The 72089-nt window shown below is 37.7% G+C and overlaps 3 protein-coding genes across 4 annotated transcripts in view; 2 read left to right on the plus strand and 1 right to left on the minus strand.

Annotated features, from left to right (window-relative positions):
• Positions 1 to 5438: 5438 nt before the first annotated feature.
• On the plus strand, positions 5439 to 18134 carry LOC103719153 (uncharacterized). Of its 2 annotated transcripts, XM_008808261.5 has the most exons (13): positions 5439 to 5792; positions 5899 to 5984; positions 10266 to 10363; positions 12580 to 12773; positions 12893 to 13071; positions 13222 to 13566; positions 13665 to 13729; positions 15778 to 15826; positions 15955 to 16108; positions 16304 to 16388; positions 16471 to 16540; positions 17415 to 17555; positions 17679 to 18134. In XM_008808261.5, exons 1-13 carry the CDS (start codon positions 5663 to 5665, stop codon positions 17979 to 17981), a joined length of 1899 nt encoding a protein of 632 aa, XP_008806483.5. In that variant the 5' UTR covers positions 5439 to 5662; the 3' UTR covers positions 17982 to 18134. The 2 variants fall into 2 exon arrangements, with proteins under 2 accessions (XP_008806483.5, XP_038987771.3); XM_039131843.3 differs by lacking the exon at positions 10266 to 10363.
• Positions 18135 to 25214: 7080 nt separating this feature from the next.
• LOC148702487 (uncharacterized) lies at positions 25215 to 26012 on the minus strand. Its single transcript, XM_088703808.2, has one exon. It carries the CDS (start codon positions 25980 to 25982, stop codon positions 25446 to 25448), a length of 537 nt encoding a protein of 178 aa, XP_088559934.1. The 5' UTR covers positions 25983 to 26012; the 3' UTR covers positions 25215 to 25445.
• Positions 26013 to 71612: 45600 nt separating this feature from the next.
• The window catches only part of LOC103719155 (nuclear transcription factor Y subunit C-2-like), an 11445-nt gene continuing 10968 nt past the window's right edge, over positions 71613 to 72089 (plus strand). Inside the window, exon 1 of the mRNA XM_017845724.5 lies at positions 71613 to 71802. Coding sequence (XP_017701213.3) covers positions 71779 to 71802 — 24 coding nt within the window. The 5' untranslated portion in view covers positions 71613 to 71778. The remainder of the gene's footprint in view (positions 71803 to 72089) is intronic.

Consider the following 72089-nt stretch of genomic DNA (forward strand, 5'->3'; position numbering starts at 1 on the left):
TACAACATGATACAAGTACCTTTTTCCTTTTATTTCAACAAATGTTTGATGTATGCACTTCTATTATGTTAAAACAGGTACATAATATGCATTGCTTTCATTTAAACAAGAGCCATGTGTGATCGTTGCGAGAAAAAAGTAGGGATAATTGGGATGATAATATATGAAAGTATTAAGCTGTCAATGTTGAACATTCCGCTCCTAGTGATATCAGCTACCACATTTCTAGTCCACAGAATGAATGTGCCGCATGATTAGTTTAGTTGCACTATTGAAATTGTCTATTCTACAAAATGAGTGAATAAAGATGGTCATGCGAACATTGGATATGCCACATGATGTGTGTGTTTTCTTTGGAAGATCCAATGCTCTATGTGGTATTGTTCGTAGAACTAAAGTAATGTGATGTTCACATGGAAAATGTAAAGAACAAATTCTTTGACTTTAGAAATCTACTTCCTATGCAGATCTTTTTTCTAGGGCTTTCTCTCTTCTACTATTCCCTGAAGCCCCTCTACTGACTTAAAGCATTGGAGGGTCCTCCCCTTTCTCTTGTGTAGATCGATCGATTTTGGTGACAATAGATCGATGCCATCTGTGGGAAACAAGAAAAGATCTAGAAACATGAAGTCAAGAAGAGGAAGCATCAGAGAGCATTAGACTTGAGATAGTTCGCCCAAGGACGTACCGACGAGGTGCCTATACCATGGACATGGAATTCTAACACTATCAAGATCTACTATCTGTAAGATCTATAATATAAAAGTTTCGTACTTCTGCTAACTATTTATAAAGTTATTTTTTAGCTCTTTTTCAAATGCCTTAAAAGTACCCTCGCAGGATTCAAGTCTTTAAGGTTGGACTTGTAAAGTTGTCTTTTGAGGTGTGGGAACCATGGGACTTATCCTAGGACTACCGACCTAAACAATGAGTTGGGAACTATGGGACTCATCCTAGGACCACCAAACTAAGAACACCAAGGTGACAACTATGGTACTTATCCCAAGATCGCCTAGGTGAAAAGTCGAAGCTCAAGCTAGGCTTGGATGGAAAATAGCCAAGCCTGACCAAACAATCAAGTGTGAAACCTACGGAGGTGGAAATCCTAGCTTAGGCTTGACTTGGATCAAAAGATGCAAAGCCCGAACTATCAATCAAGAGCAAAGATTGTAGAGGTGAAAAATACTAGTTTAGGCTAGGCTCAGATCAAAAGTGGCAAAGCCCGACATGGACAGTCGAGCGCAAATCTTGCTGAGTTGAAAAATTCCAGCTCATACTAAGCTCGGATTGAAAGTGGCAAAGCCCGTTTTATTGGTTGAGTGCAAACCTTGCAAAGGTCAAAAATCCTACCTCAAGCTAGGCTTGAATCGAGAGTGGCAAAGCCCAACCTATCAGTCGAGAGCAAAGCTCGCCAAGGTGCAAAATGCTAGCTTAGGCTAGGCTTAGATTAAAAGTGGCAAAGCCCGACCTGGCCAGTCGAGCGCAAAGCTTGTTGAGGTGAAAAGTCTTAACTTAGGCTAGGCTCAAAGAAGGAAGGCAAAGTCCGACCCGATCAATCGAGGGCACGACATTTGATAACTCATCCAATCTCATCCCCAGGGTAAAGACAAAGGAAAGTCGACCTTGCATGAGAATGGCTCCCTAAAGCTAACCTAAAGGAGGACCCAAAAAGCCAAACTCCATAAAGTCGACCCTAAGGATTGGGAATGGGGGGCAAGGGTCCAGCAGTCGACCTTAATGCCTCCTAAATCCAACCTGAGGAAGAACTCCCAAGAAGCCAACCTCCCAAATTATGGTCTCCAAAGGCCAAATAGGGGGGCACTGGTCTAGAAGTTGACCTCAAGCAATAACGGTTTACAGAAAGATGACCTTCAAGCCTAAGATCTCCAAAAACTGGACCGGATCAAGAACCCGACCTCAACGGCTCTCAATTTAAGAAGTCGACCTCCAAAATGATTTTTAGAATAAGAAGATCTCAATGGTTTATATCAGCCAAAGATCTACGCACCAATCACATTTTCCGACCTGACAAGATGACACATATCTCAAACCATCAACATTTTCATAATTCAAAAATCCACACAAATAGTCTACTAAAATTTCAACATCCCTGCTCAAATGTCACTGACCTACAATGTGGCCCACTTATTTACTTCCTTAGCTCGAGCTAGAAGAATGACTAAGACTCTGAAGTAGGGAGCATACGATGTGACCCAAATCTGATCTACCAATCATGGGTGATACGTGACACTAAGGGCAACCTAATCTAAAAGGATCCCCATACTCGATGTGGATCACTTTGACCACTACGAGTATCTAGAAGAATTATCATGCTCAATGTGGACCATTTTGGCTACTCCAATATAGTTGAATAAGGTCCATGAGTAAGATTCTCTATATTGGAAAGTGAAGTCATAAGCCAAACTTACGGAGGCCATACAACATCCGATTGAGATACGTGGATAACTTTTCGAGTTCTATAACTTAGTGCTAACCTCTTAGGAGATTAAAATGGATCAAAATTTCATCATTTGGGTCCCAAAATAGATTGGTCAAACCATTTTTTTTTATTGAAAAATTTTGACCAAGCGTGTCTCCTAATTCGTGAAGAATTAGGCAGAGCAAAAGAAGGCAAAGTTGATATAGAAGTCGAGATCTAACTCTTGTAGAATTTAAAGTTTTTTTATAATTTTTTACTTATCATATTTATATTTGGAAACCTTATCTTATTCGAATTAGAAGAGGAATCCAACCCAAATTATGAAGGAAGGATCTTACTACTACTATAAATATGGGCTAGGATCTTACTACTACTATAAATAGGGGCTATATACCTTAATTTATATGGGGTGGATGATCAATGAAAGATAAAGGGATGTAAACCCTACTTTCAAAATTTTTAATTTTTTCTAGATTTTTTTTCAAAAGATTCGAGTTGAGCAGATTGAAGAAATTCTTTCTTCTCCTCGATTAGTTCAAAACCTATTTCACTTAGACTCGTATTCCTGGTTAATCTGGATGAGAAAAGCTAAGAGTTAGCTCTCCATTTGACTCTAGAATCCAAAGTCTAACCTCGATGAGAGAAGGACTCCGTATCTATAAAAATCAATTAAGGGTACCGAGTATGCATATCATATTCATCTACACTACTCTTCTTCTTCAAGCATTTTTCTCTTTTGTTGTTCCTCCAAGCTCCTTTACTGACTTAAGCATTGGAGAGAGCTCGGCCGGATAAGCTCCGACAATCCTATTTCTCTTCTTCTTTCTCTATGCACATCGATTGGCGCTCTTTTACCTTTCAGATCAGGTTTTGGTGGCAACAATAAACATATATATATATATATGTGGATATCCAGTAACATTGCTATTTTGCTCTTATTTGCCCAATATTATCTTAATAGAAACTTCTATAATGTTTATTTATTTGTTACAACACGAGTATTTTTTTTCTTTTATTTCAACAAATGTTTAATATATACACTTCTATTGTGCTATAAATGGTACATAATAGAAAATCGAGTGCGATGTGTGATCTGCGTAATAGGGATGATATTCTGTTTTTGTTGTCAACATTGAACATTTCATTTCCAGTAATATTACTTACTGCATTTCTCTTGCTTCTCTCCCTTTCAAAGTGAAAAATTTAGAATAGTAAAATTAATAATTAAAAAAAGATCCTATGTATAGGATCCTTGTCAGCTTCAAATAGCAAAGGATCTAGTATAGATATATATAGATGTAAGACTGTTGTTTGGCATTCCAATTTCTAAAGCTAGTTCAAGCTTATTATTTGCATTTTCAGAAATAATGCCTCTTAACATAAGCAACCTACCTCCAACAATAACATTCATTAGGGTTAATCCATAAGATTGCGTCTATCATGTTTAAACTAGTCCGATACTCCAATTGCCAAGACTAGTTCAAACTTTATATTAGCATTCTTATATATGTCACTCTCCAAAAAAAAAGTTCAATACTTATATTTTCTAGGGGTTATTTGTAAGATTGGTCCTATCTATATTGTATAAAAAAAGGAGCTCTAATTTTAGTATATTCTCTGATAAATTCTGTTTGTTAAATTTCATGATCAAAATATCCTCTGCAATCATTAAGAAAAATATATGACTTTAGTTCCCAAATATTTCTATCTTACGCGTACACTTCAAATTCAAATTTCGTTTTAAATTTTTAATTTTTTAACAATGTTTATTAAATTGTAAATTTAAATTAGTTGGAGTCTTTCAAGAGAAAAGACTCTCTCATCTACTTTGACTCTCTTTCTCTGGCTAAATCCACATTGGAAAAAAGTGCCACTCTCTCTCTCTCTCTCTCTCTTATGGCCTACCTCTCCCTCCGCACTCATCTAGTCATCTTTCTCTCCTCTTCTAACCTGCCCTCCCTCTCTTCCACATAAAAAAAGCTCTTTTGACTTGACCTAGTCTCTCTTCCTCTCTCCTTCTACTCTAACTTGCCTCCTCTCTCTCTCTCTCCCTCTCCTTCCCCATTCTACACCATCTCTTATCCATTCAATTATCTTTTTTATTTATTTTTCTTTATAATAGTTCAAGGATTTGAAACATTGTCTTTATTTTGTTCATTAGTTTTCTTTAATAGCTATCTCATATATCCTTTTTTATATTTTATTTATATCTATTTATTCTAATATAATTTAATAATTTTATGATTATATTTTTATTTTTACTAGTTTTATTAAATGTGCACTGCACATGTTTGGCTTGCTAGTTATATTTAAATTAGTTCTAGCATTTCAAGTTGTAGGAGAAGTTCAAACTTTGTTTTGAAATTTTATGCAACATCCATACACCTAATACTGACATTCTCGAAGGGATTGTATGCATGATTGCGTCTATCATGTTTGATAGAGTCCTCCCGTTCCAATATCCAAATGCCGGGACCAATTCAAACTTTATTTCGGGGTTTTCACATATAAGACCCTAACAGAAGCATATAAATATAATAATAACACTGTTTCGGGGTTTATATGTAAGATCGCTCCTGTCATGTTTGAGCTAGTCTCGGCAATTCGAGTGCCAGGACTAGTACAAACGTATCGTCACCTTAACATTAAAACATTTGATATTGTTCATTAGGGGCTTCTTTGTAAAATTGCTTCTGCGTTCTACCACATTTATGCGACTCTCGGCATGGGTAATGACGGGACTAGTTCAAACTTTACAGTTGCGTTCTTATATTCAACGCGCCAAGATAAAAAAACTTGTAAGAATTTGTCCAACCGTTTCTGAACTAATCTCGGCATGCTTCCTGACGACTCTTGTTGATGTTGGCATATAACCAGCAACCCATATAAAATAATTTATATCCTGCACGTTATGCACCGGTTGAGCACCACCCAATTACAGCCGTTTATTTTTAAGGTATGCATCAAGATAATACGGCGAACTTGGTGCACGCCGTATAGGATACAATTTTTCGGAACCTCGCTAGCCGCTTCCGAACCTCCCTAATGTTTGTTTATAAATAAGTCGAAGAAAGCATGCTTCTAAAAATGTCCTCTCCAATCCGATCTCTCCCTATCATTCGTTATTGAAGTGTTTTCCCCTCGTGGCGATTGTCTTCTTCCTTTCTTGTAATCATTGATCCATATGATCTGATCCCAAAATCTTGGTTTTCCGATCGGATTATGGAGTCTTCTTCCGTCTCCTCCTCCCATCTCTCCCTTGTCTCCAGGGCCAAGACGGCCTTCCACTCCGCGGCGGCCAAAGCTGAGAAGGTTCTCACCGACATCAAAGCCGATTTGAAGAGCGATCGAGGTGAGAGTGATCTTTTTCTTTCGTACTTATTTCTTGGTAATCTTGGCAATCTGGATCAGATTTCTGATAAAAAATTTATTTTTTTTGGTTTAATTTGGTGTGAAAGGCGATGGGCAGTCCCAAAAGGGTCCGAGGAGATCTACGGACCAAGAAACTGATGCATCTGATGCCTCTGGCAAACCCCAGCAAGAGGTCTGTTTAAATCTTATTTCGATCAGAAAAGATAGTCGCCCCTTTTTTAGTCGCACTGTGCAGTAAACTAGATGTATATCTCAGTAATATCTGTAGTCATCTGTTGTGTGTTTTTTTAATTAATCAATACTATTGGGTAAGTGCTAGTGTGTGACTGAACAGTCCTTAAAATTTTGCTATTCTTTGGTTGTGGGTTCCTGCGTACTTTGCTAATGATGGAACACACATACCACAACCATGACTAACTGTCTTTAGCCCGACTATTTGTGGTTGGCTAATGATGGAATCGACTTCCTGATAATCATTCTTGTCACTATTTTCTTATGCATGGGAATTTTCTCCTTTTGTTGTTTTTGTTATGAATTTCTTGATTGTTGGCTATTTTCTTGTGCATTGGAATTTTCTCTTCTTATTGTTTTTGTTCTGAATTTCTTGTTCTCTTCTCATTTCTTGACCTTTAATCTTAACGGTGGTTTGGGTGATACCAGGGTGAGTCAATTCTTTCCTTCAGTTCTGCCTGTTATGGTATTGTTTGTGTCTTTAGGATCCACAATAGGACACTCGATATACCCAGCATTGCCATGTCATTGCACTTTGAAGCCAGGATGTTATGTGATGGTTATTCAAGCAAGTTGACCCATTGGATAAAGTGCTGCTAAACTATGTCAAAAAGGCTACATATTCATTCTATTAGTTTGCCATGCTACTTCAAAATATAATTACAAGAAGGGATTAATACTGTGACATAGAAGTTAATTGAAGTTGGATACTATCATGTTGGTGAAGGAATGCTGCCCTCATGTTTGGCATATTTAAACTTGTTGGGATCTTTTGTGAAAAGGATAATGGATACAACTGAATATATGGCTATGTATGTGTCTGAATAATTGGCTTCATGTGTTCCTCTGTTTGGACTTTGGTCATGGGGGTAAATGAGCTTCGAATAGTTATGTTAAACAACAACTTTACTTACTGTTCTGATTGGTCTCAACTTCTTAAGATTCCATCCTGGAATTTCATGCAGGAAAGAGGAGATAATGTGAGTTATGGCTCCCATTACAAAGAAAATGTAGTTCATCTGCAAATGTGAGTTATGACTCCGATTACAAAGAAAATGTAGTTTATCTCAAGTTAACAAGACCTTACCTTGAAGTCTGGTCTTTAAAGGTCAACAGGTTGAAGTATGAGTGAGTTCTTAAGAATATGAACATATTTTGATATTTTGAGAGATCAGTAATCTTTGCATCTCAAAAGAAGATCTAGGAACCAAAAGTTGTAAGGTTGGTTGGCACCTTCCTCTCTAGGTGAGAGGTCTCAGGTTCAAACATGAGTGATAGTGAATAACCACCATATTGTCAAAAAGAAAAAAAAAATATTAGTAGAGATAAGGAAGTTCAAAGACCAAAAATGCTAACATCAACAATTTCATGAAGGAATTTGATGCTGTAAGTCGGAAGTTGAAAAGATAATGATGAAATACCGCTTTGGAGAAAACAAGTGTACACCATAGTTGTCAGTGACAATACAGGACAGTTTTACTTTCCTCTGAAGTGAGTAATAGTAGATTGGAATGCTGAATTCTTTGATAGATTTGAACTACTATGGAAAATGCAAATGCCGATGAATGAAGAATTTGGATATCACGAACAAAAATATTTAGATCAAAAGCTGTAAGCATTCAGCATTCAGGAGCTAGAGCATTTGTCTTACTAGTTTGGAGAGACACACTGTTTTATGTCAAGGACTCAATTCCCAATGGGTTGTTTTGCAGGACTTTAGGATGGGGTACCATCCCTAGTGTTGGGACAGGACCACCCTGCCATTATCCTAGCATCTTGATTGGTACGTCTTAGAACATCTCTTCTCCTGAGTGTCAGGATAAGGTAACATGGTGGCGCATCCTGTTCCATGGAAAAATTGGGAAAGTCTCGTCTCACAAAATTTAAAGCCTTGTTTTATGTATAGGAACTGTTGGAGCATAAGCTATTCAAGCCAACCATTGAAAAGAGAGTTACTAAAATTCTGACATGTGCTTCCTTTCATTGTTTATATAGATTCCACCTTATTGAACTTTTACAAGTGATAGGTTATAAAACTTTGGGGAGCACATAATATTGTAAAAGTGACTTTGGACATCATATTGTGACATTATAGCACTGCAAGCAAGTTAACTACATTTTTGCGAAGAACATAGGTAAGTGGTGCAGCGGTTATAGTTCTGATTATCCAAAAGAACTAGTAATTACCCCAGGCTATGTGCAGGAATATTTAAAAAGGGAGGATAAATTAATTTTTGGAACATATTTTAAACTGGAAAGAATGAAAATTTATGCAATGTCTATTTAGTGGGATGCCAGAAAAAGGAAGCTCAACCTACATGATAAAGAAACAGCTAGAAATACAAAATTCATGACGAGAACATCTAAAATAAAGAAGATAGGAGGAAAAATAAATGAAAGAATGAGTTATCCATAAAGCATCTTCAAGGCTTTTGTCTGCCTATGCGATTTAAATTCTAAGTGACTAACTCTTCTTCAAAATCTTGTTTGAATTAATAATTTCCCTTTCAGTTAATTTGATAGATGCAACAATTTCTATAATAAGCACTAGATAATAAAAGATAAGAGCAAAACCATCCATAGAAAGGATACATAGAAAGGGAAAGCAATGTTAAATATGGAAATAGATATGTAAAATTGCTAAGAAAATATAAATGCTAATGTATTTTAACAAAATTAAGCAACATTAATGGCCTTCAACATAGAAGCTAAAATAGAATAGAATAGGAATATACATGTCTTTGCATATATAATATCTTAGTTAATCATAAATTCAATGGAATCTTATTACCAAAACTAATATATGGAATTCAGGGATACAACATGTGAAAATGGCACAATCTTTTTCACCATCATGTTATCAGCAAGAAGAAAAGAAAATAATACTTCAAAATTCAAGGAGTGGATAGAACTACTGTCTTATCACTAATTAGTAATGGTTTGAAGATTTCATATATTGGTTTCTCAGGCATTTTTAAATGCAATACAGAAAGAGAAATAGTTGAAGGTTTTAAAAATCTTGCTTCCAGTATTTCACGGCAGCTATCAATAACTTCAAAAAATAATAAGGGTGAGGGAGAAAATAAAGGATCAGACAAACATATGGATGCTTATATGTATAGAGCCTGCATAATCTAATTTTCGATATTTGGATTTTGGAGTACGTTTCGATCAAATTGAATCACTTACCTAATCATGTCACTCGTTGAATAGTAGGAAGCACACTCCATGGGAACATAACAAAATGCTACTCGACGATTAGAATGTCAGCAGCCTCAAATAATGCTTCTGACAACATTGGCCTTATTTGAACAGTTGTGATGAACCGATGGGAACAACTCAAGAGCTGTGCAACCTTGCTACAGCAAATTTACTTAACTCCTAGGACAATTCATTCAATAGGTGGCACTGTACATTCCGCACCTGCATTAGAGCAAACATCACATCTCCCAATCCCATTAAATCAACTCTAGCCTGAGAATAAACATCACAGGCCCAAATCCCACAAGTCCAGCATTGGGAACAACAATGAAGCCACTTAACCTGAATATGGATGCCAATGATCAAAGAATCACTTAACATGAGTAAATCCAAGACATTCAGTCCCTTAGGAATAATACGTCAAACAAACGATATGCAGGTACAACATTCTCTACAACAAAAACTATTAGGTATTATATTTTTTTATTCTCAATTCTCCATGGAAGTTACACATGTTTCTTAAACAACTTTTTTCCACTTCCCATTCAAACCATGACCTAAAATCAAAGTATTCTATGAAACAAAGACTCTTGGAGACATTCCATTTAATGCCTTAAAGCCTCAACCAAGGATCCAAGTGCCTCAAAGATATTAATCAAATAATTCCCGGTTATAGATATGATCCAGAAAAACATTTATAAAACATTCTTGTGGAATCTCAGGATGGAGATTGTGATGGGCTTCATCCATGGCCAGAGAGAGAGAGAGAGAGAGAGAGGGGCAGGGGGTGGGGGGGTGTGGAAGTGGGGAGGGGAGAGATGGGGATATGGGTATAGGAGCTGGGTTGATGTAACTTGATTGACAGATCCACAGTGCAACTAATTATGGAGTGCTTCTGCCATTGCAGTTTCATTTTGGTGGATGGATTAGTCATGTTGATTTCTGTCCTTGCATCTCAAGAGCGGTTACCTAGACTTGGAAAGTAATACCTCTTTTAGAATGTTAACATTTGCACTCTCAGGTTTTGGAAAGAGACTTCACCCGAGAGGAAGATGGCCTATCAAGAACATTGACCATTCCTTCAGTTTCTGTAATTAGACAGCTGGCTTCGGCTATTGAGTAAGCTCTTTTTACTGGAAATTTTTCTTCATTTGATCTCACTGACCGTTAGAAGATCTAGTATAAAATATGCAACCATAGCTGAATTACTAGATGAAAATGGGAAATGGATGACTTAAGTCTCATACAGACTGATATGAGGAGATCCTTTTTTCCCGCTTCTACACTATTAAGTATCTATATCTTTGGTATAACAATAGATCCATGTAAATATATGTAATTGCTTTTTTGCTTCCTGTAGCATGGCATGTTTCTGGACACCTATGTTATGATGAATTAAATTCTCTTTTGTCAGATGATCTAAATTCTACTGCTCTTTTGATATGCTACCTTGCCTTGAAAGTTTTCACAAGTTTTTGCTTAAAAGAAAGTTTTCAGAACTTTCCGTTCTCCTGGGTCTGCTACTAGCTTTCTTTATTCTAGTAATTTACACTTTGCATTACATACCATCTATCTGTATGTTTTCATGTCAAATTCAATGTTTTGCTATGTCAGCCTAAGAGAAACTCATAATGAAATGTTTGGTGTGTTTACCCATCTTCACATCCCTCCCCCCCTCCCCAAAGAAACAATAGAAGGCTATGCAACATTAGTGTATTCCTCTCTCACAGATACAAACATAAAACTTTGCTAACCTCTGCCTATTGATGATGCACTTTATGAGGAAAGGTGAGGATATGGTGGAGGAGATGATGGTTACTTAGTTGAACGTTGATTAACAGGAGATTACTGGACTGCATGCAGTAGCTCGGCAGTTTATGCTAAACCCTTGGACAACAGTCCCATGCAAGGATACTGTGAAACTTGACGAAGAGCTAATTTAGGTCCTTTAGGAGTCGGTTTTTCAATTTATTAATGCAGCAAGCAGCCCAATGCACACGTGATAGGGATTTTCAACCTTCAAAACAGTCATAAAGACAATCCCCCAAGGAAACATGGAAAAAAGTAATAATATGCTGTATATCCATGTCTAAATATGTGTAAACATACATATATACAGTATAAAGCATTTTCTTGCAATATTTTTCTTATAGAATGCATACATACCAATAAGGCAGTGTGAAGCTTTAGAGTAAACCACAAGAAAAATTATTATTTAGAAAATAATAATTTTCTAAATAATTATTAAACAGGTTGCCACAAAAAGTTCTCTCTCATTGGAATCATAACAACCTTAGCTCTAACCTTTAACAAGATGGGTGATCAAGAAAGATCGACAAACTCCGCCACTTGAGCTGAAAGAGCAATAATATATGTTGTGGCTTCTATTACATTTATTGTGAATTTAGTAAAAGTTTAACAAATTATAATAGATCTCAAAGTGGCTTAATTGTTTATGTTCACATTGGTTTACCTGGAAATGTTACATATTGAAATAGTTCAAAGATCTGATGTGAAAATGAAGTACTTGAAAGAAAGAATCATTGAATTTGTACTGTCTGTTGCCTGGATGATCCGCCTAGGCTAGTCTGTAGCCCATAGTTGCCTAGGCTATTTGACAACCATGGATACTTTGGTTGAAAATGGAGGCTGATGTGGTTGTGAACTCTATCTTTAAATAGTGCAAGTAGGAATATAGAGGATTTAAAAGAAAAAGAGAAATTTAGTAGTGGGAATAAGGCTAGTAAGTAACATGAAGTTTGCATTATTTTTTATTTTTCATTACGGTCATTAAGGATGAGAAAGATTTTTACTAGCTAAGAAAGATGATAAAGGGACAAAGTGCGACATCTTGTAAAGAATATTAAGATTAATAAAAGACAAGTAGAATCCTAATAATTTTTTTTGAAAGTGACTGAGCCTGGATCTTATAATTAGGATGAGATCTGAAAGAAGGGTTGTAGGAATAGGACGGTTTAGCGATTAGCATAGCCAAGGTTTAGATGATTTAGAAAAGATGAAGATTGTCAATGATTACAGGGTTTAGGTCTGACATCCACCTGACATGATAAGTAAAATATTTGCCTAGTGCTGTGTGAACTTTTCCTTTTTGATAGTTATCAGCTGAACTTTATTGTTGATGATGGTTATAATGTTGCATTTTCATGCCATAACTCCCATCCCAAGTACTAATAATATGTGGAGTTTCTTCATGACACAACATTTAGAAACATCTAATTTCTTCATGACCTTTTTTCCATCATTTGAATTTCTATTCTTTTGTGAAATATGTTCTCTTATCCAAGTCTTGATGTTTTATGCTACTTCCCCTGTAGGAGTGGAAAAAATTTTAAATCTATTAATGATATTTTGACACTTGTGGGAGATCCTTCACCTATCAAAGAGAAGACTGGCTTAAGCTTGTCTGTTGTAATGTCATTAGTTCTTCGTGAAAGGGAAGAGAAACTGAGTTCTGAGTTCTGTGGTGACGAGGAATTCCATTCTTTGATATGCTCTCTGTTTAAGTCAGGTAGGATCATCACAGGTCACGCTCTGCTTTTTTGTATTGCAATTTTACTACAGCTAAAGTTTTGTAGTGTCGCTTGATGATCCTTCACTTCCATTGTAATATTTGCAAGACATTCGCAGAGGAACACTCGCCCACAATGAATAATGGATTTTTCTCAGAGATTCTTCCTACAACCACTTTGCTGAAGGATCTTCATGGTGCACCACCAGAAAGCTTTGTTGTTCAACTCTCTCAAATTATTGGGGGCTTTAAATCCCTGCAAAAGATGGCTTTATTTTGGCGGCGTGTCATTGTCGAAGTAAGCAGATGGCTTGTGTCATCTCATTGTTGTAAAAAGTGATATGATATCTATAGCATTTTTCTCTGGTTTTTTCCCTTAAGAATGATTATTGTCTTTTAAGAAACTTTTGTATTCCATTGGCTGTAACTATCATCTTTATTCTCACAGCTGAGGAAATTATGGTCAAAAGGACAACCGATACCTCGAATGCCATTAGATGCATATCCTGACTTGAATTCCTGTCTCCTGCATCAGAAGTTACAAGTTATTAATTGTTGTATTGCCAGGAAACAGCACCAAACTATTGCCAAAGAGTCATTGGATTCTGTACTGAAAGAGGCCAGTCTGGACACTGTACATTTATCCGATCATCCAGGGAAACTGTCTCCAAATCGCAATATTTATGTTAGAACCAGCATGGGAGAGTATGTTCTTAGACTTGGTGCTATTCATCCATGTCAAAATTTAACTATGTTAGAAACTGATGAACCCATATACTCCCCAGTTACTCAGGTACTAACTTCTGAGGATTTATTCCCTGGAAATTTACAAGATGTTGATTTGAAAGTTTCCAAATGACATTTGATCTATGTACTGCCATTCATATGCAGGAGGGTCCTGTACTAACAGAGGAACTTATCAAAGAAATAGAGGAGTTTGTGATGCATACTGGGAGGTCTGTATGTTTGACTCCAGTTACCTACTAAAGACCACCATATCATTATATTTCCCTACTTTGAAACAACAATTTTGATGCCCTTTCTAGATCCATGTTAAATCAAACATTAGACTTTTGCTGAATACGGAGCAGTGTGGTAATTTAATGCCCGTCACACTTTACACATAGAAATTTTTATTTTTGTGTTTTTTTTATACAGTAAGATTTTCATTTTATGATCTGGAAAATCCTTCCATCTAATAATGTTATAATATATGTGATGATTAGGCATTTGGATACAAAGGTTGAAAAAATATGAGTGTATACTAGTAGTCCATGAGATTAGGTATCTGGTCAATTGGAGCTGAATGTTTATTTATCCTTTCTTGGGCATACTTATTCATGTTTTCATTGATGATACTTCAAGAGAGAAGTTGGAGAAAAGATAAAGAATGGTCAATTCTGGGTAGGTGAGGCGACAAACATAGTACTGTTCTGCAATAAACTAGCTGTGAACAAAACTTAATTGGATTTCTCAAAATGGGCCTGAAAAGATGGCAAATACGCTGAGAAGGCGGCAAAAGGCTAGGAGGAAGCATGTGGACCTCCTTATCTAGTTGGTATTATGATTTGGGGTCACTAGTGAATGATGGTATTTGGTATCAATAGTTGCATGGTAGCATTTTGACTATTGAAGAAACCTCTTCTAGTACCAACAGTAAACTCCTAGCTGCCACTTATGAGGCTTCCTATCAGTTTATCAAGCGAGAGAGTGTTTTGCAAACTTTTAGTATTGCTTAGGAGATGGAATATTTCTTAGGGTAAGTGAAGAAGATTTTACACTTGCCTACTCTGAAAAGCGGTAAGGTCATATTATTCATGCACACAAACAGAGGTATAAACTCTTGTGACCAAGTAACACCAACAGTCTTCTGATAAGTCATGGAATACAATATGATTCATGTAAATACACACATGAGATTATATTTGTTTATGAATATATCTATCTATCATTTCTATAAGTATATCCCATCATGTTTATGTGTCATTGCAGTCCTACCAACTGAAATTCATTAGTACAGTATTCACATCTATTTGAAAGTTTCAGAGGTTTCTCTTATATGCATTGTGAGTGATTGCAAAGTTAGCCTTCTTTGATAAAGATAAGTACTTTAAATTAATTTTCTGCTGAATCCGAGTCCAACTGCATTTGTGAGTTCTGAGATATGTTGAGATAGATGTCTGGTTAAATTAGAGGGAACAGGGAGGGGATTGAGTGATATTAAAGGAGCCATATAAGTTGAGCCTATTTATGAGAAAGTGATGGAAAATGGGGTAAGTATGATTGTGGAAAAATTTAATGTATATCACACTTATTCTACAAAAGATGACATTTTTACAAATAAATCGTGAGCGTTACACCCACTAGAAAGTGGTTTTAATTTTGTAAAGATTCTATTCTTTTGTTAAATCCATAAAACAAATATTGATGTCTTAAAGACCCTAATTAGTTTTGTTCGGACCCCATTTGGAGGGGTAAAGACCTAGATTGAAAGATAATGAACCATCTAGAAATCTAGTTCTTCCACCACATAAAATTGACTATCTCATCGGAATTCAATTTTATCCTAAGAATTAATTATGAACTTTCTTTTTCTCAAGAACAACTTTATACTAATTATCTAGTGGATAAGTGTAATTAGATAAACTATAATTTGGAAATACATAAAAATTAGAAATAAGTAATCACTTTAAAGAAGCTTTCTACTGAGTCTGTAAAGTATATCTTATCTTGTGGCCACTTGATATGACATTGCTCTAGATGTATCTATACAAAACTATGAACTCCATCAATGTTACATATAAGACAAACAAATACATGGCGAGCAATAATATGATGAGCATGGTGGATTATACCTGGACATGAAATGTGAAATAGCAGGAATGTAAACAAATGATACAACACAATTCTCTTTACCATTGTTACTTGTTGATGCTAAATCCACATCTTGCTTACATCCATTAGTGCAATTAATTTTAATGGTCTATTGTACTTCTATGCTCAGTGTTGGTGCTGGGTGTTCTCAACTCCTCTCAGACATGCAAGCTTTCAAGGCAAGTCCGCAATCATTTTCAGCAATACATTAACATTCTGTAGTTTGTTTTTCTTTCTGGGTGGAGTATGTCAAAGTGCAGAGATGTGCATACATATTATATAACTCTAAGTATATATCCTCTATCAGGCTGCAAATCCTGGGTGTATTCTGGAAGACTTTATAAGATGGCACTCTCCACCAGACTGGATGGAAATGGTGTCAGATGATCAGGCTAATGATTCAGTTGATGGAGAAGGCTCATCTAGACAAGGCTGGCTAAGTGAAAGAATGCAAAAAGAAGGTGTCTTTCTCCTTTCAACAATAAATTTATCACATAAGTGATTATTATTAATGATTTTATTTCATGAGAATTGTATATTGTCATCTAATTCAAGAAAAGAGATCTTGTGAAATCTAAGAATAAACTGTGTTCATGCATATCTAGGTTATTTATTGACTATGTAAGTTATGATAAAAATGCTGTATCCATTTATAGGTAATTTGTGGCATGAACTATGGGAAACTGCCAAAGCATTGCCTGCTGTCAAACAAACACCACTCTTCGATGAGGATTTGGCGGTGTAAGTACAGAGACTTGTTTATGGGATTATATTTACTTGAATATTGTTCGAGAGATAATGTCTAAGCCATTTGATTTTGAAGTGAAAGCATCTTAACCACCTTGGAGGACATCCCACCATCTGAGCTCTTTGAGCAGCTCTACATCTCTGTGGTAAGTCCTATATATTTAGTTTTGGTTTATTTATTGTGTTTTCTCACACCAATTGTACTTCATATTTCTTTTAGCTCCACTTCCTAATCAGGATTTCTATCTTTGAATAATTATCAGATTTCTAAATAAATAACAGTATACGGTGTTAGATTACATGTAGTTATTTTGGTGCGAATTTTGCAGGCTAAAGCTAGTTCTTGTAATCCTTTCTACTTTCTGTGAGAACTCTATCTGTTCTCTCCTTCCAATTTGTGAATTAATCGCATGTGCTCGATGATCCTGTGCTTGGTTAACATGAGTTTCCACTTTCTAGTGCCATTGGTTTTGGACAAGATGGCTGAAAAAGATGATAATACATCAAAACTACTATAAACATATCACCCCTAGAAACTGAATCCATTAGGAATCAAGTTATCAGGACCTTACTAGGGTCAGTCATAGTCTTCCTGGGGTCAGCTAACTTCAAAATTGTGCATTATGTCTTAACCTGATCAGTGATACCCAGGTAGCATTGACCTTTTCATGCACAAATGGTGATGCACCTGGAAAAAGGAATCATTAGAGGTTTAAGATACACTGTGCTTGAATGTTGAATGCACTTTTAATACCTGAAGGCTCAGGAAGCAGAAAATAGAAGAATAGAAGTTCTTGATTGTAATTTTGGCTTGCCCATTCCAATGACCATATGCCGTCATTTAGGAGATGATGTGATTCATGATTTTTCATAATAAACAAGATTTCTGTTCTGATTCTAACATTTGTCCTCCTCCAGATCTAGTTAGCCATCCAGCTAGAAATTTATGTTTTCTTTTTGGTAAAAGCTAGAAATTTATGCTAAATGGAACTGACAGTATCCTTGTTTGACAATATTCAGCTTTGCACTGGCTTTCTAATAGCAGAAGCAGCACTTCCCATGGATCATAACCTGTCGAAACTATTTTATGAGTGCAAAGACTATGTTATTGTGACCTTCCAAAGCGGCATGTTAAATGAGAAGTTAGATGATCTCTGTAAGGTATAGTGGATTTTAACTGACAACTTATTTTATTCGCTGGTGTTGATGTGGTTCTGTTGGTTGTTCATGTTAACAGCTCTTGTTTGCTTTCAAATTACCTATTATTTTGAATGCTTCTTTTAGGTGTATGAAACCATAGAGGCAATATTGATCCATCCAGAAGAAGCCATCTTGGTCATGGAGCAGCCAGATGAAACAACACCAGCGGAACCAAAAAGCCGTTTAAAGAAATTTGGCCTGAACTTTGTTGGCAATGACAGACAACCATTATGGAAGAGAAGCTCAAGGGATGAGACAGAGGAAAAACAAAAGCATATGTTGTCTCAACTATTCGACAAAAAGGCATATCTGTTTCCTAGAAAGAATCCAAAATTCAAGGCAACTCCATCTACCTCTGCCCCTTCAGACGACTGGACAATCGTGTAAAGATTATTTTTTTCACATACTTTCTTTGCAGTTCATAGACCATAAGAGGGTATCTTGTAAATAACATGCGAATGCTTTGATTTAATTTATTGATCCAATCAATGAAAGGAAAGGAAAGGAAAATGAAGAGATCAGCAAAGCCCATTTCTGTCATTGCGCTCTTTCTCAGCAGAGCCAGGTATTTATTGTGTAAGCATTGCAGCCGGTTAATTTGGCAATCTTACCAAGCTGTTGTCTTGTGGTACCACTAGTGCATCTTTTGCCACTGGTTTCTGCAAGTTGTGAGATTCTTTCAGACCAATTTTGGCTACATGGACACAGTAGTTAGCGCGCATATATTTTCATCAGGCTTGGGAAGCTACCTGATGCTGCCTTAGCCATCAGTCTTCGCCACTGCTGGACCCTTCCCTGGTGATAGATCATCGTACTCAGAGACCAGAACTTATAGAAGACTACCACAAGAAAAGCTCTCTTAAAATTCTACTCTAAAGCTGTTGCATGTCGGAAGTCAATGTAGCAGCATGGTTAAAGCTGTTGAAGTCATTTCTTTTTTCTTATTGAGGCTTCTGGTATTTCGATTACAGAATCATCCTCTTGTGGTAATATCAAAATTGACTGAGCCGACGGTGCACAGCATTAAAATTTTACTGCTGAGCGTTGTCTTCTTAATTCGGCCTTTCTTTATCTTCAGGTTTGGTTTGCTAGCCACGGTTTCAGTGGTTTTTGCTTGTTGCTCTGGTTCCTGCTCTCCTGAAGCTGCTGGCTGGAAGTCTTTGCTTATTATCCCAGGCACAACAAAATTAGTAATCCAATACATAAACAACAGGACCGGACCGCTCTGCGTAGTCAGACACAAGATCTCTCTGCTCTCCTTAAGCTTTCCCTCTATAACACACTAAAATGCATTAAAAAAAAGGAAAAAGAAAGAGAAAACCTTCGGTATGTTTCAATTGCTGCTTGATTGAAAGCAGCCCAATGATATCTGCATGAAATTTGCTGTCTTAGTAATAGGCAGTTTAAGATGGTAGCAGCTGTTAGTTCACCTCTGCATTGTTACGCACATATATTACTTTCATGATGGCGGGTTATTCGGTACTGATTCAAATTTACGAATTTCAGCGTTATTATTTTAAGCCTGTAATATTAATATCAAATGCCAAATTTAGAAATATGAGGTCACTATTATAATGCAGTAGTAAATTAGTTCAGAAACTAAATTATTCTTTAAGTTCAGTTAGTTACTTAGAGTTGGGCACTGGGCCGGGCCGCCCATGGCCCGGCACGGCCCGCGTGCTACAGTACCGGGCCGTGCCTGGCACGGCCCATTAAAGGGGGCCGTGCTGGGTTGCCATTTTCTGGCCCGCGGGCCGAGCCCGGCACGGCCCATTAGGGCTGGGCTGGCACGGCCCGCGAGCTAAGCACGGCACGGCCCACGGGCCAAGAACGGCATGGCCCGCGGGCCAGCCCGGCACGGCCCGCGGGCCAGCTCGGAACGGCCCATAAGGGCCTGGGCCGGGCCAGGCACGGCCCGTCTCCCTTAAAATAAATGGAAATAATTTTTTTTAATAAACTAATAAATATTGAAAACTAAGGATTTATTAATATAAAGCCACCTTAATGGTGGGGGGTTTGGCATAGACCCCTACCAGTTTATTAATTTAAATCAAAATGGTACATGAAGGGAGGTTTGGACTTTGGACCTTAGTCTGACCTCCAGAATACAATAAGAAAGGAGAAAAAATAGAGATAACTCACTTTAACAATTAAAAAAATAAAAATGTACAATTATAAAAAATTAAGAAATCTTACTAATATCAGTGATTCAGTATTCACTATTCAGTAGTGTTTGTATCATCATCATCAGAGGATGTTGTATTATGTCCACCTTTATCTTGAAGTCTCGCCTCAGTATCCAACCAATCTTTGAAGCAGAGAAGCATCTCAACCGTTTCGCCAGTCATCCTACTTCTCTTTTCGTCAAGAACACACCGACCTGCACTAAAAGCGGATTCCGATGCTACTGTGGACATCGGCACAGCTAAAATATCGCGTGCAATTGCAGACATAACAGGATATTGATTTTTAACACTCTTCCACCAAGATAATACATCTAGACTCTCTATTTGATTTTCATCATATGCAGACTGAAGATCATTTCGTAAATAAAATTCTAGTTCACTACTTAAAGATGAAGAAGATGAAGATGAACTTGAAGCATGTGTGTGTTTTTTCTGTGCAATGAATGAAAAAATAGATGACGAACGAGAACTACTAGAAGAAGAAATAGAGCTTTGTACGGAGAATCTAAATCGACGAATTTTTTCATCATATATAGCATAAATATCATAAAGAAGTTGTTTTACCTCAATTTTAGCAGGTTCAGGATCTTGAATCATATTTTCACAGTATGCATCAAGTAAAATTAGCACGCCATTCAATTTAACTCTTGGATCAAATACAGCAGCTAAGTTATGCATAGGACATATCTTGTCCCAATACTCATTCCATTTAGATTCCATTTGTTCAATAATAGGCATTAAAACATCATCATATCTATGTTCTGCAAATTTTTGACTAATTATATATGCTTGTTGTAAAAATGAACATGAAGTTGGATAATAAATACCAGAAAGAACATTAGTAGCATTATAAAAACTAAGCAAAAAATCTTCCAAAATTTTTTCTTTATTCCAATTAGTTTCAGTCAATGTAAAGCCTAATCCACGATCATTAATATATGTACTTAATAAGTTTTTATATGGGTATGCATCATGTATCATGCTATATGTTGAGTTCTAACGAGTAATTATATCAAGTTTAAATTTTTTAAAACGTATACCATGATTTATACATAGTTCCTTAAATTCTTGAAGTCTTGATCTTGAAGCATGAATAAAAGAAACTGCATTTCTAATTTTTGAAATCACATCTTGAATCATGCCCATGCCAGCTTGAACAGAAAGATTTAAGATATGACATGCACATCTAATATGCAATAAATTTCCATTTAACATGAGATGCAATGAGTCCTTTAATAATGTAACAGCAGAATTATTATTAGATGCATTATCAAAAATAATAGACATAATTTTATCATTAATATTATATGAACATGCAGTTTGATAAATGACATTTGAAATTTGTTGCCCAGAATGTGGAAAATCAAAAGCACGAAAAGCAAGAATACGTTTATTTAATTGCCAATCATTATCAATATAATGAGCAGTAATGGCAATAAAATAATTACTACCTACAGATGCTGACCAAATATCAGAAGTTAATGAAATTTTTACATTTAAAGTAAAGAGTGTTTCAATTAAACTTTGTCTCATTGCTAAAAAATTAGTCATAGCTACTCTTCTAAATGTACGCCTACTAGTTCTTTTGTAAGCAGGTTGTAGGTTTAATTGAACATATTCTTCAAAATTAAAAGATTCACATAAACTAAAAGGTAATTCATCCTTAACTATCCATTTTACAAGTGCTTTTCTTTGATTTTCTTGATTATATGCAAAATTACCTACAAGTGATCCCCCATGTATATTAAGGGTACTTTGAGTTTGAGCATGAGAATCATGCATCCTATGACTCTCTTGATGTCTTTTTAAATGGCCTGTTCCCCTACTACTACTACAACTATAAAGTTTGGCACATTTTTTACATTTTGCTTTCCAGACTCCATCAACCATAATTCTATCAAATTCATTCCATACAGCATTAGTCCTCTTACGAGAAGAGGTTTGATCTCCACTCGGTTTACTAGTTCTAGAGGAACTAGGAACATGGGGTTGGGGATTAGTTTCTTCTCCCTCAGAAACAGGAGGAATGCCAAAATGACTTTCCTCAAAAGATGACATATCTAAATTGATGAATGCAAAAAATAAAAACTAACCACAAGGAGGAATTGAGTAGAGGGTCAGAGGGCAGAGGTAGAGCCGAGATTCTGAGCTTCCTCTTGTGCTCTCAACAGGAGTGACCTTCTCTTCTCAACAGGAACCTCCTCTTGTGTAGCACTTAAATACTTGCTAAATGCAAACTAAAAATTAAATTCCTAGAAGAGCACTTTAGAAGAGAAAAATAGTAGTAGTAGAGAAGGAGAGAATAGTTGGTTTGGTGTGGTGAGAATGAGGGAGGAAAGGGGTATTTATAGGACTCCAAATTTTTTTTTTTCTAAAATACCCCTCAAATTAGCCGTTTTTGGACGGTTGGGAGGGGCATTTTGGGAAAAAACCAAAAATAGCCGTTGGAAACGACTATTTGCACGGCCCGTTTGTGCCCGAGACGGGCCGTGCCTGGCACGGCCCGTTTGCGCCGGGCTTCGGTTTTTCGCTGAGCGGGCCGTGCCCGCACGGCCCGCTAATGAAGCGGGCCGGGCCAGGCACGGCCCGCTAACGAAGCGGGCCGGGCCAGGCACGGCCCGTTTAGTCCGTGGCCCAGTGGGCCTGGGCCGGCCCGGCCCGGCCCGATGCCCATCACTATTAGTTAGATTGTGGTCTCTTACAATGGCCCTTGACTGTTAATTTTATAGCCACATTAACTATATAGAGTTGTGCTTACCTGATTGGGATCAGGACTGAGATATTCCCTCCATGCTGCCAGGCAGCTGGCAGCCATACCGAGAGCATTGTTAAGAGCTCGAGTCTGAATTGGAGGACCAGAAGGGTAGAAGATATATCTTCGTTGGCTTGTTCTTATAGGGAAGAGCAGCTGCTTGCTTCGTCTTGGTTGGGCTGCTTGCTTGATGAGGAAAGGGTTAGACGGAAGAGGTATCGGACAACGCATAGCCTCCGTAGAAACCACGTACACTGGGGAAAGTCCTATCTCTATTACATCTTCAGGTAATCTATTGGGGTGGAGTAGCGTTCCCTCATTTGCGTGGCTCTTGGGCTGTCTCGGCTCTCGCTCTTTTGGTGGAAACACGTAGTGGATGGTTCGGATTCTAGGGTCAGTTTAATCGTCCGAAATAATGAAACTACTCTCTCTCTCTCTCTCTCTCTCTCCATGCCTCCCTCCCTCCCCAATGCTTGTAATGGGAAGAGTTTTGAGTTCGACTTCAAAAGATGATGCTTCCTATCCCATCAGTTCTTGAAAAGAACTTATAACAGCAACGGTGCAGCTCGCTCTCATCAGAATATTAACTCACTCTGTACATCCAATCCACTTGTCTAACTCAACTCACAGCAGAAGAATACCGCTAATCTCATGGCTTTCAAAGCAAGAGGGGCAAGATAACTGCACCAGTTTTCAGAGCATAACAATATTCAACCAAACACTGCTTGTGGGGTTATTGCCTTTGTATCTATCCTGATTCACAAGTTTGAGTACAGTGCACTCACACTTGTACGGTTTGCACCGCACGTTACTGTATAGCATTCGATGGCTGCCATGAAGAGATGAATAGCTATCGAGCAATGTATCATTGTTGACAGCCGTCCATCTATTGATGATAGTTATCAAGCATTATACCATATACCGTGGTACAAATAGAATCTTTGATAGTTGTGTGTATGTTGTGTGAGAGAGAGTCCTATGCATTAGCCTATGGTCGCTATACCACGCTTAAGCCCGTAAAGGCTGTCCTACGCATAAGCTAGTGGAGGCTATCTCTATGTATCAACCCATGGGCGCTATGGCATAGTCCCACCATATTTTATCTATCTAATTTACATATTACTTTTGTCAAATCAGTTACCACTTATACAATAAATTTCTCTCAAATTCAAGGTATCTTTATTGACATAAGCATGTTCTCAATATCTGATACATATAATAACCATTCGAATATATTTATACTGAAAATCATATAAAAGCATACCGTCATATGTCAAACCGATACAAATCTCACGATGTAAATCAGTGTTATAACCAATAAACACCCCCACACACACATATATATGGTGATTGCTTACAGGAATTCTTATCTCTATCGAAGATTGATTATACACAATGATCGCTAACCTGTTTCACGATCTACGAGCTGGGGTGCAGAGTATCTCAATAAAAACCTTCTTGCACAGATGACTTTTCCTCTATAGAATCAAACTTGATTATCAAAAGAAAATCAAATATTAGACTAGTAACTTAGACTGCCTATCGGCGTACACTAGGGGTCCATCACTAGGTCCCGAGTCCCTTCTACCACCTTCTTGGGTCAACTAGAGAAAGACAACAGGAAAGAAAAACTAGAGTGACGAGAGAGAAAATAAAGAAAGAAGAAGAAGAAGAAAGCTATGAGGCCGTGTCTCCTTCTCTCTCTCTCTCCTTTCCAAAATAGAGGAAGGCCCTCAACGGCGTTTATGGTTGGCAACCCCTAGCGGCCGCGACCCACGGCAGTGCCGATGGCGTGCCACGCCCGGTGATGACCAGTAAAATGGAAGAAAAGAAGTATCAAAATAGGGGAGACTTTGCCTGCAATCAATCCAGCAATTCGCCGACCAGATTCAAGGGAGAAATGGTGGCTGCAGTAGTGCATGGGGTCAAGGGACCCACGACCGGCCAATGGGCGGCCGGCGGCAATTGGTAGCCGGCAACACCAATTTCATCAAAAAGAATAGGGGTTCTGACCTGTTAGACCGTGGAACATCCCGACGGTTGGGACCTCAACCATGGCCATAAGCCACTACGGGGAACCGGAGAGAGCACCTCGATGACAAGCACTGGCGGTGAAACTAGCCAGAAACAAGAAGAAACAGATTTGTTTTCGAAAACATGGAAACAAGGGTATCACTTTCTCGGCCAAATTTTCGCGATCATTGGTCGGAATCGAAGCTCCAAATAGTTTAAAAGCAAGAGAAGAGGAGTAACTCAATGGTGGCAGGGTCCTTACCAATTTTTTAGGCAGTGATTGATCATGGCAGCAGCGCAATGGCGACTGGCGTTCAGAGAGAAAAATGAGAAAATCTTCAGCGAAGAGCTCCAATCACGAGTGAAACTCTGGGGGGGGGGGGGGGGTGGAAGAGGGACTAGGAGGCCTCTATATAGGCCTCGGTCGTGATTGGAATTTGACTCTAGATCGAATTCCATCGGGCGAAATCGAGAGAAAGAAGACTCCTATCGTCAGTTTTCTTCTCTCCAGGCACGTGTTTTTTTATGTGTTTTGGGCCAATTTCAACTGGCCGAATTGGGCATAATTCGCTTAAAGGGCTGAGTTTTGCGAAAACCTCCAGAGCAGACATAGTAATTTATATTTTGAACCATGTAATATGTAACATGATAAAACAGAACAAAAGGATATAAACAACCACGCACTTGAAACTTCTATATGTAATTAGTACACAGAGTTGCAATATCATTCACGTAGGACATCATCGCACACCTTAAACTGTTCCGTTATGCAATGCACTTATTCTTGATAAGGATAGGAAACATCACACTGTTACCAAGAGACAGACAGGGAAGCTATGAAAGAGACAACATACAAGCCAACGCACTCGTAACATTTTGTTCGGAGGTTGATGAGAACTCTCAAGGGAACCCACCACCGTAGCCACCCCCAGCTCCTCCTCCGAACCCACCTCCGGCTCCACCGCCATATCCTCCACCACCACCGAACCCACCACCACCGCCACCTCCGAACCCTCCACCGCCACCTATCCCAGACCCACCGCCCGCTCCCGCTCCACCTCCGAAACCTCCACCAGCCCCGCCACCAAGTCCACCACCTCCACCTCCTCCGAACCCACCTCCGCCACCTCCACCAATCCCACCACCGTGACCTAACCCAGATCCACCACCAAAGCCAGCTCCAGCTCCTCCACCTTGGCCTCCTCCACCACCGAGCCCACCTCCTCCTCCATACCCGCCGCCAGCACCGCGACCGATTCCGCCGCGGTGGTGGTACCACTTCTGCTCTTCGAACTCCTCCTTGCCCACCAGCTTCCTACCACTAGTGGAGCAAACGAGAGCACTAAGGAACACTAGAAGGAAGAGCTTAGCCATCTTGAACACGGTTCGTCGTGGACTTTGGCCGTGGACGTTGTTGTGTTTATATAGGCATTGCATGGGTGGTTGGATGCCAGCGGCAGTTGGGACGTCTTAAATTGGGGAGTTATCAGTGTCTTATCTACAGCCACGAGTCCGGACGCCGGAGGAGTAAATGAGGCCCCAACTGCCGCTGCCACCGCCACCGTTGAGACAGCTAAGGCCAGAAGACTTTCGAGCGCAAATGGACGGGTAGACTTCATCCTAATCTCCGGAGTTATTCTTTTGCTGACAAATGGAAAAAGAAACGCCCGTCTTCGTCTCTCGAGGGAGAACCATGAATATACGTGTGCCTAGTTAATAAATATCATGGACATTTATTGGAAATGTCCTCCGTATTTCAGGTGAGTAACGCCATTGGCCCAGCCTTTACCACGAATCTTCTACAACCTATAACGATAACCTATGTAAGAGCCGGCAGGCTTCATGTTTTGCAGTCCACCCTCGTCCGATTCGGTCCCCTCTCATGTACTAGTACAATAAAGCAATGCTACGGGGACTCAGAAAAACGACTAAAAAAAACACTCGGCTTTCTGGCACAATTCACACTTCTTCATTTTATGCCACACTCTAGCTAATTCAAAGGGGTCGATGAGAATACTAAACACCTGATGAGTGATTTTTTGAGTTGTGTTTAATCTGGAGTTATTAAAGTATTTTAGATTGTGATTCTTATCAGCTGACCATGGCCGCGTTTTTTCAGGACCTGCCCCTCTGGAACCCTTGAGGGGGAAAGCTTATGGTTCCATAAATCTACTCTACGTGTTTAACACCCTTCAGAAATTAGAGAAACAATTCGCTTCTTGTTTTGTTCTTTTTGTATGACCATGCAGTCGACATTTTGGCATTTTTTCGAGCACCAAATAAATAATTAACCAATTCCTAGCCATGCTATATGCTAGAATAAAACCTGATCATTATATATATGCATGCATGTATGTATGTGTGTATGTATGTATGTATGTACACATACGTATGTACGTATGTACGTACATACATACATATATATATACACACACACACACATATATATATACACATGTATACATACATCTATACGTACTTACATACATACATACATACATCTATACATACATACATATATATATTGTATATATGTATATACATATATGTAAAAATATCTATGTGTGTCTAGATTTGGCTATACTCAAATGAATCTCTACTTAAATTTGTTCAAATTAAGATTAGATAATAGAGCTCTTATATCAATGTTCAAAATCATTGGATGTGATCAAGTCGAGATTTGACAATCAAAATAATATAAAATTATACAATTTTTTTTACCACATAATGTATAGATTAGGGGTCTCTAAATCATATGATTTTTTTAGTGCAAGTAGTTTACAGATAGTAAATCATATTCAATGGCTCTGATCATCGATATAGGATCTCTATTATTCAATATAGCCCTAACCAGATTTGAGGAGAGATCTACTTGAGTGTAGCCAAATTCAGCTCTCTCTCTCTCTCTCTCTATATATATATATATATAGGAGATTGATAACCTACTCTTCGTTATGGTAGGTTATCAATCTACCTATTTTTTCTAAGACAAAAAATACCCTTACTTTTTATAACTCTTAAGAATATTTTACGTCTTTTTACAATCCCACATTAACTCACCCTCTCAACCCCCCAATTAATACTCTCTCTCTTTCTTCGATATATATATATATATATATGTGTGTGTGTGTGTGTGTGTGTGTGTATACATGTACATATATGTAGATAGATACATACATACATACATATATATTTATATGTTAATATATATGCATATACGTACGTATATATACATACATATATCTATCTATATATATATATATATATATGTATGTATATATACATACATATATGTATGTATGTATGTATGTTTGTATGTATTAATTGGGGGGTTGAGAGGGTGAGTTAATGTGGGATTGTAAAAAGATATAAAATGCCCTTAAGAGTAATAAAAAGTAAGGATATTTTTTTATCGAATGAAAAATGGGTAGATTGATAACTTACCATAATAGAGAGTAGGTTATCAATCCCTATATATATATATATATACACACATACATATACCTACAACAAAACCAAAAACTCAGCTAGGATGAGTTATCGAATCACAATTTTGCTAAAGGTTTGTTACTATAAAATAACACAATTTTTAATGCTTGAAAAAGAAGATTCATCCTTTCTAGCCAAATCAAAAGTCTAGCTAAGATATAAGAAATGGTTTTGGTGAATGTCTGTTCTAATAAAATAAGATCATATTTGTTGCTTTAAATGAGAAAAAGAACTTTTGTTCCACTCCAGTCAGACCAGAAGTCTCGCTAAGATAGAGGAAATTAAAGATTTATTTGGGCTCTAAAATTGAAAAATGAGAAAAAGAGAAAGCAAGATAATCATGGAGGGGAATAAATAAGTCTCAATCACTACAAACATTTTTTGAATATTGCAGGAGAAGAAAAAACCTGGACGATTCGGTTTTACTTACACACACACACACACACACACACACACACACACACACACACACACATATATATATGTGTGTGTGTGTGTGTGTGTGAGGGTGTATATGTAAGCAGCAAGTTTGATCGGCCGAAGGTTTCAGTTATAATGGTTATTATTTATCTTAAATTGTAATATATCAACTTGTTAGTATTAAAATATAACATCTTTTGAAAGAAAATTTGGCAAGTAAAATATAAATTTTGAAAATAAATAGTATTTTATTTAGAAAAATGTACAAGTAAAAATATAAGCCTGTCAAGCATAATGTTATTGAAAGTTTCAGGGAAAATAGTTGCCCCACCATATCTAGCCCTTGGATGGAGTATAATGGCCTTCATTAGCCATTATAAATTAAAAATAGATAATCAGAAAAAATCTATTTATGTATGATAACTATTTATAGGAAGCCCCTTTATTTTTAGAAGTAGAATACTGATATTGTGCTCATAGCCTTGAGAAATATAATTGATAATTTTAACTCATGAGTGGCATAAACGCTCAATCATCATGCTATAATTGAATTAATAATGTCCTTACGTGAATCAATAATTAATTAAAATCTTATGATCTATTTTTGATCAACAAGTAGTTTCAAGAGTTTGAAAATATGAATTTTTTAAAATTATATTTACATTGTAACATCAAATCTCAATTATCTGGTAGCAAAATAGCTGCATAAAATTTATTTATACATCAAAATAGATATGATAATAAATGGAAAAATTATAGAATTCGAAAAAAAGATATATAATTTGAGATGTTTTTAGTTGCCACATGCAATGGACGTGCCACTCAACTAGTTTTCTTAGATTGCGCCGCTCATGGGTTGTTGCAGTTTATTCACAAAGGAATGATGATTAAAAAGCAACTGTATTCAATTGTGCCCAAAATTATGGTTAATAGAATGAAGCCATTGTTGCCAAATCTCATTTCTGTGGAATCAGGGCGCTTTTGTTTCTAATAGGAATATTTCGAATGGTATTATGGTGGCACTGGAAGTTTTCCATTCAATGTCTAGGGCTCCTAGGAGGAAAGCTTTAATGATGATCAAAGCTGACATGGAAAAGGCTTATGATCGAATGTTTTGGAGGCAGTTCTTCACCATTATAGATTTCATTCTAAATTCTTAATATGGATAAAGTGCTGCATAGCGGTTTCACTCTTCGTTGGGCCTGAAGCAAGGTTTTCCCTTGTCCCCTTTCATATTTATTTTATGCTCTGATATGTTATCAAGAGACTTGCTGGCATTGGTATGTAAAGGAGCTCTCAAAGGATTCCAACCAAAGCCTCATGCTCGGACAGACTGTATGGTTTAATGCAGTCGTTTCTAAGTTGAGAACGAAAGATGTAATCAAACTGTTTCAGCAGCATTGGGAAGTTGAGGAGGACATTGATCTCAGATGGGTGTGGAAGTTAACGGTAGCCCCTAGACTTAAAATTTTCTGGTGAAAGTTGAGTGGGATCGATTGTTATACAAGGAGTTTCTTCATGCAAGAGGAATGCCACAGAACCTTGGTACTGAATGTGATCTGCGCTACGCTGCCCTTGAAGACGTTAACCACCGTCTGTTTCAGTGTCTGCATATATCCAAGATTTTAATTCTACTCAAATGATGATGAATAGATGTTCGAATCCTCTAGTTGGGATATTTGGAACGCTCAGAATGAGTATGTATTTCAAAACAAACAGATTATCTCTTCCAGAACGTATCAGCGAGCTCATCGGCTGGTGGACGACACTTCCCTATATCGAATTTAACTGATACTACTGGCCATCCTCTCCTTGCTGATATCCGGCAACCTTTGCCATCCTCGCACTATTTTGTTGGCACCCATGTATTCAGAGACACAAACTAGTCAGATGATGCTATGGTTCGCTGTACCGACCTGAACCAAATAGTATAAGATGTATCATACCGTACCGGTTTGGGATCAATATAAGATACCGGAGGTGTACCGATATTCAGTAAGCCAAAAAAATTCCATACCATACCGATACAGTGCTACTATGGTACTGATACGGGTTCGATACCGAGACGGCAAATTTTGACTAATGCACTAGCAGGATCTAAAGATATATCCATGATTTTCCATTGGTTTCCTTGCTACCTCATCCAACAAGAACACTGCCTTGGGCTGATAGAGCTGGAGTTCAATGTCACTGTTGTTAGTATCTTCTTTTTGGGTCTTCGGCCACCTTTCTCTACCTCAAAAGTAAAAAATTGTCACCCCTCGTTTCACATGACATGCCAGCCGTGCAGTAAATAATTTTGATCGTAAGATTGCACCTTAGACACATATTTCTCTCTCGATGATTACATCTTTCTTATAAAGCTTGGACAAATTTTATTGTGGATGAAGAGTGAAGATGATGAAATTATCACGGGCATTTTGTCTTTTTGACTATCTAAATTATCAACTATCACGTGCATTGCACAAGCCACACAGTTGGGATACATGTGTGTAAAGGCATCTATCTTGACAAAATGATACATAAAGCAACACCCTTAATTGTGAGTAACAAACCTCACATGTTCTCTTCTGGAGAAAATTAAACACCACTTGGCCAGTGATTCCTGCTTATTATTATTTTTCCTTAAGAATGCTAAGTTAATGTTGAAAAGTCAAGGCAATCACTCCAAACAAATTATTCAAATGCTTCTAAGGTGGTTTATTAGTTGGGCACTCGTCCTCTTACTCTTAAATAGGTGTTAATCCTGATTTTTCAAGGTTAACTATTTAGTGATCTTGCTGTAACATTACTTTTCAAAGCAAGGTTAAAACAGTAAACAACCTTCACAAACACACCTTGAAATAGGCCAGACCAGGTTTATATTTATAGAATTTATACGAATGCCTTCAAAGTGACTGGCCCGAATCCTACATGGAGGGTAAAAAAAAATCTTATCAAGTATGTTCTTCTCCTCGCAAGAATGGGCTGGGAGAGGTCCAGATGATGTAGACTGAGTCAGATCTCAAATTCTATAATAATAAAAATACTATTTTTAATTCCAAAATTTCAACAGAATTATCCAAATAGACTCTTAAAACTTTATTCATAGGACCCTGGAACTTAGGCAAGTAGACAATATGCTCCATGATTACTTATTTAGATCCTAATCTTGAGGACATAAAACCTTGCTTCTAATTGTTAAAGAAAGGGGGATGAAAAGCAAATTAAAGCTTGCTTTGTAAAGAAGGATGCACTGACAAGTTGTGGAATGAAGGTAGATGATCATATAAGCTTGCGCTAAAACTCTAGAACCACCATTCATGCATGTGGCCTTTTATTAAGGGTTGTTGGATTGTGCAATAGCCGCTTTGAGATCTATGCAGATGGTTGAATGAAGATGTCTGGGGTGCATGAAGATCTGTGTAAGGTGTGATCCAATGGTTAATGCTGTGAAAGAAGATTAATCATTCTTTTGCACAAAAGATACAACCAGACATGCAATCCAGGGAGTAATGCTAAAATAAATACTAACGACCCACAAAAATATCAATAGGAATTAGGGTTTAAATGCCTAGAAATTTCTGGCCTGCCATCTAGGCATGTGGCATTTATCCTTGGTGCAATTACATGGACACAAAATCTGTTTCATATGGATTCTCTGAGGGATTGTCATCTCTTTAACGATTTTCTTACTTAATTGCATACCTCGTTTGTTCGCGTCTTGTAACTTGTTTGTCTTTTATACCATTATTCTTTCAATGAAACCTTACACAATTGTCAATTGCAGTATTGGCAGTCCTTAGCACCAACTCACACAACATCAGCACCATCACACTTCTTCCACAGGGCGTCAAAATCAGCCCCCAACTTAAACTCGAACACTAGATTCATGGCACCTCTATCTCAAGAAATCAGTGAAACTATATTAATTCACACAGCTGAGCTAACAGCTGTTGGTAATGACATCTTGCATTTGGACAGCTTTAGTTATCTACATTAATTCACAGTCGACAAATTAGTGCTCCAACGTCTAGTTCTGAACTCCTCTGCAGTTTTGCTTTATAAACATGGAAGCTACTGCAATTGAAATTTATGCATTTTAAATGAGTAGGGAATTCGTATGAGATGACAATATCATGCACAAAACATCGGAAAGGAATCAATATTTCATAGTTCATACGCGAGAGAAAGTCAATCTTCTTGGTTATTCTTAACAGATTACATGAAATGGCATGAAAAGAAACGGATGCATGGTAGAGTTTCCAGCTACGCTTTCAGAACATTTTCTTTGAACGGGTGAGAACAGGTTAAAAGAACAATGGAGGAAATCCATCCCCAAGCCCACCCCCGGCTCCTCCTCCAAACCCACCTCCTTCACCATCGCCAAGTCCTCCACCACCCCAAAAGCCACCTTCACCACCACCTCCAAAGCTACCGCCAAGGCCAGACCCACCTCCCAGCGAACCGCCAGCTCCGGCGCCACCTCCAAAATCCCACCATGCAGCACCACCACCAAGTCCACTGGCCTCCACCAAGACCACCACCATGATCTAACGTAGCTCCATCACCTAGGCTCCTCCTCCATGGAACTCGACACCACAGCAGAGTCTGGCTCCATGGTGGTGGAACCACTACTCCTCCAAGGCCTCCTCGCCCACCAGCTTAATTCCTACCACCAGTGGAGCACAAGAGAGCACCAAGGAGTGCAAGAGGGAAAAGCTTAGCCATCTTGACCTCACTTACAACGGACTCGGTTTGGCTGTGATGTGGAGTTGAAGACGTACGTGGGGATTGCGTATTTGTACGGATACGTACAGATGGGCAAACTCACTTACTGAATTTTATACTGCGTCACCTTTGCTCGTTTGGACCGGCCTTATTGAAAAACTTGAATATACTTGTCAAAGGGCTTGATCTAGTTTGCATCTCTACTTAGCTGATTTATCAAAGTATCCACATGAGCACTCTAATCTAAATTGTACTAAAAAAATGTACTATAATTTGATCATTTTTCTGGGAGATACTAACAGGGGCGACCCAATACATCTGAGGGCCCAAGGCGAATTCAGTAAATGGGGCCTCTTTTTTTTAAATAATAATTTTTTTAATAAATATAAAATACTTAAAAAAATGTTATGGAAATAGATTGCTGTCAAGTACACTATTTCAACAAAGATGCATGAATCTAATAAAGGTCGACAAAAAGCCTCTTCAGTTTAATATAATTCTTGAATGAAAATATTAAAAAAAAATATTTTAAAAAAAAAGGGCCATGGAACTGTTCTTGGCAATACTGTTTACCATGTGAAGCAAGAGCAGAATAGGAAAAAGGCCATCCCATGGCGCTTCACGGTCAAAAAATTTGTCCAAGAGAAAGTAGGGTCATTATGGGAAATTCACTCCATCTAATTAATAAAAGTCCCATCCCACCATCTTCCCTTCAAGTGAGTACCCAAGCAGCCCCTGCAACATCACGGAACAGCAGCCATTCAACCCCCCCTCCCTCCTTCTCTTTCTCTACCCTCCTTTTCTTTTGCTAAAGACCATCTCCCCCTTCAAGTGAGCACCGAAGCTGCAACTGCAACATCACGGCACAGCAGCCATTCAACCCCCTCCCTTCTTTTCTCTCTCTACCACCCAAGAGGGGAGAAGAAACCGAGAGGAGAAAATTAAAAAAATCTCCACCCTCCAAGAAGTCCATCTCCAATCCCCCTATCTTTCTTCCTGATGGCCCAGCTGGATCAGGAGTAATGTGAGGGAAGGAAAACCAAGACCAAAACCAAAAAAGAGAAGGGATGAAAGATAAGAGTGGCTTCAGGTGTGTATGAAGCCAACCAAATCCCTCCTCTCTCTCTCTCTCTCTCTCCACCCAAAACAAAACTACTGTCCCCAACTTCCCCGATTGCCCTCTGCAGGCCAGGAAACCCTCCACCTCCCTTCCATCAAGGGGGAAGACTCGTAGCTAGCTTCTGCTCCCGGAGGCCTTCCATTGGCCCGGGGCCTTAGGCGACCGCCTCAGTCGCCTAGGGCTCGGGCCGGCCCTGGATACTAACTAAATTGCGATATAATTAACAAGCAGACACTTGCATGGGGTGAAACCATTTGAAATGAGTTCGGATCTCCACTTGCTAGGAATTGAACTAGAGATGTCCAATTTTGCTATCAATGCCATCCATATATGGTGTGGTGGCCCGTGCTAGGATAGAGTTCGCATGATACATATTTGAATAATGCTCTGTGAAGTATATCAACCATGTCTGATCATAAGCTATCATGTGATATATGAAAGATCAGGACTAATTAATCTCTTCAATTTAATCATAAGATAGAAAGAATGTGAACTCTTTTCAGTGCCATCAATGAGAATGCATTGCCAAAAATAAGTTGTATTGGTTTGCAAATATAAAAAAAAAAGAATTAAAGGGTTTTTTTTGCCAAAAAAGTTTATAAAAATAGAATTGTATTTCATTTAAATCAGATTTACTGCTTCCAAAAGATATTGGAATGCATTATTTCTAAAATATAAGTCCTTTTTAATTTCTTCTCTTCTCCGAAATATCCTAAACCCTATTATTTTTAGGTACGGAGATAAAACAACCCAAGAAATAACTATTCAAATGAGAAATAATTGCACGCAGAGTTGGGATGCGCAACAATAATAAACTTTATACGCTTGTTCCTTTTCCGATCCATTTTGCGGCGGATTCTAAAGTTGCCCGGGAGAGAGGAGAGGCAGATTGACAAGTGGGTGAGTTGTTGGAGTTTTAATGCCTAGTTGCGTCTCTCCATGATAGATTAATTACATTAAAGGCAAATTTAGTTGGAGAAAATTAGACTTTGAATTGGGAATAGAATGAATATCTTTCATTCCAGCCTTTTGATTGAAGGAGTCACATTTCCATTTTGATTTCAGAAAGAAATAAGAATACTCCAATCCCTCAAAATCCAATTCCGACTCTCTCTTAGTATTTAAATCCGATTTCGATACTGATGTTGATTTTAGTCATGAACGAAACCTGTGAGATAATATGGCCAATCTGATCCCCATTTTAATTTCGATTTCAATTCCAATTTCGATCAGGAACCAAATACACCCTAGATATATCTTGTTGAGAGATGCTCCCAATAAATTTATTCCCAGTATGCATGCTGACCTTATTAGCCAACAAGAAAACAAAAGTTTTATTGTTCTTTTTTTTTTTTTGTACAAGAAACAGAAGTTTTGTTTGAAAGCTGTAGTCAGACTCGATCAATGTTAATATCTTGAAAGAAGGAACATCAACAGAAAGAAAAAGACATTTCGGGCACATCAATATAAAAAAGAAACTTCTATTATTGTTGGCCAATGTAAGTCCACCTGCATCTTATTTTGAGAAATCACCGACTTCTTTGTCATGACTTTCCTTGTTGCCGTAAATACTAGATTTAGCTTGGAAAGTTAGCAAGAATGAGATTTTTGTAGCCACAAAATATTCATGAAATCAAATCCCAAATCCTCTTGCAGTGATTTGAAGAAGTGGTTTAGCTCTTTTGCAATTTTCCCTAAGATGAACTATGATGCGTAGAGATTTGGCTTAGTTCTTTTGGTTTGCTAAGCCGATGGACGTCGATGCTGTGCTTGTTGGTGGCTTCTGCTACAGGAAGTATTAGGTTACATGCATTTGGCTTCCATGCAAGGGTGTGCTGAGGTTTGATTGACCGCAAATACAAAGTTATCTAAAGCAGTGAAAGGATGCAAAAATATTAAAGTCCAGTGTTAAAGGAACTGGATTTCTGAGTGTCAACGACTCGGAGTAGAGGAGCATGTTGTAGAGGTGATGTGCTCAGTGCTAAATGATTAAATATATTTAGAAACTCGATAATTAAGTAAATCAACATTATTAACTTCTTTTTGGGTACAATGGCCATCTAAGAAAAGATAAAACCATACCATATCACCACTTGAACCTTCATTAGCTAACTAAACAGCTGACTCATTTCCTTCCTTAAGAACATGAGAAGCTTTAAACACATATGAATAAGCTCTTCGCAACTGCTTGAAATGTCTAAGGAGAGAAAGAAGATAGGGTCCAGGATGGAGCTGTTGGACTTTTGATCAAAACCTCAATGGAGTTAGGATCGACGGGCTGGTCGAGCTAGATATAACAAACAAGTGATAAATTTCCCCCTTTTTTTGAGATAAATTCCTTGTTTAACTTTCAAAACAGGAAATCTGTAGAGAAGAGATGTAGTCCTGCAACAAACTACCTCGTTTAGCGATGAGAAGAAATCCTCATCTCTCTCTCTCTCTCTCTGTCTCTGAGAAGTAGAATAAAAATAAATATAGAGAGCTAGAGAGACCCACCTATACACACAGCACATCACCATTTCTTGGTCTTGAGCTACTGACGGTTTTTGCACTGTAGTACATGGGTTGTTTCCCCGTGATTCCGTTCCCAATCATCAGAGTAGAGGTAAAGAAACATTGAAATAGCCGTTGAAGATCTTGGAATTCCTCATTAACTACTTCCTTCAAGTAAATGATCCATTTCGCGCTTTATTTTTCTACAGAAGCGAAATGGTGATGTGAATACCTTTGCAGGCCCAAGGAACACTGGTCTTTGGGGTGATGCCTTGTATCGTTACAAATGGAATCGGATCGACTAGTCTCATGATCCAAATGGACTAAGAGATACTACAGGACAGATCTTTTAGGAGTAACTAAAGGCTGGCTATGGTATTTGTGATTATATTTGATTGGATTTGGACTCTTAGCTTAGCGAGAATGCCAACTGAAATGAGAGAGTATACAAGGACCCATGCAGTCTTATGTTTAGTTCACCAACTGATTGTGCAATGGAGAGATTTTAGTCCTACATTGGTTGGATACTTGGAGATCTTAATCCTATATTGATTGTGCATTGGAGAAATCTTGGATACTGCCCATGAATCTGCCAAATAATAGCTTCAAAATAACTTTTTGGATAAGGTTCTGGGTCATTACATTTTATGCATTGGATGACAATGCTTGGACCTCTTTCCGACCATAATTGTGTAGCTTTCATCTAAATATGAAAGTACAAATGCCATGCCAAGCTGCCTGAAGCTTAGCTTCAGGAATGGAGTAGAGTACTTGGAGAGCACCTTACTGTTGCATGAACTACCTTACCACTATGATCTCTAATCATAAGCTCTGCTCCAGCTAAAGAAGTCCCTTTAGCCAAGTAGGTATAGAGATCACTTCTAGTAGCCATTTTATCCTGAAATAATCTTCCATTTCTAGAATTCTATAAGATCTATCCAGCATGCGGAAACATTGTTTGGTTCTCAACATTCAGAATCTTATTTGATAAAAGTTGAATCAAGTCTTCAATTGACTGTAAAGAAGGGTTCAAGTTGCACCAGTTGCATATTGAGTCCCACACAGCTTTGCAAATCGGCAATTTATCAGGGCATGATCAACATCCTCCTCTTTATCACCACAAAGATCTCACAAACATTGAGCTGAATTAGGGAACCACAATCTTTTAAAATAGACTCCCAAGGATCTCTTCTCCACCTAGCGCGCTATGAGAAAAAGGTCACTCAGGAACTAGACTGAGCTATCCATAACCAAGAGAATTCATTACCATTCTAATTAGAGTGTCGGCTAGTTATTAGATTGTAGACTTCCTTCAAATTAACCTTAGTAGATTTACTTTTCCCCAGGTTAATTGATCCCTCCAGCATCTTTTTAACAGGGAAATTTTTATTATAATGGACACCATTTCTGGAGGAAATATAGCAGCTAACTTTTGTTCTATGTCCCAAGTTCTTGGAGCAGTCAGCATCTCAGCAACATTTCGACCACTATCACAATTATCCTTATTAATTGGAACAGGCAGGGAATTCATTAAGCTGGTAGAGATCCAAGGTTGATCAAATAAGTGAAATATACCATCCCAAACTCAAAATCCATATGAAGTAATTCTGGATAAACTTAGCACACTGACAAATAGACTTCCAAATGGCTGAAGTTTTCCTAGTACTTTTATATTCCGTGGAATTTCCTGTGCATTTGTACATGGCAGCTGAGAACCCAGCTCCACAAAGAGTTGGGATGGAGAACATGATTGCCAACAGGTTTCCCCATTATAGCACACCTTCTGGTCCTTGGTTCATGCGGTCTTAGCCCACCTTTCTCTTTTGGTTGGCAAATCTTTTTCCATGGATGCGAGTGTAGCTTTCTTTGCTCAACTAAATGCCCCCATTATGGAAGGCTGCATTTGTCACCTTAATACCTAAGAAGAATAATCATATGGTACACACCCACTTCAGGCCTATTATCTTACTCAATAATCTGTACAAAATGGTTGCAAAGATTATCAAAAAAATCAAATTGTAAGCACTTCTGCCTCAAATCATGTTAGAGAATCAAGGTGCATTTTTGTAGGGGAGAACAATTTCGGATAACTTTTTTTTTGGCTCAATAAATAATTCATTTATTGGAGAACCTGTTTATAAACGTCGAACAGACAGCCCTTATGAACGAGAGAATTATTTGGCATTATTTCTGGTCCGTTCTGTGGAGGTTTGTTTTCTCTATAATTTTATCATCTTGATAGAAGTCTATATGGAAGTTCCACTCATTGGGCATTGGCCAGGTTCTAAAAGGAATTCCTTGACAACAGCTACAATTCCCTTCCTAATGATGGATTAGAAACATTTGAATCAAAAAAATAGGCTGGAAACCATTGGGGCTTGGTGCTTTTCGTGTTGCCATACCTCTCATGGTGTCATCAATCTCATCTTCTATAACAGGCAAAGTCAACAATTCATTGTCCTCCTAAGAAATTTATGAGGGATGGAAGGGAGCTCAAAGGTTCAATGGAAATTGAGCTATTCCCCTTATTTTTGAAATTATCAACAAAGAAATTTATGATTAACTCATCATCATGTATAATATCTCCATCTTGCGCCCGTATCTTTGTAATTCTCTTTCTCCTCCTTAGCATAGTGGCCTTCTGGAACCAGCAGGATTAGAATCACCAAACTTAAGCCATCGAAATCTAGATTTTCATCACCAAAAAAATTATTGGTGTCTCAGATTCTTGTTGTATTCCCTCAAAAGAGCCATCAGTCTATTATGATCCTCATGCTCTAGTCCTCCTGACATGGCTTCTAAATTCTGCACGAATTTCACTTTCCAACTTGCTAGCGTTATTGTTTAGACTGGACATGCGCTCTATTCCATCCGCTGAGTTCCTGTATCACTTATCTCAGAAGGAGAGAAGCGTTGACACAAGATAAATGATTCCTACATTTCTAGGCCCGCTCGCTAAAGTGTCTCTGCCCACATGTTTACATTATCTTACAGGGAAATCAATAAGAAAACCATTCGAAAAAGCCAAATGGGCATCTTTCTGTTGCAATTAGTCTATTCAAGCATTCATGGCCCAAGGAATGTGAAGACAAGGTATGGGGCTTCCTATTTCATCACATTCATATATGATTATTTGCGGTTCGATTGTGTTTACTTGATCTCCCACAAGTCAGAAGCATTAGCGTGCTTTAGACATTTTATGAAAGAAGTGAAGAATCAAAAGACAAGAGCATTAAAACTTTTAGAATTGACCATGAATGTGAATATTTATTTGAGCAATTTATGGTGCTCTATGAGGAATGTAGAATCCAAAGACAGCTAACAATGCTCGGAACTCTGCAAAAAAGTGGTGTAGTGGGAAGCTGGAATAGGGTGTTATTAGAACTGGTTAGATCAATGATGATGCAAACAAATTTACCAATATCTTTTCAGAGGGATTCACTTTTGACTGCTACCTTACATTCTCATTCTTAGCCACGTCTTCTAAATCAGTACCTTCTACCCATATGAGTTATGGACCGGAAAAAAGTCCAATTTGGGTCGTCATGGGGATCGGCGCATTTTATTCACGATACCTCTTATAAATATGGAAAGTTAGGTTCAGGAGGAAATAAATATATCTTCGTAAGATGCCCATACCATTCTAAGAGCTATATGGTTTTAAGTGAACAATCTTATGGCAGTGTGATTGAAATTAAGGATTTCATCAAGGCCAAGTTTCTAGTTATTCTTTCTTGCTTTACCATGGCGTCATTAGTTGGTCTAGCAAAAAGCAACCTTGTATAGCTTTATCCATCATGGAGGTAGAGTATGTAACTTGCTTAACAGCATCACAGGAGGCAGCTTGTTTAAGAAGGTTTCTTAGGCATTAGGATGTAATCACTTGTTCTTCTGATCTATAAAGTAATAATCTATTGCGATAGTATAGCAGCTCTTTCCTATGCCAAGGACCACAAGTAACATGAAAAAACCAAACAAATTGACATCAGATTTCATTACATGAGAGACATGGTTGTGCAAAAAGAAGTGAAACTGGAACATATTTCTGTAAGTTGGAAGATTGCTAATCCCCTCACACGAGGGAATACCTTTGGCACCAAATGTAGTGAGCAAACATGAGACATAGTATCCTTTTGTGCTTATGTAGCGAGAAAAGTTAATGGTTTTGAATACACTGTGATAAAACATATTACAGTATGTCACCTTAGTTGGAGCTAAGATGAGGTCTGTAATAGTTTGTTTGTTAAGTTCTACATGACTTAAATTTATATTTAATAGTCTGTACATGATTCATGCACAATCATGTAGCTTGTGATTAGCCATGCAAGTTTTTAGATTTGGCACTTGAGTTAGCGAGCAAATTTAAAAACTCAAGTTAGGCACTAATAAGCAACAAGACCAAGATTTGTATAGTGTTACAAAGATGTGGCATGCGCTCTTTTGGAAAGATAAATACACTGGAGCATGTAATTTATACGACATGTGCTTGTTGACTAATGTAGGAGTTGAGAGAATGGACCCCTGCCTCCTCATCATGTGAGTCCTATGGATAATAGTAATTGATGCCTTTTGTGACTTTGACGATGGCATGAAGTTGAAATTTCAGTACCTGTTGCTCTAGCATGTTGCATGACAATTTTGTTCGATTCAGTCTAAAGGGACATACATCACTAGAAAAGCGATTGAGCTAAAACTAAATATCATGAGGTGAAGGGAAGACTATTTAAAACCACATATGTTAAATTTTATACTCACCATCAACCGGTTATGTTACTTTCTGGGGTTGTGATGTAACTATAAGTATATTAAAAGTATAGGATAAAGTGCAACTTTGAGATCAAAACTCAAGAGGAATTAGAGATATTTAATCCGATATGGTGGCTAAATGAGTTTAGGGCATATTGAAACAACTTTTTGAAACTAACCTTTTAGTCTCTAACGAGACTTTTCATGCAAGTGTACTTGGTGGTCAGATAGGCTATTAACCAGTATAAATGGAGGAAAAAGAGAGATGCATGGCAGGGTTGTGCCCACTATATACAAGTGGAAGATGGTAGACATTGGATTTAATGTGCAATACAAGGGCGCTCAAAGTGGGAAAACCCATATCTTTTTAGCTACTTGGCTCTTCATAGTTTAGCATGTGTATTACATGCATTGAAGCTCAATAGATGAGCCACTGAAAGGGCATATGGCTTCGTAATTGAAAAGAAAGATTTGGCAATTGAAAATGAACTAGCTAAATAAATTGAGGTAGTAGGATGGCTCATTTAATGTATGTTTTATGAAAGAACTCCTATAAATAGGCCTCCATCCAAGCTTGATGCTGGTACGCCAAGAATGAAAAGCATTCAGAAAAAAAAGCTCCCTATCTCTTTCTCTCTTCCTTTTTATGCTCTTGAAGCTTTTAAACCATGGGTGTGTGTAATACTCTAGTAGTGTGCACTATTATGAGTAAATGGTTTGGTTTGTGACAAAGTTTCACTTCAAAGGTTACCAATATACTAATCTGAGTTATTGGAGCTTATTTGCTGTTTCAAAAGGACATTCAAAGTAATGTGAAAAGTCTATTTGAAGATCGTAAATCGCTGGCTTCGAGTATGTGAGATATATCTGAATGGATATGCTTCCACTTGATTTCGTAAATCCGAATAACTTTTTTCTTGTACACCACAAATGGTGGGGAAACTTTTAAGTGCTCTAATAATTTAATTTAAATGCCCCTTTAAAAGCAATGGTTGACCAAGGAGTAGAATTAAAAGAAACCAATTTGAAAGCAACTTTTGTGTTTTTTTTTTTTTTTTTGTTAAAGCAGCTGCTTTATATACACATCCTCTAGCATCCGTTATAAGAATATTCTATAATTTCTAGGATATCGATGATAATGTCTTCCACAAAACCGATCTAATATGATCGGCCATAAAGGATACTGTTCAATAAGCTGCACTGTTGCCCTTCTTGTAGATATGTCTGATCACGCATGAGATGTGTTGGCAGTATCTTCATCTCAGCTTTATATTATCGATTCTTGATATATGGCTTGATATAGAACTAAAATGAAGATACCACAAATAAGATGAAAAGCAACTTGCTTTATTATCAGATCTAACTTTCTCCAACTAATGTTATGCTCCCAATAAACCTTGGGAAGGGAGGAGCAACATTGTTCCACATTTTTTCCAAATAATAATGATGAATTAGCAGCACAAGGGAAATGGCTAAACCGCTCAAGAGCATAACAAGAGTCTGACCAAAGTGTCGGCGAGTCCCCTTCTCTTTGACTCCAAGGGGCCAATCAATTTCCCGTCATCTCCTCAACCGCTCAAACGCGGTTTAAATGCCTTCCCGGTTTCCCTGTCCTCCATCGCGCATCTTTTAGGCAAGATGGACTGCTCTTCCTCTAACTTGCCTATAAAAGGACGGCAATGGGCTGAGCTTTGAGGCATCTTAGCTTGAGCGAGTCATGGGCCTCTCAAAGGAACGGTTTCCCTTGTTGCTTATTCTTCTTTGTGTTGCCGCTCTGTTGAGTGCAACCGCGCTCGCTAATTTCGGTAGTGAAGATGATGGCCCGTTCGGGGGGCCCAATCGGTTCGGTGGGGGCCGGTTCGGCCATGGCCGGTTTGGCGGCGACTGCCACTTCCACTTCCGTGGGTGCAGAGGTGGTTTCGGTCGAGGCCCTTGGGGTGGTGGGGGCCTCGGAGGTGGAGGCGGCGGCGGGTTTGGTGGTGGTGGTGGAGGAGGTCTTGGTGGCGGCCGTGGGCATGGTGGAGGGTTTGGAGCTGGCGGTGGTATAGGCGGAGGTGCCGGTGGTGGTTTAGGCGGTGGGGGGGATCTTGGAGGCGGTGGCGGTGGAGGGTTGGGTGGTGGTGCGGGCCATGGTGGAGGGTTCGGAGCTGGTGGAGGTGTGGGTGGCGGTGCCGGCGGCGGCGTCGGAGGTGGTGGAGGTTTGGGAGGTGGAGGTGGCAGTGGCGTTGGTGGTGGAGGTGGAGCCGGAGGAGGTGCAGGTGGAGGGTTAGGTGGTGGAGCTGGAGGAGGAGTTGGAGGTGGTGGTGGTCTCGGAGGTGGCGGCGGCGGCGGCCTTGGTGGTGGAGGTGGCCATGGTGGAGGTTTTGGAGCTGGCGGTGGTGTTGGCGGTGGCGCTGGAGGAGGAGCTGGAGGTGGTGGTGGTTTTGGAGGTGGCAGCGGAGGCGGCCTTGGTGGTGGAAGCGGACACGGTGGAGGATTTGGAGCAGGCGGTGGAGTCGGTGGTGGCCCAGGGGGCGGTGTCGGAGGAGGGGGCGGGTTTGGTGGTGGAGGTGGCGGAGGACTCGGCGGTGGGTCGGGTCATGGCGGAGGGCTCGGTGCTGGTGTTGGCGTAGGAGGCGGTGCAGGTGGAGGTGTCGGTGGTGGTGGAGGCTTCGGAGGAGGCGGTGGCTTTGGCGCGGGTGGTGGACTAGGACATGGTGAAGGAATAGGAGGTGGAGGTGGTGGTGGCGGTCTTGGCGGCGGACACGGGATCGGTGGCGGCATTGGAGTAGGAGTGGGGGTTGGTATCGGTGTCGGAGTTGGGGCCGGTGCAGGCGGCGGCGGTGGACGTTGAGTCATGGTTAGAGCTGATCTCCCACTTTCATTTCCATTATACTCGACTTTCATGAAACTTAGTTCTGGTGTTTTGCTGTTCTTCCAAGCTGGGTGAGAGAGTGAACTTTCTAATGAAAGATTAGTAAGTGTCAAGTGTGTAATGTTTCAATTTGCTCGGGTGTAATTCAGCTTCAGTTTATGCAATCAAAGTTATATTTGTTTCAGAAATCTAAAGGAAATTATAATTCACAAGGGTGCGGGTGCTGGTGCTGGCGCTGGCGCTGGCGACCAGGATTGAGTTTGCGTAAGCTGAAACTTGGACGTAACGGTGAAAAGGGTTGTTGTTTTACTCACGTTAAAGCTATATAAATTACTATTAAAAAAAAAAAAAAAAAAAAAAAAGAAAAAAAAAAGAAGAAGAAGAAGATAGGGCTGTTGTTCTGGGACAGAAGCAGTTTTCCGATAGGTTGGTGAACCTGAAATGGACCGATCAAATGGGGAAGACAGGAAGACCGCAGAAAATAAATGCGACGCTATAACCATTGGCAGGAGAAATTAAGCCGGTGACCTTTATGAGAAATTTATTGCATAATAAATGAAAGAGATAGGATTCAGAATTTCGCATGTCATTGCTGCGGAAGGCAATAACAGCGGCGAAGCGACAGCTAGCTTCCACTGTGGTCTTTGTCTTAAATAAAACGTTCTGCAAAGAGTTTAAATAAATATAGTAGTAGAAAGTAAGCGTTAGGTACGGCAGATATCTTTTGATTTTATTTTTCTACAAATTAATAGAATACTACATGAAAGCTTATATTGAACAGAAAATTGATGCTACCTTCTGCTCTTATTTGAACACTATTTTGAAAGGGACAAGCCTTCAAAAGCTTTAAAAGTTTTATAAATAATTTAAAGAAACTAAACAGTGGGCTTGAGGATGCTTCAAGCATAGTCGTAGGTTGGATTAAGAACCCTTTATCTTCCAAATGTGCAGATAAGTTACTTCTCACAGATATCTGACAGTGCAAAATGATTTATCCTGTTTTTGTGGCAACCTATATACATGGCGAGGCTAACCAGGCAGTTGACTAAATAGTCGGGCATGCATGGAAGTTTGATGTCAACTTGCAGGTTGGCGACTGGCTTCCTTGGTCACTGCAGCATATGCTTCTAGCTGATGCGCAAGGTATTTGTTTTGTAAGAATGTAATTTCCTATAGGCTATGCCGCCTCCAGTTCCCAAAAAGTAAAGAAGAAAAAACAAGAAACTAAATAGTTTCATCTCCTTCAACTTAGTTCTTTTTTATTTATTTTTAAAAATAAAAATAGAAAATGACACCAATACTGCATGGAAAGTTTCCGCTAGTCCTAGCGGCATGCAAATTAGACCGGATCGACTAAACACTAAATTTCATATAGCCATGATGGAAAGTGTGTAAATTATATGCATGCCTTGTTGTACGCGGTATGCTATGCAACAGTTTGATGTGAATTTTAATAGATAATTCAGCAGAAAAAACAAAGCAGAAGAGAGAGATTTCACTATTTAGTGGTTGGGCGGCCCTGAATTATATATATATATATATATATATATATATATATATATATATATATATATATATATATATATATATATATATAGGACATTTCATATAACTCTAACATTAGTGTCAAGAGAAAGTAAAGAGTACAAGAAGAAGGAATATCCCCGTAGATGTTGTTGCCCAGTAAATACAACCCAAGAGGGGGGGGGGGGTGAATTGGGTCTTTTAAAACTTTTAAGCTTCTTTTGAAACTTTTTGATTGATTATGCTACGTTGTATAGATGCACAGTGGAATTTAAACTTAGCAACAGTTTGATTTATTGAATGAGAGTTGATTACGTAAATTGAATATGTTTGCAACTAAAGGATGCACGGATAAGAGTTAAGCAAGCAATTTATCTAAGTAAGTAGGTGAGCAAGTTAGACAATGACAAAAAGCATCACAAACACAACAAACATATAGTGGTTCGGTGCACCCCAGCACCTACATCCACTCCCCAAGACCTCTTGGGAATTTCACTATAATCCTACAGATTACAGCCGGTTGTTTTACAAGCTCACAACCCAACTTGTTCTTTTACGAGATCACAACGAACTCGGTCGGTTTTCACAGGCTCACCGACTCGAACCAACCGATTGTTTTCACGGGCTCACAATCCAACCCGGTTGGTTTTCCCAAAGGCTCACCAACCACAACCTTACAACGTTGGTTTTTCCCTTTGGCTCACCAACAAACCTTAACCCCTTGATTCAATCCCTTGATTGAATCAAGTTACAAGATATTAGAATAAAGGTTTAAAACAAATCAAAGCTTCTTAAACAAGCAAATATAACAATATAAACAATAGAACCCGCAAGAACCCTTTTAGCCGTTGGAAGCGTGGGAGATGATGGTTCTTCCGATGTGGATCGCGTTGGCTTGAATGTGAGCTTTGAATGCCAAACGGGAGAGAGTAGTTGAGCACGAAATCTGTTGGAAAACTTGAAGGCGCTTGATTTCTTCACTTGAATGCACTAACTCTCTTGAACCTCTTTTTCTCTCTTCTCTCTTGAATGATCTTGTATTGGGTTGGTAAGAAGATGTTGAGAGGCACTTAAGAGGTCCCTTTTATAGCCCCAAAAGCAAATATAGCCGTTAGACACAAAAAAAGAGACGTTTGAAATTCAAATCAAACCTGAAAAAGTTGTTAGTCGCGTCCCAGGCGCTCCGGGGACGTCTCCGCGCTTTACGGGGACGTCTCCGCTTGTTTGCGCTTTTTGCATGGGGACGACTCCGCTTCTTCGGGGACGACTCCGCGCTCCGGGGACGTCTCCGCGCTTTACGGGGACGTCTCCGCCGTTATATCTCCGAAAAACAAGTCTTCTGGAATTCTCTGAGAGAGTCGTCTCCGCTATCTAGGGGACGACTCCGCTGGTCTGTTTTTTACTTGCGGGGACGACTCCGCAGGTACCGGGGACGTCTCCAGACGTGCCAGTTCTTCCTGTTTGTGCCAGAGACGTCTCGGAGACAACCCGGAGACGTCTCGGCTGTCCCTGAACTTTTTCTTTCATCTCAAAAATTCTTCAATAAGTTCTTAAAAATCATGGAAACTTGCCTAGACATTTCTTAACAATATTCTTAATTAACCAACTGAAATCCTCAAATAACTTGTTAAGATAAAGGAAATTATGCTCTAGTGTTTTGTATTCATCAAAATCCATTAGAGGGTCAACAATCTCCCCCTTCTTGATGATGACAAAACTTGGAGTATGTGCAATATAAAATATATTGTGTTCTAGGACTAATGCATAGCTAAGTTGCATGAAGTAGAAAACATAAATATTTAAAACATACTTCATGATAATGCTTTAGATTTAATCAGCTTAACACAATCAACATATTTCAATTTAAGCTGACATATTTCAATTTAATCTGAGTTGGTGTTCAATGCAAAACACAGCGCATTATGAGCATATACCTACATATTTCTCCCCCTTTTTGACAACATCAAAAAGATAGTGGAACATTAAGCACAAAGATAAGAATACTCAAATATTTCTTTTTCTTATTGTACTCTGATTTGCATGTCAAGTTATTGCAAGAATATGAATCATATAACTCAAGGCAATAATGTTAGAAAAAGATTAATGAGCATAGATCAGAGCTAATTAAGATAATTCCAGAGCAGAACACATCGAATGTGATTTCAAGAAATTTTCTAATTTGATACCACAGATAGTTTTCTAATCAAGTGTAGGTGGAATCTTCCTTAGGTTAATTCAAGAAGTACCACAAATGATATTCAAGGAAAGCACGAATGGAAATCTGACCTCTCTTCAATAATAAGTGGGAAAGCTTGTTCATTTAAGACCTTTTGCCCAATTTATTAAGTATTTTATCAATAGGAGAGCAATTCAATTGATTTTCAGAGTAAAAGATCAAAACTTATATATTTGAAAGACATATCATCCTGTTGGATCATTAATTCTTAATGACTTCAAAGTTCTTTTATGATAATAAGAGCATTGGGGCACAAATACCAAAATATGAATTCATGCAATTTTTGATACATCTTAGAGCTCTTTTAAAGACTTTCTTTTATTTCTTTAGAGAATAAGCACAATTTGATACATAAAATAATGAATTGGCACAAAATTGAAGTTCTAAAGAGCAAGCCAATTAGGACTCATTAGTGAAGTTCAAAAATAGATTTTCTAAGAGATACTCAAGAAAATTTAACACATTATTCTCCCCCTTTTTCATTAAATTAGAGGCTCTTAAAATTTGCAATTTGGTTCAAGAGTGATGCATGAGATATACTAACCAAATAACACGCCTCAAGGTGTATCATAAAGATTTTCAGATTTAAATTTCAGATGATACATATTGGAGAGTATTAGGATCACTTTTCATTTAGTATTCTTTCCCTCTCCTTTAGTTATAGATTTATGCGATTAAGTTCCATAAGATCTTTTCTTCTGAAATTTTCTTTCTCCCCCTTAATTGATCATTCCATTTTAAGAGTTTAGAATTTGTAGATAATGTTCAATAAAATTGTCAATCTCAAAAATATGTTTTCTATAAGTTTCAGCTTATTTTCATAAGACTCAAGGTTTGAGATAAGACAACCTTTATAGAACTCATCTTAAGGTATAAACTTATAATTAAAGCATGTATTGCAATATAAGGATGTTCATCAAAATCAATCCATAAAAATCAAGGTATGCATCAAATTAAAGTAACTTTAGGATAAGATATCTAAAGCTCCCCCTCAAAAGATGCATTCCTCTTCAATCATTCTTTTCTTTTGTTGAATTTCAGATTTTAATGACAAGCGTGAATAAAACTGAAATTCTATGATATCGAGAATGTAGAGTGATCAAGAATTATTCAAAATTTATAGCAATCACCCTTTTTAATCTTTTAAGCACAAGTTATGCTTTCTCCTAATCTTAGAGAAAATGTATAGAAATATTAATCAGAAAATGATTCATTTGTAGCTCAGTTTCTTTCAAAAACATTTACATTTTCTTTCTTTTAAGAATCATTTGAGTGAGTTGAAATATTTCTAGCTTTAAGATCATTCACTCTATATATATATTCTGATGGAAGTCTTTAAGAATGTAGGAGAGAAAAACATATAGATGATCATTGAGGTATATATATTTATAGAACTCAATTTCTTAATCATAGTTTTTCACCAATGTATATATGAAACACAATAAATCTTTTTAATATCAAGATAAGATCATATATTTAGAAATTTTTGTTTGCAATCAAAATCATCGAAAGACACATCATTTGGACCAATATTAGTACACTTTAAAGATAAGAAATGATATGTTTCGGATGCGTATCGGAGCAATCAACCAAGGCATCAAAATTTTAATTCTATTTTTCTTATATTAAGATTTTATTTAGAAATCATATGAGTTTAAGCTTTTATACAAAATCAGATTCTGAATTTCATAAAGATTTTCAATAGAGCCTTTCAAGGTCATAATTTGAGATATGTATCTTCCACATTATAGCTCATCTTAAATCATTACGATTGAAAACTTATATTTCAAACATATAAGAGCATGTTCAGAATCTTTGTATTTAATGTGAGTTTTGGTATGAATTAGCACATTATATACCAAAGTTAAGCAAGTTGAAAGATAAAACAAACTCAATTCATTTTGCCTAAATAGAGATATCCTTCTCTTCTCCTTTTTACAAATTTATTTAACTTTCAGATTTTAACGATGATTGTGAACGACAAATCTGAAATTTTTTTTCAATAAAACCAAACACAAGATGTTATGTAGTATTTCAAACATTCAATCAAATTGTCCAAGTATGAGGCATTACAAAAATATTGAGAACCCATAATTCAAGACATCATGCCACATGCAAAATATATTATGTGTTAAGTCATGCATTAAAATAATAAGAAAAAGAATGTCAAGGATCAAAATCAATTCTTTTCAAATAAACTCCCTCTATATAATTTTGCACTGATTTCATCATTAAAGTGTGTTTTCAAGTGATTAAAAATTTGACTTGATTCTTCTTGTATACTTTCATTTACTTTGTCTTTCATTTTTAACTTTCTTATGCTCTATACTCTATTTGCTCCCTATCCGGTGGAGTTGGAAAGGGGCACGAGGTACTACCACTAGCCTCCCTCTTGTGCCGTCCCTAATATGCCCTACACCGAATAGTTGGGTCAAATAGTGCCGGGTACTACCACTAGCCTCCCCATTGGCACCATCCCTATGATGAGCAATATAGAAAGGTTAAAATGTTTACTTCAAACTCTCCCTGTTTAAGTGTAATTAATTATGGATTTTATCCCTTCCAAAAGAATGCTCACAAATGTCCCAAATATATTATGCTTGTTTTGCTTTTCCTCAAGATTGAAGTATTTGCCTTTACTTAGATTTTACTTCTCTTGAATAATATCTATTTTCTTTTCTTTATCTCTCTCTCTTTTTGTTATTCTCAAGTAATTTACATGAAAGAGCAGAATAAAGAAATAATCTTATGTGTCATATAGATGTATATCATGCAAACAACATTTTCATTATGCTCAAGTATTCATAACTTCTCACAAGTTATTTTACATCAAAATTTTAAGCATATACTTGTGTATTTCATGGTTATGATATAGGCAAAGAAATAATTTAGTTTGGGCAAACCATGAAACAGTTTCTAAAAGTATAAGTCAGTCAATACACACATAGACATGATATCAAAAATTAATAATTAAAGAATATAATCATGCCATAATAAGATTTAAGTTATTGACTTTGCTCAATTAATTTATGAGAAAGGTATCTAAAATTACCTATTCATTCTATATTCTTCAAGCCAAACTAGATTTCTTATGTGTGAACTTTTGGCTGAAGAAGATCCTCTCTCTTGTTTGCATGTGAATGTTTATTGTATCTTATGTGGAGGTTTCCTTCAAGTTGAAATCTCTCATTTTCTTGCTTAAAGATCCTGCATTATTAACAAAATTCTTTTCTTTCTTGAAGGAAAATCATTAGTTTCTTCAAGATACAAAACATTCATACCATATATTTCTTAACTAGATGACTCAACGTACGATATGACAATAATTGAGTGTTGAGTCATTTTACTCAAGAGATTGCCTAAATATAAGCAAGCATATGTCACTTGAACTTAAAGAGATAGTTTCATTAACCAAGATGGTTCAAAGACAAGCATGTGAAGCAATAGAAAGATTTATCAAGGTCAAATCAATTTCTTATTTCCAAAAACAATTTAGTTTAGATTTTATTTGCTTAAGATAATTATCAATAAGATATGTTAGCTATGTTATAATCAACTTATCTTAAACGGTTGTTTCTATCAAAATTCTGATTATGATTTCTCTGTTATCAATAAAATATGATTCATTAAAGTTAGATTGAAATCTTCCACAAGGTCACATAATGAGCATACAATCTGGTCTATCAGCTGTATGATAAAATAATTATTCTATCATGCTTCAATACAGCTTTAAAACAATAGATCTACTTTGCTCATCCTTTTCAAATTCTACAAGATGGGGTCATAGACATACCTTCTTCATGCCAATCTTCTATAAGGGTTTTCTTGTGGACTAACTTTGGTCAATGAAGATCCCCTTTCTTGTTTATCTTAATTTAGAGTTTGAGAGAAGATGTTCATCATACATATTTCAAACTCACCTTACATGAGCTAAGTAAAATCTTCATATAAATCTCCATTAGTAGAACCAAGAATGATGTCATTAATGTATACTTTGAGCAAGTAAGATATCACACATTTTTGATGCAAAGAATTATCACTATTACTTTATATCAAAAAGGTTGCTTAAGCTTTTATATCATGCTTTTGATGCTTGTTTCAAATCATATATTGCTTTATCATATTTGTAATGAGTGTTTTCAAATATGGTGGTTATTTAACATATATCTTCTTTAATAAAATAAGCATATAGGAGTCCATTCTACACACTCATTTGATAGAATATAAAGCTCATAAAGCAAGCAAATGATAATGGTGATCTTTACTTCTAATCATGCAAGAATCAAGATCTATTTCATCTTCTAAGCAAACAATTTTTCTTCATTAAGTGCATTTCTGAAAAACTCAATTTGGTTATAATTATTAACATGTTTTCAGATTGTTATATGTAAAAGATTAACCATATACATATATAATTTAATTTTAGTATCTTGATAATAAATCATTAATCTCATAAGTAACAAAATGAATTAATATTTCTACAACTCGAATCTTTTCATTGAATGTTCTATATGCATTGCTTGATGAATGATATCCAAGAATAGAAATATCTTTATCAGATTTGGCATTATTTTCATAAGACCATATCAAGCATAGTATGTACGACTGAAAAATATGAGAGATATGCAATGGTTCATTTTCTATTTTTCAGAAGATCAAAAGAAGTTTTCATCAAAAAATAGATCTAATAGAAGTCATATGTATGACAAGCAGTGATGATAGCCTAAAAAAAATTTAAGTAGATGACTATCATACACAATTATCTTTTTCATTTCTTCAAGAATTCTATTAACTCTATTTTACTTAAGGTGTCCTTGGTGCTGAAATAATTAATTTCTGTATAAACTTTATCAGGATTTTGGTTTTCAACACTGTGCCATGATACTCTTTATCTTCACAGTTTGAAAACCTTTATCATTTGAAACACTTTTACATGATTTAGCAAATACAGAAAGTATTTTAATTTTATTTGCCAAGAACAAATCCAATGTAAGCTTTTGAAAACTTAGTGATGGAAACAACATCTTTAGATTTGGAAATGATTTTTGTTTGTTTCCTTAGTTAGTATGCATAGCAAAACTTTTACCTTTCAGAAGATGATCTAAGTAAGCCAATGGCAAGGTCTTTTGAGATTAAGTACATACTAGCATGAGTTGATTTTATATGCCAAAGATGGTTTCTTTAATCTTGGTATTCATAGTGCATATACACATTATCATATCTATGATCAATAAATAATAATGCCATGGATAAAAACTCTCAATCAAGCATATAGAGAATTCATAGAGTTATTCTTAATAAATTGATTAATCTTTTAGCAACTTATCCAATAGTGAGTAAAGTATACTATAAAATGAAGTGATTTGATTATATTTTCAAAAGTATTTTCTATATCACAAAATTGGTCAATACTTGCAATTCATATTTCAATCAAATACTAAAGCAAAAATAATGATGAAATGCAAGGTTTACTGATTTCATTATTATTATTATATTTTTTTTTATTATTTAAAATTACTTTTCATAAGTATGTTTTAAGTTTCATTTTTTGATGTGTGTCTAGAACACCCATTTGTATGAAAGTTCTATTTGTTCCATGGGTATCTTGGCACACCTATGTCTACATCCTCATATTTTCATTTTGGGTACCCAAGCTTGCTTGGGTCCTTGAGAGTTAGGACATATGGTTCCTTTTGGAACCCAAATCTGTTTAACAGTAATAACTTTACCATTTGATTTAATTGTACTAGAACTATAGGTAAGGTTGTTATGTCCATTCTTTTGATGTTTGAAATACGTTATCCTTTTTGATGATTTGCTTGATAAATTCAAAACATTTTTCTTTAGGGATTCATTGCTAAGTGAAGGAATCAAGCCAAATTTTGATTTATCAAAATCAGCATGTTGGCTTTCAAACATCATTTTTAATCTTTCTGAACTTACAGTGAACTTGTTAATAAGAGATTTCAGTTGGTCAACTTCTTTACTCAAGTTTTGGTTTGTTTTGATTAGGCTATGATTTTTCTGAATCAATTCTTCTGAATTTAACCTTAAGCTTTTATTTTCAGAATTTAGTTTGTTTTGTATTTCAGCAATAGAATTTCTTTCTTTTGAAATTTCCAAATTTAGTTTTTTAAGATTTTTATTTTTCATAGCTAATTTTCTACATTCACCATACAAATCATGAAAAGCATTTAAAAGTTCATCATAAGAAAATTCTTCTTGAAAATCATTTGATGTAAAATTAGATTCAGATTCTACTTTATCTTCTAGTGCCATAAAACATAAGTTAGTTACCTCTTGTAGTTCATTGTTGCTTCTAGCTTTCAATTTTTTGCTTGACTCTTCCTTGGTCAAGGCTTTCTTGCTTTTTATCTCTTTCTTCCTTTCTTCTTGCTTCCTCTTCTTCTTCGTCTTTAGGAAGCTTTTGAATCTTTCGGTGTTCGGGAATGGATCCTTGTTTCCATCACCGTACTCTTTGTTTTTTGAACTAATCTGCCTCCGAGTCGACTCGGGCCTTGTTGGAGTCGACTCGGCTAACTTGGGAGTCAACTCGGAAATACTTGGAGTCGACTCGTTCACAGGGTCTTCAAGACTGTGTCTCTGCCTTTCAGACTGTTCTTCTCTAGGAGTCGACTCGGACAAATTGGGAGTCGACTCGGCTACTGTGGAGGATTCTGCAATCTCATTGTTAGTACGCAATTGAAGCACATGTGAGCTAATCTGAGATTTATCATAAATAGTTTCTAAAGTATCCCAGATCTCCTTAGCAGATAAGCATGCAGAAATTTCATTAAACTTCGTTTCATGAATAGCACAATATAATATGTTCATAGCATTAGCATTCAATTGTGCTAAGTCCTTTTCATTAATAGTTTGAGAGAGTGTATGAAGGTCATTTATTATGATTTTCCATAAATAATAGTTTTGTGATTGAATAAAAATGCGCATGCGTATTTTCCAATGCGTATAGTTTATGCCATTAAATAGTGGAGGTGTATCAATTGATTGTCCTTCTCCTAGAAAACTATCTATTTGAGTTGTCATGATCTTTGGCTCTTGATCGTGAGATCAATAATTAAACTTAGAGCACCTGCTCTGATACCACTTGTTGCCCAGTAAATACAACCCAAGAGGGGGGGTGAATTGGGTCTTTTAAAATTTTTAAGCTTCTTTTGAAACTTTTTGATTGATTATGCTAAGTTGTATAGATGCACAGTGGAATTTAAACTTAGCAACAGTTTGATTTATTGAATGAGACTTGATTACGTAAATTGAATATGCTTGCAACTAAAGGATGCACGGATAAGAGTTAAGCAAGCAATTTATCTAAGTAAGTAGGTGAGCAAGTTAGACAATGACAAAAAGCATCACAAACACAACAAACATATAGTGGTTCGGTGCACCTCAGCACCTACATCCACTCCCCAAGACCTCTTGGGAATTTCACTATAATCCTACAGATTACAGCCGGTTGTTTTACAAGCTCACAACCCAACTTGTTGTTTTACGAGATCACAACGAACTCGGTCGGTTTTCACAGGCTCACCGACTCGAACCAACCGATTGTTTTCACGGGCTCACAATCCAACCCGGTTGGTTTTCCCAAAGGCTCACCAACCACAACCTTACAACGTTGGTTTTTTCCTTTGGCTCACCAACAAACCTTAACCCCTTGATTCAATCCCTTGATTGAATCAAGTTACAAGATATTAGAATAAAGGTTTAAAACAAATCAAAGCTTCTTAAACAAGCAAATATAACAATATAAACAATAGAACCCACAAGAACCCTTTTAGCCGTTGGAAGCGTGGGAGATGATGGTTCTTCCGATGTGGATCGCGTTGGCTTGAATGTAAGCTTTGAATGCCAAACGGGAGAGAGTAGTTGAGCACGAAATCTGTTGGAAAACTTGAAGGCGCTTGATTTCTTCACTTGAATGCACTAACTCTCTTGAACCTCTTTTTCTCTCTTCTCTCTTGAATGATCTTGTATTGGGTTGGTAAGAAGATGTTGAGAGGCACTTAAGAGGTCCCTTTTATAGCCCCAAAAGCAAATATAGCCGTTAGACACAAAAAGAGACGTTTGAAATTCAAATCAAACCTGAAAAAGTTGTTAGTCGCGTCCCAGGCGCTCCGGAGACGTCTCCGCTTGTTTGCGCTTTTTGCATGGGGACGACTCTGCTTCTTCGGGGACGACTCCGCGCTCCGGGGACGTCTCCGCCGTTATATCTCCGAAAAACAAGTCTTCTGGAATTCTCTGAGAGAGTCGTCTCCGCTATCTAGGGGACGACTCCGCTGGTCTGTTTTTTACTTGCGGGGACGATTCCGCAGGTACCGGGGACGTCTCCAGACGTGCCACTTCTTCCTGTTTGTGCCAGAGACGTCTCGGAGACAACCCGGAGACGTCTCGGCTGTCCCTGAACTTTTTCTTTCATCTCAAAAATTCTTCAATAAGTTCTTAAAAATCATGGAAACTTGCCTAGACATTTCTTAACAATATTCTTAATTAACCAACTGAAATCCTCAAATAACTTGTTAAGATAAAGGGAATTATGCTCTAGTGTTTTGTATTCATCAAAATCCATTAGAGGGTCAACAGATGTCCAGATGATCTTTCCGGAATGCCGGGCAATAAAAAAAACGACTCAGTCTGCGGCATCGTTTGCCTCTCGAAATACATGTAGTGCCTGAAAGGAGCTCAACTCTGAATTTTTCATCGAGAGAGATTTCTTACTATAGATGTTCATTATTTCAGAGATCTTTAGATGGGTATTTAAAAATTATCCACCGTAATTAGGAGTCTAACATTAAAATTTTAGAATGTTGCTTCCCCATATCTTCTCATATTCTGCTCTCTTATCTCCCATGAAGCCTTCAGTTATGAGAATTCTACAATGATCAAAAAACACTTCTGATTTTATTTAGTGCCTAAAGTAACAAAATAATATATAGTAAGATAGAAAAATATATCATAAAAAAAATATTTTTTGACCATTGCATCGGGCTATTTGATCGCTCAGTCCAACGTAGTTCGGATGTCACGAGCTGGTCCCTGCATGCAACATGACATCTGGGACTAGCTCAAATTCAACATGAATATTACTACACAACCCCTACTTATATATTTTTATTACAGAAAGTAGTACTTCTCTTGTGTGGATTCTGGAACTGGTGTTTTTAATTATGGACCAGTTACTGCTCGAGGCGAACTTAGACTAGTTCGAAATGCTGAAGTAGTCAGTACAGGATGAACACCGAGACCAGCTCAAATACAACGGAGACTAACTAAAACACAACATAGGAATTATTATATATACAACCCCATGCTAAACATTTATAATAGAGAAAGTGACGTTGTTACATAGAATTTTATGCAATAATGTGAATGTTAATTTTTCTCTCAAGGAAAAATGTGGATGTTAATTTTCAATATCCCTAAAGTCATGTGGAAAAATTACTTCGAACGTAACTGTTGCGGGGACGGCGCTTTGGCCGGAGCCTCGCGCAACAGCATAGCCCACATTAAGCTAGCAGAGAAAGAGAACCACGTTCCTCCCGAGGTATTGTCCGCTTTGGGCGCTCCGGCCCGCGCGTCCAGCGCTGACGGGGGGAGACTGGTGCCCTCACGGGTTTGCCCTTCAAAAGGCGCCTCGAGAGGAAAGGATTTCCACCCCCCATTTAAGGCATGGAACCTTTCCGCTACTAGCCGATGTGGGGAGGGGAGGGGGCCTTGAATTTAGTCCCACATCGGCTAGTAGCGGAAAGGTTCCATGCCTTAAATGGGAGGTGGAAATCCTTTCCTCTCGAGGCGCCTTTTGAAGGGCAAATCCGTGAGGGCACCAGTCTCCCTCCGTCAGCGCTGGACGCGCGGGCCGGAGCGCCCAAAGCGGACAATACCTCGGGAGGAACGTGGTCCTCTTTCTCTGCTAGCTTAATGTGGGCTATGCTGTTGCGCGAGGCTCCGGCCAAAGCGCCGTCCCCGCAACAGATGGCGCGCCAGGTAGGGGCGCCTCCTCCCTCCATTGACTACCCTTCAGGACTGTGGGAGCCCCCGGCGTTAAAAACCGGCAAGGAACCTTCCCGCTGGGGGGCTATGTTGTGGGGAGGGGAGGGGGCCTTGAATTTAGTCCCACATCGGCTAGTAGCGGAAAGGTTCCATGCCTTAAATGGGGGGTGGAAATCCTTTCCTCTCGAGGCGCCTTTTGAAGGGCAAACCCGTGAGGGCACCAGTCTCCCCCCGTCAGCGCTGGACACGCGGGCCGGAGCGCCCAAAGCGGACAATACCTCGGGAGGAACGTGGTCCTCTTTCTCTGCTAGCTTAATGTGGGCTATGCTGTTGCGCGAGGCTCCGGCCAAAGCGCCGTCCCCGCAACAGTAACATAATATTATTACACCTATTATCTATCTGCTAATGTATAGGAGGAGAGTCTTAAGGCCGATCGCATACGGCCCACCTCCAAGCATGAAGTCTTTGAGTCTTTAGAGATTTTTTCAAAAAAAAAGTAAATAAATAAATATTCTCTCCTTTCCTTCTATTTACTCGGCATTTTCCGCTCACTCCTTTCACTCAATATATACAGAGAGAAAGCCTTTGCTTCTTCTAGGTGAAGGGGATATCTACTCTTGACTCCAAATCAACATTGTATCATTAAAATCAAAGATCTAGATGTTGATCAAGATTCATACACCAAAAAGATATCTAGAAATCTAAAATTGTATTTTGATTGTCTCTAACACGTGTTGTGTGAATATAATATAAGGTGAAGTTCTCCTATGATCTAAGCATTAAAATCTATTAATTTTCAATTTTATATTTTTTAATATGAATAGATATTAATCAATAAATTAAATTATTAATTTAAATACTTTATCATATATTTTAGTATATTAACATAATGAAAATCATCAATTTGATACCACCAAAATAACTGATCTTTTGCATCTAGGTATTTTTATTAGTAAAAATTATGATCAACAGTAAAAAAACTTCAATTTGAATGCTTAATTATTAATTTTAATATCGAGAAGACTAGATTGTTTATCTCTTTCTATGTATATATATAAGATATTTGTGCGGGGTTCGATAGTCTATGAAAAGATAAAAAAGAAAATGAGGAAAATATTGGAAGTTCACTACTTGCCCTACTTGTATTAGGATTCTGTTCCTAGTTTATCTTTATTCCCTATTTCAATTCTAATTTATCTTTGTGTTTTAGTTGAGGTAGAATAGTTATATTTTTGTCTTTTAATAAGAGAGAGAGTTCAGTTTTATAAATAGGAGAAAGAATTTTTGTGCATGGAATATCTTTTGTGCCGAACTTATTTTTATTGTATTTTGAATAAATTTATTTTCTCTTCTAATTATTGTATTTTGAATATTTATTTTGAATTTTAAGTCGGCATGATCGATTTTCTTTGAATAGTATTATGTTCTAAAAAAAATTGCCTACTTTTGTCCCTCTCATAATGTCGTATTGCGCATGTTGGAAACTCCTTCATAGGCGCCTCTTTTTTCTCCTTCCGAGGAAGGGCCGACTCAGCCATGGTGATCGACTAGATTCTAGATCGGGATCGTGTAGACGAGAATAGATCGCTGCTCCTCGACACTCGCAGACTACTGCAGAAATATGATGCTCATCAGGCAACACATACTTATAGAGAGGCGAATGGTGCAGCTGATTGGGTTGCACCCTATACAGCCTAGCATGTTGTTGGATTTATGTGGATGGACCGGAATAGAGTGTCGGGTTCTTTATCTGTTTTATTGTTTTCTGATTTTGTTGCCCGTTTTCATTTTGGTGTGAATCGCTTGTTGCAAAAAATATATATATATATATATATATAAAAGCTCTGTATAACATGTACTGCCTACTAGTATGGCTAAAAAACGCTGCATGCCACGCATAACATGTACTACCTACTAGTACGGCAACTAGAAGCTGCATGCCACATGCCTCTCGCTATATTCACGACCATCCCCTAACGAGTGTTTGGTACGTACCGTGCATGTGGTAGGATCGTTGCATGATGGCCATGATACTCCAATTAAAGATTTTATTATTATATATGTTATGCCATCTTAACTTTTGGTTTATCAGACAATTAGAGACCATGCCATCAAGCCTGCAACAAATTGGACCTTGTTATATTAAACCTAACCTTTCTTGAACTAAACCAGGTCGAATTTGGGTCCCAGGACTCTGACCTCATTATAAAAATGGAACAAGCGCATGTCAAAGAATTCAGGAAATAATTCATAAATTAACAACCAGCCATCTCCCAACTTAAACCTGGATCGCATTCGACATGGGTTTCAATCAATACAAGGTCATCCAAGTCACTGATGAACCAAAGCATCCAACAGAGATAGCTTCCGCCAAATGACTAAAGTTTAAATGGCAAATAATGCATGGCCATGGGTAGAAAATGAAAACAATAGCAGAAGAGTTCCTATCCTCCAAACCTTTCTTGGTGATATCAAATTCAGCAGCAAAAATATTCATCCAAAAATTTTCACCTGGTCGCTAAGATAAACAAAATACAATAATTAAATTAAACCTTTTTTTATTTATCGCCAAAATACAGCATTTGCAGTTTCTGATTTTCCAACCTATTAAGAACATAGGAAACAAGTCAAAAGATGAAAAATCAGACAAAGATAACTAAAGTTACTGCAAATCAAGAAAAATAATCAAAACTCAAATGAAAAAAAAAAAGCCATCACTACCAGAAAATACGCGTATAGTGACGGAAAACTAGTGATGACCCGTTATCAGTCACTATTTGTGACAGAGTAGTGACAGACAGGAATTTGGTCACCGTGGTGTGAACTTAGTGACAGACCGGTTACAGAATACGCGGATAGGGTGGGCGCCAAAATTTAGTGACTACCGTAGTGACGGGGTATCTGTCACAAAACTGATAACCAAAATTGCAACCAAACAGTGACAAAGTCAGCCGTCACAAAAATCGTAACCCAAGTGTTTATAAATTTTTAAAACATTATTTTTGGCAGTGACGGATGATTGACAGAAATTTCCATCACCAAATTTAATTTTTAATTCTAAAAATATTAAAAATATTATTTTTGAGTAATTATAAATTAACAAAAAAGTAAAAAGAGGGAATCCAAAATCAAACCCACAGCCCCACCCAAAACCTTTCAATAGCCCAAATCTCAGCCAAAAACCCATTGCCTTCAGCAAAAAAAAGAAAAAAAGAAAACCCATCGCCTCTTGCCCATGCCCTAATATTCTCCGCTCCCATTTGAAGAAAAGATCGCCGCTTCCTCCCGTGATCCTCTTCTCATCTTTCGATCCCTGTAAGTTTTTCTTTTTTTTCTTTTAAATCTCCGTTTGATCGTTGCTTCACTTGCTTTTGCTTCGTCCAACGCAAAAGGTTTTTCTTTTAATGCCCTAGATCTGGACGCTTTGATCCCATCAGGCGACAAGGTAATCCAACAAAAGAGAGACAGAGAGAGAGAGGGAGGAAGGGAGGGAGGGAGAGAGAGGGAGACAGAGGCGAAGGAGAGGGAGGGAGGGAGAAAGGTTCCTTGCCGGTTTCCTGTCTGACCGTGACCAAAAGGAAGCAAAGGCCCCATATAAAACGGGAATAGGAGCTGGCTACGAGTCTTCTCCCTTGATGGAAGGGAGGTGGAGAGTTTTCTGGCCTGCAGAGAGGCAATTTGGGAAGTTGGGGACAGTAGTTTTGTTTTCTGGCCTGCAGAGAGGCAACTGGTGTCCCAACTCATAGCCATGTCTATGGCTTTAGTCCCCTGGAGGATCTTACTGGAATTATTGGGCAATCATCATCCTCTTCCACTTCTACAAGTCAAGCTCCATAGCTGTACACGCGTGAAGACCTTCTAAGTATTCTTGAGCACAAAAAGAAAAAATGGCAAAATGAGGTTCTTCAAAAGATGAGAGAAGAGATTGGCTTTGGACCAAGGCATGCAGATCAGGGGAGTAATGGTGATTCTGGTACTACTGATCATGCTTCATTATGATTGCTTTTGCCTTAGATGATAGGTCTTTGCATCGTAGGAGGAATGAAATCTCTGTTGATCTCTATGACATACTTTTGGACTTTGATTTTGATGGATTTAGGACATGTTGATGCCTATTTTGAATGACATATTAAATGACTTTTGCGTAATGTTAAATATTTTTGCTATTATTGATATTATTATTATTATTATTATTATGAGCCAATCAATGTACCAAATGTACCAGGTTATTGGAATGTGATTAGTGACCAAATTTTGTTACTGAATTGTTTACTAAGTATTGTGACTAGCAGCCATAAACTTAATGACAGGATTTTGATTACTCAAAATTGATTTTGCTCAATGAGTTGTGATAAATTAGTGATAGTAACCTTGTTACTAGGTCAACGATGGGATTAATGACAAAATTAGTGACAAAATTTGTGACCATGTCTGTGACGACTAAATCTGTCACTAAAGTTGTGATAGATCAATGACCAAACTTGTGACCGAATTTTGTAACAAATCGTGACCAAGTTATCTTCGTCACTAACCAGTCCCCGGGAAATACGTAATTTCTTAAATATTTAATTTTTGGATTTATAATGGCTTAGTGATGGCAGTTCTGTCACGGAGTTTAGTGACGAAAATTACTGTCGTCACTGAGAATTTAGTGACGCATGTTTTTGTAACCAATTCAGTGACGGAAGCTTCGGTCACAAATTCCGTATTAGTAACCGAAAACACGGTATAGTGACGGAAATCTCCATCACTATACGCGTGTTTTTTGGTAGTGCATCACCTTCATTTCCATAACGTAGTAATCTTTACATAATTCTCTATTTTGGGCATAGATGGCTACGGCTAACCCGTACAACTCGCAGGCATTTTGGAGAGCATCACTATCTCCAACAAAAGATAGGATTGATTCCAGCTTAATGCAAGGCTTGAAAAACTTGAGACTTAGATGGGGTAAATCCAGAAAGATAGGTGTTGCTGCTGAGAACTGAGTGGCCCTAGGCACTATGACAAGAAGTGCGACGTTGTTGGAGAGCTTGGTGATTGGCTGCTCTAGTCAAAATTATCGAAAGCGAGCGGCGCTTGGTTGCTACAGTCGAGATCCTCGTCAGATGTCAACACTCCAACCTAAAGCAGCATGAAGCAATGAAGTCCTTTGGCCAGAATGTATGTGGCAGGAGAACCTCCGATGCCTAAGTCAGCATAGTAATTAGAAAACATGAGGAGATCGTCTTTCAGTCTATTATAGCATTCTTCTCCACTTACCTCCTCTACCCCTCTTTTTTTTGTTCGGTGGAGGTGCCTACCTACCACTAGAGAATTAGGGCATGTGGGTTGACCATAAGTGATCGACTTGAGTACGGCTAGGATATCGAGCATGAATGCTTCGCACGCAGATGACATCCTGCCCGTCACATCGATGGAATCTCGATAATCCCTGGGTCTCTCAGTTAGGATGCGCCAATTGTAGGGAGCTCTCGATATGCAAGCTTGGCAGTATTGTTGGGATTTGTATCCTAAATGTCAATCGTCAGCATATTGATGATTGAATTTTGTAAATGAATTGATAAATTAATAAAGTGTTATTTGGCATTATTCATCATTTCATCTTCAAATAAACTCTTATATAATGAAGTCCTTAGGGCTTATGTTATGATAAAGGAGGATTTATCTTTGAGTCCTTAAACTTGTTCGCGACCAAATGATATGTTGTTACTAGGATGACAGCATTATCGAGATTAGGTCGTTGTGTGACATATACGTTAGTTGTCCTCTTAACCAAGCAGTGTGGAGACACTGGTATGCCACACAGGTGAAGTATAGGAGTACATTTCACTGAACGTGACCAATTCTGGAACGCTCTACTGTCGAGAGATGTTCCGAGTGGATATGGAGATAAGTTTGGCCCTCTGACCTGAAACCGCAATCTGTGACTAGCAAGCAACTCACTGTACTTTGGTACCGGACTACCTAAATTTCTAATTCAGTGACAGAAGGTCACTGGGTGCAGTCAAGTACTTGCGTAGTCAGTTGTGAGTCAAGATGGAATTGACCCCTCCTAAAAACAGGAGATAATGTCTTGTGAATAATTTAACAAAACCTTGGCCAGGGTAATTTCAGTAAGGAGTCACGGGATATCTAAAGTTAATAACATAATGGATGTACTAAGTATAGGGTTGACAGTGAGCTCTAAGTCATCCTGGCATTAGGAGTCAAAGGGATTGAATTATACAGTAATCATAGTCTAGGGTTCCAGAATATTTGTTTCGCATATATTCGGCCTATTCGGACGTCGGATACCATTGCTAGATGGTCACATCGATTAGTATAGGAAGTCGTTTCTATACTACCGGCCTAGGTTCGAACCTATGAGGTCACACGCATAGAAGATTTCCAATTGATCAAGAAGGCTGATGAATGATTAAGAATCATTTAGGGGTAATTTGGTCAATTTGATTGGCAAATTATCTTATAAAATAATTAAAGTAATTATTGGAGGATTAATTAGTAATTAAATTACTAATAAACTCAATTTGATTGAGTAATTGTGCTAAGGATGAGCCAAATTTAATTGGATTCAACTTTGGGCTCAATCAGGGTTTTGACCTGATTGGATTAGGTCGGAACCAAAAAGGACTTAAGCTGATCAAATTAATTTTAAATTAATTTACGCTTAATTGAAGATTGACCTAATTGGATTAGGTCCAACACACAGTAATTAATTCAATTTGATTGAGTTTGGATGAGCCAAAAATTGAATTGGATTCAATTTGAACTCAATCAGGGTCTGACTTGATTAGATTGGGTTCAACCAAATTGCTTTGTTTTAATCCGGGTTTGACCAAATTTGATTAGGTGCAACCCAAGAGGATTAGGCTCAGATGATGTGGCAATTAGTGGTGACATGGAATTGGATTTTATGAATTTTAAATAAACCAAAATTATTGCATGGCGCATGGACCCATTGCTTGACACATGGAGACATTGTTTGTTGTTTGAATTTGAATTCAAACATTAAGCAATATATTAAATGATTTCATCCATCAAATAACTTTCCTAACTGGCGTGTGAACCTCTGAATCATTTAAATTCGAATTTCAAATGAAATATATGCGACAAGAGGAAGGAAAATTCTGCCGCATGGATTCCAAATTCCTCCCCTCTTGCACATGTGTTTAAAATTTGAATTTAAATAAGATTTGGTTGAGATCTGATTTGGGTTGTTCCTATTCCATTGCATGCGCCAACTAAAGGAGGTTTTCTGAAGATAATTTTCGAATTTTGAATGAAAATTCGGAGGCCATTAAAAGGGATCAAACATGGGCACCGGCAACACATCCATTGCAGCCTTCTTCCTCACACGCCTCCTCCTCCTCTTCTTCTCCATTTTAGATAGGGTTTTCAGGGTGAATATCTAGAAGATTCAAGATCAGATCTGAGTCCTCTACTTTTCTTACAAACCTCATCACCATCTGCTTCAAGACGATTGATCAAGAGTTGATTGAATCCTGGCAAGCAGATTTCAGCTTTCAAGTGTTCTGCAGCTGCTAGCACTGTTGCGGAAGAAGATCCTTCAGAGCTTCGTGTGTACTTCTCGTAGAGGCCATTCGTATGCATGGCTACAAAGTCAAGAATCAGATCCACAACTTTCATCCATCATAAAAGGTATTAATCTAGCATTAATCATTTATTATGGTGTCAAGGTCTAGGTCCGATTCTCCGAGGTTTTACCCTCTTTTGGGGCTCCTCACGGAGATATCTCTAGAATCCATTCGATGGATATTCGAAGATTAATTGGAATAGAGTTCTTAAGTTTCAGATCTGATATTAATCATGCATAAAAGTTTTAGCATAATTGTTTAAACGATTCCGGCATAATCCTATGTGTTCTTAATATGCTGATTTCTAGATTTGATCTTTTAAGCATGCATGAATTAAATTGTTTGATTCATTTTTCCGCTGCGTTTTTGAAACTTAAAAAGAACTACGTATGGCTTGATCTCCCTTGTGAAGGGGTACGTAGGCAACCCGATCAGGTTCAGCCATGGTTTTCAAAAAAAAAAAATCAGCATGCTAAACACCGAAGAACCTAGGATGCACTTTCAAGTATGGCACTGAGCCCGTCCAGTGGCAGCTCCTGATCCACCACGTGCTTGCGTCATGGTGTATTTTAATTAGTTGGACCTTCTGGTGAGCTATAGCTAATTTGGAGGCATATTATTTCAACTTGCCAAGCCTTCGACATAGGGGCCAGTCTTCTACTCGGCTCGTTTTCGACCTAGGGAGGTCAGTTGGCATGCCAAACCTTTGGCGCAGAGGTCGGCCTTCTGGCAACCACCATGGAATGCTTCCTTCTAGTGGGACGAAGTAGGCGATCTTATTAAATAATTTCAACTTACGAGATCGCTCGGTCAAGCTTTACTAATGATATTTAATGGTTGGCTTAATTCCACATCCGGGGAATGGCCATCCCATCCAAATGTTAGAGGCGAAAAGCTCCAGGTTGGATGACTCCAGATATTTTGTACGGTCTCTTCTAATTTGGTGAGAGTTTGCCTTGCTCAGTTGGCTGGAAGACTTCAACCCTCCATAATACCAGGTCCCTGGGTCGAAAGAGCTTACCTTTCTTCTGAGAATTGTAATATTTGGCCACTCAATGCTAGTAGGCAGCCATGCAGATCCGAGCTCGTTCCCTGATTTTCTCCAGCAAGTCGAGATTGACTTGTAGATGCTCTGAGTTCCCCTACTCCTCCAAAAAGTTGACCCAGTGCGATGGCAGTCTGATCTCCACTGGGATCACAACCTCGACCCCATACGTGAGAGCAAAATCTGTCTCTCCCGTTGAGGTTTAGGGTATAGTTCGGTAGGCCTAGAGGACGTTGTAAAGCTCATCAGTCTAGAGTCCTTTAGCCCTATCGAGTTGCATCTTCAGGCCCTGTAAAATTGTTCGATTGGTTACTTCGGCCTCACCGAGGTGACTGAGGATGTCCCACCGAGGTGAGGCGGTGCTTAATGTGCAGATCAGTGCAAAATGCTCTAAATCAGGTGTTGTCGAATTACTTCCCGTTGTCAATGACGATAGCACGAGGAAGACCAAAGCGACATATGAGTTGCTTCCATACAAAGCCTCGGGCCTTTTCCTTAGTGATGTGAGCTAGAGACTCAGCCTCGACCCATTTGGTGAAGTATTTGATGGCCACTATCAAGAATTTTCTCTATCCAGCTGCTTGAGGGAATGGTCCCAATATGTCCATCCCTCCACTAGGGGAACGGCCAGAGTGCACCAATCGGGAAGGCGGACACAGCTGGTTATCGTTGGACGTTGGCGTGTCTCTGGCTCCAGTTGCAACAATATAGATTTCCGTATCCAACAATGGAAGAAATAGTATGAATAACGGTTTGTAGTTTCCTAGTTGAGAATGTCAAATGCAGATTATATTGAACGGGCTTTGGATTCACCAGTTCAACTGGTTCTGTATCAACACAAAATAGAAACTACTTATGGTTTAGCTCCATATGATAGATGCAAAGTTTCACATTCACGAATGCAGGCCACTGTGCTTCAAGAAAGAAAATAATAAAAAAAAAAAACAAGATAGCAAAACGAACACATCAATGGGCATCCATTCACACAATTATCAATGAACTGTACCAAAACAATAAGAAAGGAAGAACTAGATCATGCGAAATTTAAAGTTATAGCACACCTAAAAGATCTGACATGAGGAATTGAGCTGCCAATATCTTAAAAACTTGTACACAAGACCTGAATATGAAGACTATCGCTACATGGCAAATGAGATTCTTGAAAATGTACCAAGAAAGTTAATATGAGCTAAAAAAGAAATATAGAGAAAACAATATTTTACAAATATATCAAACATTTATCATTAACTATAACCCATCACTGTAAGATCCATTTGTTCACAGTAATGTGAGCCACACATCTAGTAAGAGATATGTAAATGAATGTCGGTTGCATACCACAAGCCACAAGCACTCAGCTTCTGAAGGGATAACCTAGTTTACACATTTTGCAAGGAGTTCAAAGAGAGAATGCAAGTCACCCATGCTCATGGAAGCACATTTATTCATAAGACACCTCATCCCTATGGAACTTCTCAGAACCCATAAACTTGCAGACCTTGAAAATTTACCATTGCAAAGCTTCTCCGTGAGGTTCCTGGCTTCCTCTAATCTCCCAATTTGCAAGTGAAACAAAATGTAATGGCAGGCAAGATCCTCAATAAGCCATTTGTTGGATGTATGGTTCCAAAAATTGCCAATACATGCAAAACAACAATAATAATACAAATTATAAAAAAACAAATGAAATAAGCTGTGCTTGGATCAAGGCATGTGAAAATATTCTCCTAAGAATGAAATTCGTACTAAAAGTCTTCCAATCATGAGTATGATCATATGAGAGGCTTGACCTAAATTGACTCTCTTTCAACTGCCCAAGCTGTTAGGGGCATTTTATACCCCAGACCTAGGATCTAGAGCTTTTTTTTAGACCTAGTCAACTAAATCGCCGAAGAGCCCCATAAAGGCCTCAACAGCTCCTACAATAAAGGCATTAAAGGCCTACTAGATTATCTACAATACTTATATTACAGATTGAAATCAAATTTTAATTTTAAATTCACATTTATATCTGATGGGGCGTGTGGCAAAGCACATTAGATATGCGCATGCAGGCCACGTGCATGCTGCGGTCGGCCAGTTGAACTAAAACTAAGGGCTCGTTTGGTTCGCGGGAAGCATTTTCCTTCCTAGGAATATGATTCCTGGGAAACAAATTCCTAGGAAGAGGATGCCTAGGAAAGTACTTTTGGCATGTTTGGTTGACCATGGGAAAGTGACAAATTTCCAAAGTGCTTATGTTTGGTTGGCCATCCACTTTCCTAGGAAAGTTATATATAATTCCTATTATGCCCTTAATAAAAATTAGGTTTTTAATGCCTCTTTAATGCTTCTTTAATGCTGAAGGGACTTTTTGGGAAAAAGTAAAAATGGAGTGATTCCTGCCTCATGGGAAAGTAACTTTCCCATGTTTCTCATGGGAAAGACTTTCCCATGAAATGTGGGAATCACATTCCCATGGGAATACAACTTTCCCTTCTCTCTCCTTTGAAAACTCCAACCAAACAAGAGGCATCTCATTACTTTTCCGTTGACCACACTTTCCCCCCTTCTTTTCCCGCGAACCAAACGAGCCCTAAGTTGAGTCGAGTGCCTGCGCATATGGTCACTAGACCACCATCCTTAAAGCCATCTTGGGCTTGAAGGAACTAGATATCTACAAATGCAAGAGAACTTGCATTTGATCATCCAACATGGGAGCATTAAGAATAAATTTTTAAAATTTGATCTTTCCAAAAAAAAAAAAAGATTAAAGTTTTATTTAAAAATTTGAATCTTTTAAAATAAAAAATCCAAAAAATTCAGACAATCCCCTACGAATGATTTAAATTTTTAAAAGCTTAAAAAGAATATTTGAACAACTTATATTATACAATGGGTGGAGTATCCAGTGAACTTGAACCTTACTTAATATTTATTATCTTCATATGAAGGAACCATAGTTGATTAAACCTAAAACTAAATTCTTTGTTTTAAACTTCTACGCATCACAGATATAAAATGAATTAATTGGATCTTTATGCAATCAATGCATATTAAAAGTCTTGCACTTAGTATTTTGATTTTTCAAGAGAGTTTGTGAGGGTTAACCAAAACCCTTAATTGTGGCCTATACATTATTTCTCACATAGGTGAGTCCTCTAGCGATATTTGTAATCTAATACCCTGCAGACATTCAACCCATTAAGAGTCTAACTTTGCTTTTCCAGTTTACTTTGTTATTGATATGAGGATGAGAGGAGATATACTCAGAAAAATATGCTCATCAATTAACTTCATTCCTACCACATTTGATTTCTTTCACCGGATCTCCAATTATTTGTTGTTGATGACCTAAAATAATTAAGAAGAGTCCCACTCAAATGTGAACTTATTTCAATTTTTTTTCTTTTGCATGCATGGAATTAATTACCCGCTTTCTAAAATAGTTCTAAATTCATATTTATTTGTGCGTGGCTACTAAATAGCTAATAATATTTTCTAAAATAATTAAGAAGTGGATGATAGTATTCATGAAAGGAAAATTTTCCTAATTAACTTTAATACGACTTTCAAAAATAATTAACAATTTTAAAAGGTACTCCAAATTTGATTTTTTTAAAAATAATTAAGAAAAGTCTCACTCAAATTCAAAATATATTGCATTTTGTTCCTCTACATTCATAGAGGGAAATATTTTTGAAAAAAATAATCAAAATTAACTCTATCATGACTTCCTAAATTTTTTTCTATGCATAGTCAACTAACATATTTAGATATATTTGGCATATTTAGATAACTTTTATATATATCTCTTTTATTTTTAAATTTTATGAATATTTTAGATGATTTTTAACTTTTTATTTTTTTGAATTTTTTTTATAGGAGTTGAGTTTTTTTTCTCTTTTCCATTTAATAATAGGTACAAAGATAGATATATGAAAAAGGGATAGAGAGAGAGAGATAGAAATCTGCATATTCTTTATTCTTAACCTATTTTTGTTTTTTTTTAAATTTCTTACTGTAGAGATTGGTCTATCAAGTTAACATAAGATTTTTTTATTAAGAAGAAAACAAAAGAAATTTAATATATTTCAAAAAAAGATTGAAGATGAAGACTATAAAATAAAATTAATTTATATTCAAATAAAACTAACTATGTTAAAAATTAATATTATTTATGATAATATTTATATATTTTTATTTTTTATCAATTTTAATTTATAGTCAGAGACTCGGAGTTCCGCTATGAATGGGAAAGTTGCGACCATCCACCTTTCACTAGGGGTACAAATAGGTTGGGTCGAGTCGGATCACGAGTAACATCGACTCAATCCAGTTTCTTGTTCGAGTTCTAATTTTGAACCTGGAACCGACCCGATAAAAGATTGTGTTGGGTCGGATTGAGTCCAACGCTACAATTTTTGACCCAACGGATCATTTGGGTCATGTCATGTCCATGTATAACCCAAATCCAACCCAAAAATTCAGGTTTGATTCGGGTCCGGATCAGATTCGGTTCGGATTTGGTTCAGGTCCGATTCTGATCAACCAACCATGGCTTCAGAACTCATGTTTGCACTTTCGCCGGAGGCAGTCCGCGGGCTCAAATAATTTTACAGATTTAGGTCGGGTCGTAAGATTTAAAATCCAAAACTATCCAAATTTCAAATGAGTTAGATCGAGTTAGGCTGAATCGGATCTAAATTTAGTAAACCCAGATCCGATTCAAAAAATGAAATAGGTTTAATTTTAGAATCCAACTCGGTGCCACAGATCCTCCAAAATAAGTCGGGTCGAATTTAAATGGGTCGGGACGGATTACTGGTCCACCCAACCCATTTGCAGCCTTACCTTTTACGTGATAAACGCTGGAAGCCTATAAATCCTCAACTTCAGCCTGCCGAACCGTCGTCCTCGTCGTTCCTGGCCTTCCCGTCTCTCCTCCGCCAAAAACGATTCGGCCGACGCCACGAAGCAGCGATCGCAAAGCCATCATAGTAAGAGTCCAATGTCCACAGGAGACCACCAGCAGGCACTCGTCTTTGACTTTTTTTCCCTTTTATTTTCCTTTTTCTTTTTCCTTTTTCTCAATTCGTATGGCTTTTCTTTGTCTTTCTGTATTTCTTTTTCTTTGCTCTTGCTTTCCTGTTTATTTATGTTATGTGCTGCAATCATCTGGGAATATTGAGAAAGATTATTCTGCTTATTCATAGCCTTGAAAAGTTTAATCTACGGCATAGGGAGACTGGTGTTTGATTAACCTTCTTGATTTGCATGAGTAATTGTCTTTTCGAGAGGTGAGATCTAAACCCTAATGGA

The sequence above is a fragment of the Phoenix dactylifera genome, chromosome 9, assembly GCF_051530095.1.
Source record: "Phoenix dactylifera cultivar Ajwa chromosome 9, Ajwa_hap1_PhDact_Kaust_v1.1, whole genome shotgun sequence".
Classification (NCBI taxonomy): domain Eukaryota; kingdom Viridiplantae; phylum Streptophyta; class Magnoliopsida; order Arecales; family Arecaceae; genus Phoenix; species Phoenix dactylifera.

Bases quoted from the DNA above. Each gene is read 5' to 3' on its own strand.
- LOC103719153 (XM_008808261.5), top strand. From the start codon at position 5,663: ATGGAGTCTTCTTCCGTCTCCTCCTCCCATCTCTCCCTTGTCTCCAGG. The intron at 5,985-10,265 runs GTCTGTTTAAAT...TTGCACTCTCAG, and splicing joins CTGGCAAACCCCAGCAAGAG to GTTTTGGAAAGAGACTTCAC. The intron at 17,556-17,678 runs GTATAGTGGATT...TGCTTCTTTTAG, and splicing joins AGTTAGATGATCTCTGTAAG to GTGTATGAAACCATAGAGGC.
- LOC148702487 (XM_088703808.2), bottom strand. From the start codon at position 25,982: ATGCAATGCCTATATAAACACAACAACGTCCACGGCCAAAGTCCACGA.